This window comes from Populus trichocarpa, chromosome 1 (genome assembly GCF_000002775.5).
Source record: "Populus trichocarpa isolate Nisqually-1 chromosome 1, P.trichocarpa_v4.1, whole genome shotgun sequence".
NCBI classification, from domain to species: domain Eukaryota; kingdom Viridiplantae; phylum Streptophyta; class Magnoliopsida; order Malpighiales; family Salicaceae; genus Populus; species Populus trichocarpa.
Genome location: NC_037285.2, coordinates 44,422,302 through 44,483,940, shown reverse-complemented (window position 1 = coordinate 44,483,940; position 61,639 = coordinate 44,422,302). Strand labels below are relative to the sequence as shown.

General features: G+C 33.3%; 8 protein-coding genes and 1 non-coding gene across 9 annotated transcripts in view; 4 read left to right on the top strand and 5 right to left on the bottom strand.

The window, feature by feature from the left end:
• Positions 1-1,222: 1,222 nt before the first annotated feature.
• LOC18095889 (thioredoxin-like protein CXXS1) lies at positions 1,223-3,013 on the bottom strand. Its single transcript, XM_024584007.2, has 3 exons — positions 2,766-3,013; positions 2,462-2,584; positions 1,223-1,573 (listed from the first exon to the last, which is right to left on the bottom strand). The coding sequence occupies exons 1-3, from the start codon at positions 2,865-2,867 to the stop codon at positions 1,418-1,420; spliced, it is 381 nt and encodes a 126-aa protein (XP_024439775.1). The 5' UTR covers positions 2,868-3,013; the 3' UTR covers positions 1,223-1,417.
• Positions 3,014-4,496: 1,483 nt separating this feature from the next.
• LOC18095888 (photosynthetic NDH subunit of lumenal location 3, chloroplastic) lies at positions 4,497-5,729 on the top strand. The gene is made up of 3 exons (XM_006370547.3): positions 4,497-4,859; positions 4,993-5,279; positions 5,406-5,729. The coding sequence occupies exons 1-3, from the start codon at positions 4,583-4,585 to the stop codon at positions 5,550-5,552; spliced, it is 711 nt and encodes a 236-aa protein (XP_006370609.1). The 5' UTR covers positions 4,497-4,582; the 3' UTR covers positions 5,553-5,729.
• A 57-nt stretch (positions 5,730-5,786) lies between these two features.
• On the bottom strand, positions 5,787-12,539 carry LOC18095887 (kinesin-like protein KIN-14N). Its single transcript, XM_006370546.3, has 17 exons — positions 12,375-12,539; positions 11,893-12,145; positions 11,658-11,802; positions 11,474-11,583; positions 11,256-11,375; positions 10,963-11,166; positions 9,293-9,469; positions 9,137-9,211; positions 8,882-9,028; positions 8,667-8,805; positions 8,439-8,548; positions 8,001-8,162; positions 7,712-7,917; positions 7,038-7,119; positions 6,844-6,948; positions 6,647-6,751; positions 5,787-6,121 (listed from the first exon to the last, which is right to left on the bottom strand). Exons 2-17 carry the CDS (start codon positions 12,082-12,084, stop codon positions 5,942-5,944), a joined length of 2,259 nt encoding a protein of 752 aa, XP_006370608.1. The 5' UTR covers positions 12,085-12,145; positions 12,375-12,539; the 3' UTR covers positions 5,787-5,941.
• A 9,060-nt stretch (positions 12,540-21,599) lies between these two features.
• On the bottom strand, positions 21,600-21,672 carry TRNAA-AGC (transfer RNA alanine (anticodon AGC)). The gene has a single exon. It is a non-coding gene; the product is annotated as a tRNA-Ala (tRNA).
• A 1,068-nt stretch (positions 21,673-22,740) lies between these two features.
• Positions 22,741-24,155, bottom strand: LOC18095886 (21.7 kDa class VI heat shock protein). The gene is made up of 2 exons (XM_006370545.3): positions 23,439-24,155; positions 22,741-23,112 (listed from the first exon to the last, which is right to left on the bottom strand). Exons 1-2 carry the CDS (start codon positions 23,743-23,745, stop codon positions 22,829-22,831), a joined length of 591 nt encoding a protein of 196 aa, XP_006370607.1. The 5' UTR covers positions 23,746-24,155; the 3' UTR covers positions 22,741-22,828.
• Positions 24,156-29,295: 5,140 nt separating this feature from the next.
• On the top strand, positions 29,296-36,045 carry LOC18095885 (formin-like protein 5). Its single transcript, XM_052450971.1, has 7 exons — positions 29,296-30,125; positions 31,541-32,225; positions 32,312-33,023; positions 33,116-33,315; positions 33,632-33,867; positions 34,528-35,404; positions 35,564-36,045. The coding sequence occupies exons 1-6, from the start codon at positions 29,949-29,951 to the stop codon at positions 35,392-35,394; spliced, it is 2,877 nt and encodes a 958-aa protein (XP_052306931.1). The 5' UTR covers positions 29,296-29,948; the 3' UTR covers positions 35,395-35,404; positions 35,564-36,045.
• Positions 36,046-36,520: 475 nt separating this feature from the next.
• Positions 36,521-42,756, top strand: LOC18095883 (uncharacterized). The gene is made up of 11 exons (XM_006370542.3): positions 36,521-36,707; positions 36,941-37,025; positions 37,138-37,525; positions 37,612-37,760; positions 38,476-38,679; positions 38,768-38,935; positions 39,074-39,475; positions 40,139-40,218; positions 40,506-40,866; positions 41,245-41,457; positions 41,993-42,756. The coding sequence occupies exons 2-11, from the start codon at positions 36,981-36,983 to the stop codon at positions 42,317-42,319; spliced, it is 2,337 nt and encodes a 778-aa protein (XP_006370604.2). The 5' UTR covers positions 36,521-36,707; positions 36,941-36,980; the 3' UTR covers positions 42,320-42,756.
• Positions 42,757-46,926: 4,170 nt separating this feature from the next.
• Positions 46,927-51,809, top strand: LOC18095882 (uncharacterized protein At4g38062). Its single transcript, XM_024606957.2, has 2 exons — positions 46,927-47,094; positions 48,015-51,809. The coding sequence occupies exon 2, from the start codon at positions 48,047-48,049 to the stop codon at positions 51,614-51,616; it is 3,570 nt and encodes a 1,189-aa protein (XP_024462725.2). The 5' UTR covers positions 46,927-47,094; positions 48,015-48,046; the 3' UTR covers positions 51,617-51,809.
• A 9,775-nt stretch (positions 51,810-61,584) lies between these two features.
• The window catches only part of LOC18095880 (histone H2A.6), a 1,238-nt gene continuing 1,183 nt past the window's right edge, over positions 61,585-61,639 (bottom strand). Inside the window, exon 2 of the mRNA XM_006370540.3 lies at positions 61,585-61,639. This exon is cut by the window's right edge and continues 394 nt beyond it. The gene's annotated coding sequence lies outside the window, so the exon portion shown is untranslated.

The window sequence follows — 61,639 nt, the reverse complement described above, 5'->3', positions numbered from 1 at the left end:
AAAATTCCAAGTCCGACTCTTCGTTTAATATTTAGTCTATTTGACAAACTCATGACTGAATTATAGACTCTATTGGGTCAATTTAATTTTTTATTTTATGATAAAAATATTTAAATTAATTTATTATTAATTCAATATCAAAGGATAAAATTTAATAAAAACTTCATATTAAATGATGAAATTCAAAGGAAAAGGAAAAGATATTTTTTATAAAAAAAAAGTTTAAAAATTCCAACCCGACTCTTTAATTAATATTTAGTCAACGCATCAAACCTGCTACCTGATTTATGAACTCTTAATTTTCATCTTTTAATATATGATAAAAATACTAAAAATAATTTATCAAAAACTCAATACAAAATAATGAAATTAGATAAAAATCACATGCTAAACAATTGAATTACAAAGAAAGTTGAGTTGGGCTAGGCTTGTCCCAAAAAGCTAGGTGTGTGGGGCTGATGAAGGCCTACGCGCCTGACCCATATTGTTTTTAATAAAATGTGAATAACCTATCATCTATTATTTAAAAAAAAAACAAAAGAAAATAACATGTCCTAATTGAATCAAACCTGCAACTTTTATCATACCTGCACGCGTTAACCAACTAAGCCATCAAACAAAGTTGATGACAAATTATTCAAATAACTTATTAAATTGGTTTATTGTTCATATGAACAGTTAAATCAACTTTTAATTTTTTTTTGTTGTTAGTATAATTCATTATAAAATAAACTTGAAAATAATACAAAGACAAATTAACTTAATATGTCCTGATAAAAAAAGCGAGTTGATTCATGACCTGGTTAAAAGGTCGGTTAGAATCTGAAAAAAAATTTCTAATTTTTCTTATAATAACAACATTTTAACTTTTTTTTTTTTTGTTAACTCACCCAAGCCGTAATAAAAAACCTTGCTCTAAGTAAACTTAATAATTAACTACTGAGTTACCTTGGAAAGGATCTTAATTCCATCTTTAAATGGAGAAGAAATCACCTTTTTTTTTTTTTTATGCCTCCCTAAGAAGGTCACGAGCTGGACAGGCATATAAATGTGGTCTTGTTGGTGGGAATATACTTCTCATTTTATATTATTTGTTTACTATATGTTTGATGCGTTAATGCAATGTGTTCTAGCAAGTGTCTTCATTATCACGCTCAACAATGCTAGCGATTGATAGGAGAATGCACGCATCCTCTAGCTTTTTCCCAAAAGGAGAAATGAGTGGTGAGAAAAGAACTGGTAATTTTTTAAACCATTGAAAAGGGTTTCCAAGCCCTGGAAACCACAATCAAATTACAAGCAAGTCAAGCCCACAGATCACAGAGGAAATCTTCAAGAAAAACACTGCAAAACCCTTCATTTACAGCAAGTTCTTGTACAATCTTGAGGATGCCATGTTTGGCACGTTGTCCACTTCCTAGATTGCTTTGTATCCATGAATAGTGTGAACAAAACCACCAATCCTTCTCCTTATCTCTTCTGGATTTGCACCCACCAGCTTATCGACTCTAGCCCCTCCCATCATCAATAAAAATGTTGGCATGGCCTTTACCTCCATCCTCGTAGCTATCTCCTGGTTATTTTATACGGGCACAACACCATTATATATCAGAAAGCACATGACATGCATTGATATTGAACATGTTTAGCCTGAATTGACATAGATCCCAATCATTTTGAGCTGGATTTCAAGAAGATTAGGTGAAAACTGACCGGAAAATCCACTCAAAACAGAGTTTGATTTTAATATTATTTTAAATAACATTGTTTTGAATTTAACTCAGATGAATCTAGGTTGAATCATGAGCCGTGATATTGACCAAATCAAGGGCAACCATGATTAAGCAATGATTAGATTATTGATGCAATAAAGAAGTAGGTTATTGCTTCTTTGGATGCTCTGGGTAGAGTTTTATATAATTTCATTTTATATTTGTCCTTTTTATATTGGGTTCATAGATAAGGTCTTGTGAGCTTTGTGATTGGTGGGGTGCCAAAATAAGAAAAAAAAATACAAGTCATGTGACGTTAGATCAGATTTTTGACTTATTTCATTTAAAAATTTAGGGTTTTTTTTTTATTAACCGTCATATGGATTTGATTTGTCTTCACTCAGTACAGAGCAATTATTTGATTTAATAAATTCCAAGTTTTAATACCAAAAAAATATTCCATATTTTGACCAAAACTCTAGCAGGTCAAAATCCCTGTTGCAGGCTTGCACATGTTTTGCTTTCCAATAACTTGCAACTGGGCAAAAAGTTCATCAGCTTTAAGAATCAATTACCAGAGTTTCGAAGATAAAACGAGTCCATACACTTTTGTGAAACAGAGGAAGGAAGCCCTAGTAACTGTGGCATGTCAGCATCAATTTCTACATGGTTGATGAGATTAATATGTGTGTGTGTGTGTGTGTGTTAGTTTAGGATTTTAAATGGTTATGTTGAACAAATTAATTTACCTTAACTTCATCAACATCCACTGAGAGAAACAGAATATGTTTATAGTTCGAGGCTACTTCCTCAAAGAAAGGATTCATGGCTACTGAGGGCATGCACCAACAAGCTGTAAAGTGCACCACCACCTGCAGGGAGCCAAAAGGAAAGACTAATTCTTTTTAATTTTTATAAAATTCTAGCCTCTAAAATGATAACTTCTCTGTATAAAAGCTGGCGGAATTGAGTAGAATTTCTTGAAACGTAAATTCTAAGTAGCTGGATCATCAATACAGCGGCACGCATGAAAAAAGAGAGAGAATTACTTACAGGACATTCTTTATTGGTAGCTTGATTGATGAAGAAATCCCATGATTTCTCTGAGTCTATCCTGACAACTCTAGTCTTAATGACCTGTGAATGTCCAGCCATCTTTTCTTCCCTTTCTGCTCTGTTGCTCTTATGGTCTACTTTATAGAGGCTTGGATTAGCTATTGAGTTCGGCAAATTTAACTCGGGATGCTGCTTGTTTTTTTCTATTTGGTTTAGAATCAATGCAATCTCCCTTTGAATAAGATGTGGCTGAATCGATAATATCGGACCCACTTTAGATTTTAGTTATTCTAACATATGTGGAAAGTAGTTCTGCTTTATCCAGTTAATCATGCATCTTTGAAATTTGTCTAATGATATTCTTAATGTCTAAATCTCCATCCTGTAATTATTTGTCTCTCTTGAAGTGTGAACCTTGATGAATCATGAACAATCTCTTACCGAAGTAAAAGAAATTCAGTGTCATCAAAATTAAGATGGCCTTACCTGGCTTACAATACGTTGATTGCTGCAATGGTGAACTCTGTGTTGACTTTAAGGATTGCAGGACATAGGAACTCAAAGTTTAAGTATTTTACTTTTGTTTTCTCATTTCTTGTTGAGTTTGTGGGATCCAGATCCTCCCTTAATTAGTCATCTTGATTGATCATAGCATTTGTTGACTCAAGCTCAAATTCCTAATCTTTCTCGATCCATTGCACGATCTTCCTCGTTTTAAGGGAGATAATTAACGTTGTAAAATGAACTAGTTAGCTTTATTCAATTCTTGATGATGGAAAGATGAGACTTAACTACATTCAATCAAGAAATTATGGATGTATTCAAACAAGCTCTATAGTAAGCTAACAAAGGTTGTTGGTTCTATCAATATTCCTGGCATTTTGTGTCGATCTAGTAAGTTGATATAGAAATTCCGTCTTCCTCCCACTTCCATTAGCTTTTCTATTTTGATGGGGAACGTCTAGAGTTTAGCTTTGCTTTAGCACAAATGTCAATGAATACTGCTTCTATAGCCCACCCATGTTTTTCCCTCGATTTCTATATCCAAAAAGGGGCTTGGGATTATCCTTATCATCATCCTGATACTGAACTGACAGAACTTAGACAATATCTGCTGTCCTGTCCCTCCTACGTAGGGCTTGTTTTTATATCAATATATGCTTGCTTCTGTCTGCCACATGAGATTGTTGGAAATAGGTTTTATATGTCTACTTGACCTCTTGCTGCTAAAATATACAATGAACATTGCGAGGATAACTCTAGCATTTAGTTGATATCATACCTCTGCATAGAGCATGCTAGATTACTAGGCTTCCTCTTGACCTTGGACTTGAAGACTGAAGAGGCCATTCTAATTGGGGTGGATTCTCCTGGCTCAAATCATGGTTTATGATTCTTGCAACTCAGAAATGAAAGTTTTTATGCTCCTCAGGATGAGTAACACACAGATTACCACTAAGCATCTGATAAAAGGGTGGATAGGAGTTGGGAGGTCTAATATGATCTATTTTAACAATTCAAGGTCTGAAATCTGCTACACTTTTAGAATATAGACTGTTGAGATGGTTGTGTCCAAAACACAAGGGCATAATTGAAAAGGCTATTACTAGTTTACCACATAGTGAACAATGTGCTGAAGATATAGTCTAAAATTTAAATCCCAGACTTATTGGGGGGAAATGACCAAACTGTCCTCTGTGAGGATATACTTCTGGTGGTCACGAGTAACCAATACTTCCTGGAATGGATAGAACACAAAACCTAACAAAGAACTCATTACAGTTGCTCAGAGCTGCCACTCTTCACACTTCAGAATGGCTCATTTAACAAACTTAAATGGAGTCACTGAGACCCTGCCAGCCATACCAAAACTTATCAACGTGCAGAAACCTCAAAGAAGGATGAAAATAACTGGATTGCTAGGCAAGAAGCCGGTTAATCTTCAAGGGAATTCATTTCAAACTACAAGAAGACTAGCTTTAGGCCTTGCTTCAATAGCTCTCATTGGAAATCCCAGTACCGGTGTCTCTCTCGCGGAGGATAATTGGTGGGCTCGTGATATCCCCTTGCCCGTGCCTTCTGCAGAGAACAGTAAGCTTTCTTATAAGCATCACATCAGAATGCTAAGTTTCTCATTCTCTCGTATCAAAAATGTTGTCCGAGTGTAGAATTCCGATATGTTCCCTTGATATTGCAACCATTCATCATTGTTTATGTAGTGCAGAACTTGCAAATGAGGAGACAGGCACACGTTCTTTTCTGAAGAAGGGAATTTATATGGCAAATGTTGGATTACAAGGTAGCGCACGTAGGGTAAAGAGATATGCCTTTGATCTCTTAGCTCTGGAGGATTTGATAGGACCAGACACCCTGAATTATGTCAGGAAGTACTTGAGAATCAAGTCCACTTTCATGTACTATGATTTGGACAGGATTATCTCTGCAGTTCCTGTAGATGACAAGCAACCTCTTACTGATCTGGCTAACAGATTGTTTGACAACTTTGAAAAGGTGAATCAATGGTTACAAGCAGAGATTTTTCTCTAATTTTAATTGCTGAAAGTTCCTCTTATACGAGGTTGAAGTACTTCACAAGCTTTCTTTGAACTAATTGTTCAGTTTCTGATTCATTGACAGCTTGAAGATGCATCGAGGAGGAAAAACCTGTCTGATACAAAATCAAGTTATCGAGACACAAAAGCACTTTTGCAAGAGGTCATGCAACAGAATCCAGTTGATCTGAAGAGTAAATTTACCTATTACCCGGATGGACTTCAAAGCTAGTTGAGCCTTACGGGTGATGAAGAAAATATATTCACATTACAGTGTACTTTCTATTTATTCTTAATTTGCAATTTAGCCTTCCCACTTACATTTCAAAATTCCTCGTGTATTTTTAGGCAAATGGCAAAACTATCAAGTTATTATGTAAGAAAATGAAAGAAACTAGGAATTAAGCAAGTACATCAGTGTGAACAGGTAATTACAACAGAATTTCATAGGGAACTCATTCTCGAGTAAACAAAATAATAATTGGGCAAAGCCTTTTAATAACAACAATGTAATGCACTATACAGGTTACTAACTATCAGTTCGTGTTAGGATCACTCTCACTTTCTCAATTTACCAATACTCGTGACAGAGATACATAATACTATCATCTTGTGTTAGAATCAGCCCAAACTCAAGCGAGAATCAAACGACCGCATGTTGGCTTGACGTCGAGGAATACCTATCTCACAAGCATTAACCCTGGATGCAAATCGGAGTGAACAAAGTGACTCACCCAGTGAAGAGTGATCAGGAGAAATGTTTACGAACATCAGTGTCTTCGAGTCTCCACCCAAACATGGCTGAAAGAACATGGGATTAAAAGAAAAATATATCTTAGATCACCAAGATAAACAAAAACACTGGGAAAGAATGATGTGGAGTGTTCATGTTAGCCAGGATTTAATTTGATAAGACACAAAACTAGGTTTTACTTCCAAGATAACCATTCAGGTAGTTTTCTTGGGATGTGTTTTCACCTACTATAGGTAGGCCAAACAAAAAAAAAATTGAACGTAAGCTCCAAGAAGAGCTATTAATTTATCTATAAAAACCTTTTTTTGCTCCAATGATGGCATAGGAGATCTCAATAACATATATGCAAAAGACTTTATACAGAGTGGAGAAGAGATGAACCTTATATAATAGTGTAGTGTGAAGATCTTAAAAGAAGAATCATCCTCACAACAAGGAAGTCTCTTTAATAGTTGTGTATGAGATTTTGCTACTATAATCATATAAAGATGAAAGACTTGATTTATCAAAGATAATTCCATACAAGTAGCACATAAAGCTTAAAATTCTTCGAAGTCTTTTAAATTATTTACCTGCAATAGATAAGTAAGCTTTGAGTTTCTAAATGGTACATGATCCTCCTTCTTTGCCAAGGAAAATATAACATCACTTAAAGATGACAAGCTTTTATTGATAGCCTGATAAAGATTGCACAGAGAAATTAATTTGATTACTAATAGTGAATTAATTAAAAAAAATACTATCAGGTCACAATAGTCAAGTCACATACTTGGGTTTCTCTCAATCTATCTCCAGTCGAGCCACTCTTGGATAGACGTTCACTCCCAGCAAGATCAATAAGATTCAAAACACCTTGTACTTGTTGTTCTGTGTTCTAATGGATGCAAACAGACATTCAATTTAAAGGGGATAAAAGAAAAGGAACAACAGAAAAGAACTTATGGAAAACAAAGGTATTGTTACCTCATTAACACCAGATATTCGCAATGTGAAAACAAAGTGACTTCTAGATGATTGCTCATTCATTTGGGTCTTGCCAACAGACCTACAAGAAGCAAAAATTTCAAGTTTTTATCATATAGCACTGTAATTGAGGGTAACAAGTTGAAGGGTCTGTTTAAGAGTGGTATAGGTTGCTTTCCAAAGTGTTTTTTGCTTGGAAATGCATCAAAATATTTTTTTTATTTTAAAAATTAATTTTTGATATCAGCACATCAAAACAAACGATGTAAAAACACTAAAAAAATATTAATTTGAAGCTAAAAAAAATTCAAAATTTTCAAAAGTACGGTTGAACCGCAATGGCAAATAGGAACGAAGACATACACCACATTTGTTTGTGTGCATGTCAAGCAATTTTCCTTTTTTGATTACAATCAAATTAGATTTTTTTTTATTGCGAATTTTTATCTATAGTAGCAAGTATCAACAATAAGAAGAGTTGGAAATACAAAAAGAAAATATGGAGATTCACAAACAATGCACAATACAGTATTGCATAAACATATTAGATGGTTAAACAGCACCAAAAAAAGTATTAAATGATTAAAATGTCTATTTTGGACAGCCATATTTTAAGAATAGAGAAATGACTAGAAAGAGCTTGAGAAAATATTCATATTCTAAACATTACTAACCTACTATGAGATGCCTGATCCAAGAGAAAAGAGACCTCTCTAGAACTGCAAACATCCACAACAGTGAGATCGGAAACATGTGTGTTCCCGTTGGCATCGTGCTTAATTGTGTATTGCTTTCCATTACTACCATACTCTGTTCTTGATGAATCTTTAGTTGACAATAAATCTCGGATTGTTTCATTGTATATTTCCAACATTGACACCTGTTATTGTTGTAAAAAAATGCTTAATTATGATACACAAAATTATGTCATGGATTCTAACAACAAATGAGATTACTTTTCACCTGCATTTCATATTTCCAGCCTTGGGATTGAAGAGATTGCCTAGTTTGGAATATTTGTTCTAATGACCTGGGTATCAACCCCTTCTGCTCCAGGTTTCCTGGTTTGCCCATCATGGTATAGGTTTTACCAGAACCAGTTTGGCCGTAGGCAAAGATGCAAACCTAGAAAAACAAAGCTAATCATCTCTTACCGCAAGAGAAAAAAAAAAGATTCAAGATTTCTCTTTTTAATCATTGACTAGATGAACTAGTTAAGATAAATTTAGTGACTGTAAAAAATTAAGATACAATGAGTTGAAACAATTAACTTAAAGTTTCTCAAAGGGCTCGAAAAAAAAAACAATCAAATAAGCACATAAGTGCACTCATGCAGTTGCCATTTGCCACATATATGTTCGTGAAAATGCAATAAAAAAGACTCAGTGCTGGATAAATCACCTTATAACCATCAAGAGCACTTTGAACAAGCTGAGAAATTTCTACAAAAACATCCTCTTGTGTTGAATCAGGCATAAAAACTTTATCAAAAGTGAAAGAATATTTTTGCCCTGGTGAGAAAGTAAGCATGACATTAGTTTGAAAGGTTCAAGATATGATTTGAACAAGAGAAATAGTATTCTAGCAGTAAAACAAATTCAATCAAATATTAAGCTATTTCAAGAATACCATTTTGTGTCAGATCAATGCCTCGCCCGAGAGCTTCTGTTGTGGTGGGATAAGATACATCTTTTCCATCAGCACCAGGACTATCCTCTGGCAACAAAGGCCGTACACGACAAAACACACGAATATTTCCCTTTAGTTCCTGCAGCATAACAGAGCTTCATAAGATAAATGTATGTTGTACTCAAATAGAAAATAGTAGGAGACTTTATGATTACCAATATTGTATTGTGTAGCTTTTTCCTTAACGTCTCTCCTTCAACAATTTTAAGTTCTGCATCTTCTAAGCGGTTTTGTAACTCACATATAAGTTTCTTTTGTTCTTCAAATTCAGTTTTTGCCTCAAATGCAGATAAATCAGATACCTAAAAAGAGAATAACCTTAACCATTATAATAAATTCAAATAAAACTATAAAATAGCAGCAACTAATCAAGCACATGGAAAAATCTCTTGCAAGCTCGATAGTAATACCCTTAATTTATTTTGGGCGGCATCTAGCTGATCCTGCAATGTCTTCAACTGGTTGCTTTGGGATACACATCTTTCCTGCATATAACATTTAAGAAAATATAATTGTAAATGCACTAGACTAGTGAGGGAATGAAAATTTAAATTTTAAAAACAAACCTTTAATTCATTTGATTTTATAACGAGCTCTTCACAATTAACTACTTCAGCTGTTAAAGTTTGCACTTGCAATTGCAGTTGATCACGATCCTCTCTCACCTGTTGCAACTCTGCCCTTACAGATGCAACTTCTTTCACCAGCGCATCCTTTTGCTTTGCAGCATCATTCACGGATGCCTGATAGTTTTATCCATCAATGATAGATTAGGAATGCTAAAAGAAAAGCGGGAAAAAAAGGGAAAAAAAAAAATTTATCCTATGCTTCAACTGGATAAAGTGTAGCATAAAAACAATATACATCCAGAAAACCATACAACACTGCCGTTATTAACACGCCCCACTAAGATCTCATGACATGATTTGACAACTTTTAACAAGGCTGTGCAAGAAAATTAGTTAGTACTCCTATAACTGAACATTTGTAGACTAGACAAAAATCTTATCCAAATGATTGCATGATCAGGGCAAGCAACCTAATTTAAAACCCTTCACTATCTTTGGAGAGGCCCATTTAAACTGTTTACCCATCTTAAAACCCTTGGCAAAGGGATGCCGATTGCGGAACTTTCCCATCTAATATTAACAACATTTTCCTAAAGCAAGGATGCTAAGTTAGATCACTGAAAATTGACAAGCTCACCTGATAAGCAACGGCACATCAACTCATTTAGTGACATTGTTTGCTTCTCTACACAGATGGTAATTCCTATAATGCTAGGGTATAAGGCTAATAATTACATATAAATGGACCAGGCTTCCAGAACCGCAATCTTTGTACTTCCTTGTTGATTGTTATATTTTCAAGACTATGCACATTGGCATGGAAAATCATAACTAATGTTGAATGACAAGTGGTTGGATGAAAAGTGCTTTTCAACTTTCCTTGCGTTCCAAATTTGAGATCTATCAGTGAAGATATCCCTAACAGCTTAGAATCTTAGGTTGGATGTTTCTTCAATGTTACTTCTTAACAATATTTGAGATGAAATTAAACCATTTTAGCAACTTCAGATCATAATTTAGACTGCTTACATAAAGAAGCTTTCAGAAAGGAATTTATTTCCTCTTGTATTTGGGTTACATTTTTTAGTAATGTGTATTCAAGTTTGACTTTGGACTTCGCACTAGTTTCCCACCTAACCAGTTATATTCACCACATTCCTCATTTTGGGGAGTCATACATTGTAAACAGATATGTTTCAGAAAACGGGCCCGTTCAAAATTTCCAAGCATTAGTAAACACTAGATCTATGAGAAAAAAACAAGTATTGGCGGCCTGCTTTTTCAAAGCAATAGCTCCAATAGTGCCTGCAGCCTAAGTGCACTAAAAATCAATTCCGATCCTGATAAAGAGAGTTCAAACAAAAAACCTGTAGGTATTTTTCTCATGGGTGCAATAATGATGCCAATTAGGAGTATTTTTATTTCTGTACTTCAAGCCAGAAAAAATGGTTTCTAAATACCTCAAAGGTAATACCTAGTAATAACATTTTTTTTCTCCTGAAGACTGAAAGCATTCTTTTTCAAAAGTGTCTGCTCTTGCAAGAACATTGAAGTCATCTTCCTCACTATTCATTAAGAATAATATTGTACCATGCGCTTAACTAGTAAATGTCACGAGAAATGATTCAACACTTCAACCAAGAAGAAAAGGAACGAGACCAGCTTACTTTGCACGAATTAAATTGATCTTGCAATGACATGTATTGACCCCCCAAGGTGCTTAGGTTCTCTACTATAGCAGCTTTCTCTTTTTCTCCACGCTTTACATTTTCATGAGCTGTGTCAAGATCTGTCTGAAGCTTGCTATTGTACAGTTGTAAGCTTGAATTGTACTCCTGTAGCAACTTGTACATATCACTTACTGATGTTATCTGCAGAATTCAACAAAGCATATAAGCGCACAGGAAAGGTCACTTCATAAAATCATCAGGACTATTTCAAATTACATTTCTTATATTACCCTTTGATTCGCATTTTGAAGCTCTCCTTGAATCTTTCCGAGCTCTTCAGAGAGGGAAGCTTGTGACTTTTCAACGGTAAGTCTAGCCTCTTTCTCTCTTGCAAGAGAATCCATTGCAGCCTGGAGAATCCAGAAAAGAAGAAGAATCATGAAAGATAATTAACAGATCAGTATCGTATCGGTGAAGGATACCAAAGTTTTCATCTACTCTTTCTTACCAACTTCTCAGATTCCTCTTTGGAAAGTTTCTCTTGTAGAGAAGCAAGGCTCTTTCTCAACTCAACGATAATCAAATTTAATTCTTCTTCCTTGTTTTTCACTATCAAATCTAAAATGAAAAAAAAATCCATCAGCAACCAATAAACAAAAAGAAAAGAAAGGGAAACAAAAAAGCAAACATACCCATTTCAGCACATCTACTCTCAGCAAAATCCAAAGCATTTTGTAACTTTTCTTGCTCAAAGAGGTAACTTCCTTCTAGCTCTTGAAACCATTTGATACATAGCCTTAACCTCTTTATATAATCCATCATGTTTTCACATCTCTCCTACAGAACCCCAAAAAACAGTCAATCTTTAAACAAAAATTGCTAACTAAATCACTTGTAACATTAAAAACCAGAAAAACTGGCACTGACCTTGTAATTGAACTTGTTTTTGTATTTCATTCTCTCACACAATAAAGCATAAACATCTTCTCTTGTGAACTCAAAGCCACCATACTCTGATCCAGCATTACTAGGTGGTGCACTATTTAAACCACCTTCTTGCTCACCATTTACAACTGAAAATGCATGCCTCATTCTGCCATTATTTGCCGTCCCAACCATTTTTTTCTTCAAATCCAAGTTCTTGCCACTAATCTACACGCAACTCATCACCGATATACTTCTGAAAATCCAGCAAAGAAAAGAAAAGAAAAGGCCTTTAGCCCAAAATACGAAACACAAAAAATAATTGCTCACATGGAGATGAAAGCCCGAGTTTTAAAAATGTAAACTATAAGCTAAACATGTGAAGATCACAAATAAACTTCTCTCAAAAAACAACAAAAAAAACTCATCATCAACAAAAAAAGACCAGACCCATTACTAAGAAGAGCCTGAAGAAGAAAACCCACATTTTAGAAATTTAAAAGGCGCTCACTCGTGCAGGAGGATTAGAAGCAGTAGAAAAGAAATGGCTATTGTAGAGGTGTTAAGACATAAGTGGAGGTTTGTGTTCTGCTCCTTGCAGGCCATTTTGAAGCAACAAGAGAGAGAAAGACTGTGTTTGTTTTTTTCTATTTTTTTATTTATTAAATAAAGTTATTTAGAAGAAATATTTTATATTTTATATTTATATTTATATTTAGATAGAGAGATAGATAGGTAAGTTTGGTCTAGAGTTTGGTGGGGGCCATTGATTGTATTCAAAGCTATCAAGTGTAATCACAACCATTGCTTTTAAGAGCAGGAAGGAAAGATTCATATATTTGCAGAGCAGAGAGTGCTGAGCTCAGGTTAGAAATTAGAAATGGAGCACTGTGAGATTTATATACCTTTATGTGGTCCTCATAGTTTCTATTTTTTGTCATTTTAATCCCTTCACTGAAATTTTAGGCACCCAAAGTCTTGTGTAAGTTGTGTTTCATCAAATGGAAGTGCTCAAATAAGAAAACATTACCTGGGTGTTTGTTTGATGGAAAGTGGTTTTCTGAAATCACTTTCCAAATTTTCTTATGTTTGTTTGTCATTAAAAAAGTTGATCAAAGGAAAAATTTAGAAATGTTATATTATTTGTTGATTATATCAAATTTGATCCTCAAACTTTTGGTTGCTATATATTTTTTTTTTGAATATTTTTTTTTCAATTTCACCCCTAAGAAATTTAATTTTTATATTAACTTTGGTCCTCATTTTTATAATTGTTATTTGATTTTCCCTTATCATTTTTTTATTGAAATTTTTTATCTATCAAATTTGGTCCTCATTCTTTTAATTTTTACTTATTTTATTTGAAATAATTTATGAAATTGTAATTATTATTATTTTAATTTCTTCATCTTTCAATTTTTTTATTTGTTAGATTTTATCTCTATTATTTTGATTATTATTTATTTTATTTGAGATAATTTATGAAATTATATTTTTTTCAATTTCATTCTCATTCAACTTTTTAATTTGTAATATTTTTTTCTCATTATTTTAACAAACTTGAAAAAAAATAAAACATTAATAAGTTATTTTCCATGATATAACCAAATACTGGAAACTGTTTTTTCAACTTATTTTCCATTACATGACCAAACAAGCGAGGCATAGTTTCCATTTAACATAGATGTGGTTGTTGATGCTATTATAGTTGTAAGAAAATATTTAGAAATATTTTATGTTATTTCTCTCGTAATATTAATTGGTTTTTTACGTGGATTAAAAAATAATTAAATAGTATGTTAACTTATCAATTTTTTATTGATTTTATTGCTTTGTCTTTCAAATTAAATGTGGCTGAATTGCAAAATCATGTCAATTTAATTTTAATCAATGATGAAACAATAAAGTAAGATAATTAATTTTTGGTGTTTTTTTAATAAGAGAAATGCATTCTAGGATGACTAAATAATAAAAGAAAAATTCTTTTATGGGATAAAAAGAATATCGTGTAATAAAAAAGCCTAAAATCTTATTTTGTAAATTCTGATTTTAGCTTTTAAATAACTTTGAAAATAGCTTTTGAGATTATTTCCAAATTCGTTATTGGCTTTTGGTGAAAAAAACTATATATATATAAAAAAACACCATTTAGTAAAACAGGCTCTAAGAAGTGCAGGGATTGTAACGGTCAAAGTTTTAGGCGAGGGGTTAAAATAACTAAATTCAGAAATATGAAGGACCAGATAAGTTAATTTATCCATATATAGTTAGGTTGTTCCTGTCGTATATAGTTAACCGTTGGAAATGGGACTAGAGCTTTTAAAATGAGGGATAGTTAGATGGATGCTATCATTGTTAAGAAAGGGATAAGACCCAAATACCCTTGACTTTTATTACCACTACATTTTTGGCACGCACTCTTACCGCAGGTTAAATAAATTTTTTCTGAACTTAAAAAAAACTTTGATGTATCCTAAATAAAATGTTTTTAAATATTAAAATAGTGATATAGTAAACATCATATTATTAAAAAATATTGAGATATATGGACCGGTCTAGATTAGTCATGATTAACATGTAAAATCTGCAATCTGCAATTCAAAACATAAAATCATAATAATCTAATAAAATCTGAATTAAAATAAAATAAAGAGTCAAATTATAGTAAATAAAATATCATGAAATGAATATATGATGTCTATATTTAAGCAATCAGTTTAATTCAATAAAAAAATAGTTTTTTTAAAAAAAACTAAATCTAAAAAATAAGCAAGAAAAAAATATATGTTAACCCCTGTTAACTTTTTAAACATGTAATTTATGTTATTAGATCGAAGCACCACAAATAAAAAAAATTATAGAGCTCAGTCCCCAAAAAAATCAAAGGTTAAAAGATAAAAATAAAATTAAAATTAATTACATGAAAAAATAGCAATTAAAAAATAGAGATAAAAATTAAAATAAAAAATAAATTAAATGGCAATTATAATTTTTTATTGAAAGGTGAAATTAAAAAGAAAAATAACTCTAATAAAAAACATGAAAAATTAAAAGAATGAGCAAAAAATTGAAAAAATTAATATACCATAAATTTATATTGAATGATGAAATTCAAAACTATTAAAATTTTTATAAAAGGATCTAGATGAGACTAGGTTTGTTGTTCATGCTTCACCATGGACCTAATAAATTTTTTTAATGTAAAAAAATATTATGATAAAAAAATTGAAGACTCAAATCATTGATTTAATTGATAATTTAAATAATATAAAAAAATACAAGAATAATAAATAAACTAACAACCAGAAAAAACTTATAGACCAGAAAAAAAGAGTTAACTCTCTCTATTTTTTTTTATAAAACCTGAAATTCAAATAACCAGGTGTTGAATTCACCAGGTTTAATAACTCATTTACCATGTGATCTGTAAATATTACAGATACTATACTTTAAAGAACTTGAGTGGTTTTTTTTTTCCTCAAGGCCTCCAAGACATGATGAATTAAAAAAAAAAAAAGCTGCCACCTTTTACATCACAACACTTTTCCTAGAAGCAATCTCAAATAACTAAAAACAATGTGTGCCTGCCATTTTCCAACAAAAAAAAATATTTGCACAAAAGCAAAATACGTGGCATAAATACGACCAGTCCAAATAATAATAATAATAATATAAACCATCTAGATGGTAATCCAGTGGTAAGAACTTGAGATCAAGAGATTTGCTCTCTCTATGGTCTCAGGTTCGAGCCATATGGTTGCTTATATGATGACCACTAGAGGCTTACATGGTCGTTAATTTCAGGGCTCGTGGGATTAGTCGAGGTGCGCGCAAGCTGGTCCGGAACACTCACGTTAAACTAAAATAATAATAATAATAATAATAATATATTTATGTAGATTGAAAAAAAGAAGAAGAAAAAAGATGGATGGCACGAATATATACGGGCAACCAAATATTAATTTGGTGACAAAATGGGAAAGGTCCATGCTAACAATCAAGCACCAAATTTTAACAAACAAACACTCTAGAGTCATCTGAATACTCTTTGTCTTTCAAGTTCGGTTAGCCAATGATTACGTAATAAATACATGGAGAAATACTACAAAATTAAAGAAAATAATTGTTTTATATCATCGAAGCTACGTACAAACATATATATAAACACAATGACACATTACCTTGAATATTTTTCTTGAGTTTGCATGGATAAATATTCATGGATCAGTAATGATGATAATAAATATAGAGTACTAATTCTTGAGTTTGCATGGGAAAAAAAAAACTTTGAACAGTACCTTTTTTCTTTTCCATGAGAAAAATAAATAGCAGAAATAGGTTTAACAATTGGATTTATATATATTTTTTTTTGGAGTAAATTGGATTTTCAATTATTAAGATAGTGTTTGATATTGATGTAGCGTTGTTTATTAAAGTTTGTTTTTGTTTGAAAATGAATTAAAATAATATTTTTTATATATTTTTAAATTTATTTTTAAGATGAATATATTAAAACAATTTAAAACCATCGAATTTAAGAAGATGGCAACGAAAAACATGGGTTAAAACCAAATTCCGGCAAAGTTGTCAATTGGGAAACCAGAAAGGTGGCAAATAATCAGGTTAAACGTCGTGGAAGGAGCATAGAGTCCCTTTCCCATACCTAATAATTAAACAAGGACATAACTTACAGAAAAAAACATAAATAGTCTCTCTTTTACCAGCCCAGAGAGACTGTCTGACCTGTGGTGTATGGTATATACCATAAGATTGGACAAATAATTTCCCCTTTGCGTCAAATGGGTGTCAAGAATTTTCACTTTCACTTTAATAAAAAAAACCCTCTCATCACTCTCTCCTAGATTTGGTGACAAATATTATACAAAGAGCAGAAGTCCCCATCTCACATGGTGCGAGTAGTTGTTATATCTATTTGCCCTTGGTGCTCAGTTCCATTCATGTGATACTTTTCATATAATAATAATAATAATAATAATAATAATCTCTTCTTGGATGCTTCTTCTTCAGCCATTCCCGTCACTTTGTGTCCTTCCAAAAGAGTTTATAAAACTTTATCCTATGCGTGTTGCCCTAGCCAACTCTTGAAAAGAGTGTTCCATGGCGATATATATGCTACATTGTTTTTCCAACTTGAAAGATCAGCCGAATCTCTCCTCTCTATACCTGATGGAGCCATTAACGTCCAGGCATCTTTCTCCTAGAGCTGTTTCTTGATGTTCATGGCTCAACTATATATTATTCTGGGTCCAAGTTACTCACAGTCGATATAAATTAATCAAACATCTTAATTTGCCTTGAAAAAATGTTACGGGTTTTCATGGAGTTAATTTGGATTTAATGCTGACACGCTCGCTAGTGCATGTGCATGTTGTCTTGTTGCTAGCTAGGGCACGTAAGTGGATGATTTCATGTGGAGAATAATTTGCTGCCTGGTAATATATAGCAGTGTTAAGAATTTGGTGGCATTTTGTCTTGATGGTGATATATATTTGCCTCTTTATGAAGCAAAATGAGATGAGATCTACACTTAGATTCAGCGTAAAGATGATGAACATTTCATCTTGAAGATAACCCATTTTATTTGGTGCTGTGATCTTTAGTTAGATCGATGCGTAGTGAAGCATTAATAAAGAATGCTAATTAGTGCATATTGAAATTTCTGTTGGAAACAAAAATGGATCTAGCTAGATAGGACTAGGAGGAGTCAACGAGCTAGCTAGTGGTGTTTTTAGCAATGAAAAATATATGTGTAGTTTATGTTTGGTACAAGTTTTAATTAAAATTAAAGTTGGTTTTTATAAATTAAATTGAGTAAAAAATTTAATTTAATTAAAAGTTACCATTTTTATCTTTTAACTTCTTGAATTTAACTTGTACTACGGTATTCATTATTCAAAAATAATTATTTTCAATCTTTTTATTAAATATGCTTATATTAATTGTAAGTTATTTATAAAAAAAATAATTTTTAAATTATGGCTCAAAATAAAAAATTATAATTCAAAAATCATATAAAAAAAACTAATACAAATGCTATGAAAATTTTATGGTGCTTAAGGAATAATGAGTGGCATCATAATAGTTACTCCGTTGGCCTATTTTTTTTTAATTAAAAAAATAGACACATTAAAGAGACAGAAAAAAAATCAAATTCATGACTCCTCAAATATAATAAAAATATCTCTACATAGGCATTCTCTCGCATTCTTATATCTGTCTCTTTTAGTTATTCAGTAAGAGCATCTCCAACGCAGCAGCTAAAAGATAGGCAAAATGAAAACACTGTACTTTTACCTTTTATTTTTGCTTTTAACCATTTCAACCGGTCAGCCATATGAATAGCAAAAATAACAATTCTTATTTTGAAGTGTCATTTCTACATTTCTCTGTAGAAAAGGCAAAAGTAAATGAAAGTATGCTTTCTCTATTGACCAACTTTTTTTTATTTTTTTTATATCCGTTGGCCAACGTCTTATTTTGTTTTCGTTGACTAACGTCTATTTTTCTCTTTAAAAGCAGAACAGAAGAAAGAAAACTTACCTGTAAATTTCAAAACCTTGCATTGTGTCTCACCCTTCTCTCTAATTTAGAAAAACAAGAATCAACTGTCCTTCGGTTAATTAATAACATTGGTTGTGTTAATTAGCTGAAATTAAAAGGTATACTTGCTTAAAGACTTTTTCTATTTTTTTTTTCGTATCTCTTGATTCTTGAGACCTTTTGTTGTTAATTTGCTATTTGTGATGATTTTTATTTCTTTGTTATTTTATGTTTTTGATATGGGTTAAGGAAGATAATTTTATTTATGTTGTTATCTTTAACAAAATTGAGAGGAAGTAATGATGGTAGCTGATATTGATAAAAACATGGAGTGACATATCTTAAATTTATTTTTGATTGTCTGTTTTAATTTAAGGTCGATTATATTTTGTCTTGTTGAAAATGCAATTAAACCAGTATATCAATCCTTTTTTAGTTCCCAAAAATGATCAAATTGTAATGGTTGTATGATTAAATTAATGTTAGAACAAGTAAAAGGCAATTCTTATTATTGATTCACATGTATGAAAACTATAAAATTGCTAGACATTAATGATGCTCGGCAAATATATGTTTCTTGCGTTGGCAAACGATTTCAACTAGAACATTGTTGGGTTATCTTAAGAAAAGAACCCAAATGGCAATTTGAGCGTGCAAGTCAACATCAAAGGTCAAACAAGAAACAAAAAAGTCATGTCAATGCAAGTCCGGCTTCATCAGCTCCATCTACCTCTGATTCTATTAGTTTAGGAGAAGATAGTGAACCGTTGGTTTATCAAGATAGACCAATTGGTTAGAAGGCTGCAAAGGAACGACTTAAACGTAGACAAGAAAAAGATAAAGTTGGGGAGGTAACTGTAACAAATCTCTAACACTTAAAAACAATAAGTAGGATTAATTAACTTAAAAGATAACAACCATAATGAAAAAAAAAACATAAAAAAACTTGAAAATTATGATAACATAAGAAGTTCAAATATAATGATTCACTCGTTGCCATATTGTCCCCACAAATGTTCAATCAAATCTTCTTGTAGTTGAGAGCTAGTTGCTCTATCCTTGATTCGATTATGAGTTTGAAGAAAATCATGTAGTTATGGTATTTCATCATATGACACTAATATAAAGGAATCGATTTCATGTTCATGGTCAAATCCAAGGTTCATTGCTCCTTCATCCTCAATAATCATATTATGCATTATTATGCAAGCTTTCATAATATTTGCAAGCATTTCTTCATCCCAGCATCGAACATGTCCATATACAATTGCAAAACGAGATTGGAGCACCCCAAATGCCTGCTCCGCATCCTTTCTTGCAGACTCTTGCTTACTTGCAAAATATTTTCTCTTTCCTCCTAATGTTCTTGGGATTGTCTTAACAAAGATTGACCAATTATGATAAATCTCATCTGCTAAATAGTATCCCATTGTATATTCATGCCCATTAATTGTATATTTGACAGTAACAGTACGACTTTCAGCAAGTGTAGCGAAGATAGGTGACCGATCAGGAACATTAATATCATTTAGTGATCCAGGGCATTCCAAAAAAGGCATGTCATATCCAAAGATCTTGTGAAGCCACCGCCTCTAGAATTATAGTTAGTTCACGACAATGACTAATATTCATCTCATGCCATGCAATTGGGCATTTCTTCCATTTCCAATGCATACAGTCAATGCTCCCTAACATCCCTGGAAATCCACGCTGCTCTCCAATTGATAATAATCGACAAATATCCCTATGTATTTAATAATAATTGACGATTTCATCGGAGAATCCATCGGTGATACACGATCAATTGCTAAAGGTTAGTCCATCGTTGAGCTGTAAGTAAAATTTGCTGATGTATTTTCCAATATAAATAATGGTCAACAAATATTTTTTTTTTGTGAGTATTTTGTCAGTAAGTTTTTTTATCAATTGAATTACTAATGGACCTGAAATCTTTAATTATGCTGACATGTCTGCCGGTAATTTATATGTTGATGGAAATATAACTTAAACATTGACGGAATATTCCACCCGTGATAATAAAAAAGCAACATGTCCTTTTTTATTATTCTTTTGATGATTTACATATCCAAAAAAAAAAAAAAAAAAAGAGATTTACATCCACTTATGCTTCTAATAATTGAGGAGAAAAAAGTTAATACTTTTGTGATAGTAAAAAAGCAAGACCATTTTCAATAAAAAAAATAACAAGTCCATTTATGATGAAAATGTGTACTTTTTAGTCAATTTGCGCTCCCTCGGATTAGATTAAATAAAACTTGGCACTCTAATTATGCTGTCTGATGTTTGAGTCAACACAAACCTTGAGAACCAAACATTTGGCTGATTTGCTGCAACTTTAAGGCCGGAGGGGGAGGGCACTACCATAGTTGAAAAATGCTTGCCAGTTTGCTCCTCCTTTTCTCTTAAGAAGTTGTGCTACACACCATCGTCATTGGAGCAACAAGATGAGGATGGCCTGCAAGGAAAAATAATAATAATAATAATAATAATAATATTTGTGAGGTTTAGTGCTGTGCTTGCTATTGATCTTGTGTTTGACTAATTTCATTGACTTTATGTTGATAAAATCATGATGCTCTGCACTGCACCATTTCCTTGACTTTTGGCACTGTTGACTGTTTGCCTTGTTGCCTTTTTCTTTTCCAAGGGAGGTTCTTTTTCGAACATGATACCAAGTTCTTTTCCTTTTCTTTTTCTCTTTTTAAAAAAGCAAGAAACCGCGTCTATCCATTTAGTTAATTAATTAATTAATGTAGAGAAAGATTTCTTAATTGTTAGTTAATTAATGACAAGCCAGTTTTATGCATTATAAAGGGTCAAATTAATAGTCTTAAACATTGCTAGGAATAGAAAAAAAAAACACAATATTTTGAACATTATTCAGGATAATTGTAGTGCAAAGTGAAAAAATCATCAAGAGATTTACATATAAGACTTCATGGGCCTTCTCATTCCCTTATTATGGACCAAGATGTGTTGTTAATGGGCCTAAAGAAAAAACATTTGCAAATTGCTTTGACTGAATATCCACAGTCATATTAAGAGCCCAATCAGGATCCATTAATTCATGGATTAGATTAGAAATAGTTATGAAGAAATCAAATAAAAACAGGAAAAATAAAACAAAATGGAGATGCAGGGTATCGATCCCCGTACCTCTCGCATGCTAAGCGAGCGCTCTACCATCTGAGCTACATCCCCTTCTTACTCGTCTATCATTTTACTACTATATAACAGTAAGCATGAAAAAATGCTGCAGTTTTTAACCCTTTTCCTTTCCTTTGGTGAGATGCGACTTGCATGCCAAATGCTGAGAACGGGATATGGTTTTATACTTCTTGTAGTGAATATTGTAGTAAATCACATGATTATGACATGTTGAAAGACTAATCATTGGATATGGTTTTCCCTCTGCATATGTTTGGTTGCTTTATACTTGTGGCAATTATCAGTTTGCGTGAGATGAAGCTTTGTAAAGTCCAGCTTTGAGTCTGTGCTTTCTTTGTCTATGATGTTAATTAGAAACAGTAATTGCATCATGTAAGAAGTATCTCCTCCTTCATCAGCATTCTTGATGACAATATTCCCTTTCAAGAATTACTCAAACCAATGGTGTTTGGTGGAGCAAAGTACTTTTTCTTTGCCTGATTGACCATTTTCTGCTTACACACCATGCTATTTGCTGTTAAGAAGACTTACTTTTGAATTTCCAGTTTAGAGATCGACTAGGTGTGGTAACCTTAGTCTTGTCACTTTCAGGTGAACAGTTCGTAAGGTTCTAGGCTAAGATCCTTCAATCAACCTCTCCCTCTCTCTTGATATTAAGCCCTTTCATCTTCTCTTTGTATGTTACTGAACCTGTCTTGAAATAAGGCGAAGTCTTGTTCGAATTACCTACTTCAAGTCACTATGAATGGGCATGGGAATTATAGCTATAGCCGATTTATCATCCATCTGAGTTTTAATAGGAAATGTTTCGCCTTCTTCTCGTTGTGATTTTTTAGTTGATCTCATGCCTGGAATTAGTCTTGGTTTTCATCAGAAAAGAGTGGTCTCTTAATCCATTGCTTGTTAGAAAACATGTTTGTTCCAGTGAAAGTTCTCCGAATTCGCCATCTGCAAAGCATCCTTGCTGTGTTAGCAAGGATTGCTTGATAGCGATTGTCTCGTGCTTCAGGAATGATCATTTCTTGGACCTGTCTCTTCTCTCTTACAGCAAAAGATTTGACATAAACTATATTCTAAAGGGGTATGTCATGCACACAAAACGATGCAAGAGAACTCATTATATTTGTTAGGAATTAGGAGAAACATGTCCTCGAGAGCAGTTTAATTTTTACACATCAAAAACTAACAGTTAATCAGAATTTTTGGTCATGGTGCCATTTCCTGGAGTACCAGAATCCGAAGTGCTCTTGGGAATTCTTACTTCCAGAAACATGTCATTGCTCACATATGCCTCAGTTTCCCTCCAATCGACATCTTCTGGTAGCTCAAGCCTTCTAACAAAACCAGGTTCCCACCAGTGGCCACTTCTCCAGTCTTTTGCTTTCGACTGATCTCTTTGCGGCTTCCATTGCCCACTAATTTCCATAATCTTCCCATTTTCGACATAAACTTGTACGGTATTATTCCCAACTCCTGATTTAACAAATCATAAGTTGAGAAAATTCAAAAACATTCCATAAAGGGAAAATTTGCTTCAGTTTAACCAATGGAGTATCGCCCTTATCTTTCGAGTCTTCCGATTTTTCCATTTCTAAGAGTTTATTGTTTTGAATACATCATTAGTAAATCATTTTCTACTTCGTTTCGAACATGGCAATGACAATTATATGACAGGTTTTCTTGTTCAGAAAGATAAGCCTGTGACTCCTGAGGTTTTATAGTTTCCTTGGTTCATGATCATCATCTCAAGCAAGGTTCTGGAATTTTAAAGATGTTTGAGAATTGCTAAGAACACTTACCTGGTAAATCTGCTTTTAGTACATAAGCATCATCTGTCTGGAACCAATCAATACTAGTCTTGCCAGAGCTCCGAAGATTAGATAACAAGACATCTGATTCAAAATCCCAGAGTGGAAATGCATCCGAAGGATCGAAAAATTTCCCAAACAACAATGGACTGAAAAGTGATCCATCACCAAATATCTTATGCACTGTGGGACTTCCATGGGCAAAAAATCTTTTGAACGCTTCTTCACTTAATGAAACACTCCATTTGTGTGGAGTTTGATCTTCTGTATGAACTTCAAGCTGTTTCCAACTTGCCATTACCAACTAGAGCTGAAAATCTTCAGAATCCTTTTTTTTTCTTTTCCTGGAGACAGTTTTTAGGCTTTGGACTTCTTATAGTGAGAGAGGAGCCTTTTGATAAAGCAGAGAACAAATTCCTTGAGAATATTTGAATGGCTGTAAAGCAAGTAGGAATATTTTCCTTCTAGGCCTTGTTCAACAGTAACTACTAACAAGGAATGGAAGAGCCATGCTTTGATGCCATGTGGCTACCTACTGAAATTAGTCTACCTACAGATGACTTTTGCAGGAATGGAAGAGCTCCCTTAGCCTTTAGGAGAGAATCTTCAATAGTTTTCCAGGAACACCATATGCCTTACTGTCCACACAACTTACACGGCAGGACACTTCATCAGATTTTTGTCTCTAACTTGTCATAATCCTGATGTGTTTAAGCGAATGAAAACACCTGGATGAAAAACTATATATATATATAGCAATTAATTATACCAATTATTTAAGCTTGATAATGTTAATTACCACATGATTTATATGCAAAATACTGCTTTAGTAACTTAAACATAGAATCTATATGGAAATCCTGCGATGATCATATGCAAAGATTGCATGACCCACCAACTTAAAGCTTGCTTTTTGATGTAATTGCTAACCTATGAATAGAAAATGCTGAGGACACTTCATATCTAAAGTTGTGTGAAAGGAATAATTTATATGTAATGTCATGCTGCACATTCTTCCTCTTTATACATATACTTATCATATCTTTAATCTCTCCTTTTTTTAGAGCCAATAATTTTATTGACTACTGGTTTTGAGGCTTTATGCATTACAATGCATCTGCAATAGCATCTATGGAGCTTACTTTTCCAAAAAGCAGCATTAGTATCTGCCTGATGGATGCTTGAATTTCTACTCACGGCAAACGCAGAGCCACTTGAAATAATGGGGCACAGACAAGAAAGTCTTGACACAAAATACAAATGAAGTTTTCTCAAAAGGCAAGGGCTAATCCTGTATCGCCATTCTTAGACAAACCGAGATGACAGGCTTGGAGGCATCTGCTGATGGATAGGATAAGATGATAATACCATGATCAGTCGATCACCCATAGGAGAAATTGCAGCTATTTCACACATTCATTAATCCGGAATCAAGTTACTGTCACTGAAGTTGAAGACCGATGAAGGAAAAGATCATGTTCACTGTCAGGGGAGGGTGTATCATCCTTGGCCTCATGGTGTTTTTTTTTCCTGCAAATTTCTTACAAAACTGACAGGAAAGTCATCAAAGTATAGCTCAAATCACATAAATGGTTACCCCCAAAGTTCAATTACTTTATCTCATTTTAGTTCATCACAGTCCAAGGCTCTCCTAATTTTACCAAATCCTAATAGCACACACTACTAAACACAATTACGAAGATCATTTACACACACACAAAAAAAAAAAGCAGCAGACTGCACAAAAAAAAAGATTTAAAAAAATCATGCCAAAAAAGTTTAAATTTCAATTTTTATATCCATTGAAACATCCTTTTGGTCTCTATTAAACCTTTGAAAAACTCTAAAAATTCATAAAAATTGTAAACCCTGGAATCTAAAAAAAGGCTCTCAATGAAATTTATCTTAAGCTAAATTGATTAATGAAACTCCTCTTTCGTACTATAATTTGTCAGCATGTCTCCGTTTTTTACAATGCACTAATCTGCAGCCCAAGACAGACCATGGCTGAACTTAGAAGCCCATTGGGCTGGTTGTCATGGGTAAGGAGATAAGTTATTGGGCCCTAGGGCCCGATTATGCAAGCTAACAAGGCCTATCCTGCAAAATCAAAACATGAAGTACTTCCCTGCAATTACTTCAATAATTTCTATAAGATATATCTATTGGAGGCTTAAATTGACAAGTGAATTGTTCCTGTTATCATTCAGAATTGAAAGTTAGTGGGAATTGCAATAAAATATTTTTTTTATAAATACATTATTTCATGTGTGGACATTTAGCTTAAAACTAGATTGGTGAATTATTTTGCGGGGTTGACCAAATTTTTTCTATACAAAAAAATATATTCAAATGTTAGAAACGTGTTTTAAAAAGAAATTCATGACTAGGATTATAAACCAAACCAATCAATAAATTAGTTTCATTTAATCGTATGATAAAAAAATGATGGTAAATTAATCAAATTAAAAGAAATGATCACGATGACTTGCTAAAAGAAAAGCTTGGAAAAAAAAAATTATGAAGCTCAATTATTACCTAAGCCAATAATAAAAAATGAAACTAAAAAATAAATGGAAAAAAAAAAGATTGAAAAAAATTACTTGAGTCAACTTGAGTTAATATGTTGAACTCGCATATTGGGTTAGAAGGCCAGGGTAACCCTATAGAAATCAGATTAATAAAAAAAAATTATAATGTTCAATTTCCAACAAACCTGATGTGGAATGATGAAATTAAGAAAAAAAAATTTAAAACAATGACATATAAAAACACCAGCAAAGTTGGGTAAGTCCACCGAAACCCATGACCTCGAATTATGCAAACAAGGCAATCTAATAGAAGGAAAAACAGGAAAAATCATGAAACTTGATTCATGAATCAACCTAATATTAAATGACAAAACAAAAAAAATATTAATTTTTTAAAAATAACTTTAAACAAACTTTAGTTAACCCAAGCTAACTTACCGAGCTCGCTAGCTAAGTCATAAGACTAGAGTAACCTCATAGAAAGATGAGATTGAAAAAGGAAATTAGTGTAAAAAAAGGACCTTAAAAAAACTAATGTCAACCCTAGTTAACCTTTTAAACTCGTGACTCAGGTCATGAGAAAATGATCACCCAACTAAAAAAAATAAACGAAGACCAATTCCTAACAAGTTCAATATTAAAGGATGAAATTGAAAAAAAAATTATCAAAGAATGATCTAAAATAAAAAATAACAATCAAGAGAAATGGGGATCAAAATTGACACAAAACAAAATAATATGATACCTTTCAATTTTGATAGACTACACGAATCTTAAGGAGATAAGAAAAAAAGATGGAGAAGAATAAAAAAATCATCGAAGACTCACCATCGACTCAAGCCGCACCATAAACAAGAGCACCTTATCACTTCCAACTCAACTGTGGACAACGGTGTTACACCATCAGATGAAGCCGCATATGCTGCTAGGTTGCAACGGCTTCACCATACACTCTGGCATGTGTGTTGTATGCGCTAACAAAGTTGACATGTTTGTCCTTTTCAGTTTGAATTGGTATCAAATTGGATCTCTTAGGCTTTAATTATTTTAAATCAATAAAATAAAATTTTATTTTGCAAAACCAAGCATCAAATACGTGTTGGAATTTCTCTTTCACCTCATGGGACCCATATATAAGCAACAAAAAAAAAAATACTATCAAGTCTATTAAAAAAAACAAGAAATCAAGGGACCAAGAAAAAAGGGTTGAATCTCTCTCTTGGTCCTGTAATTCAGTCACTAATGTTTGCAAGAAAAAATGGTTCAATACTTGTCTAGTGTTCAAATTCAATTCTCATTGCTTTAATTTTATTTAATTTTTTCAAATTAAGCATCAACGGAGAGTAAGTTTTGTTTCTTAACACCATGAGTAGCCAATACCAAGCCAAACAAAATAAATAGTCAAGCTTAATCCTAAATTAATCTAATGTAAAAAAATTAAACCAGAAAACAGAAAGCTGGTACAATAAAATTTGTCATGATTAAATAAAATAGTTATAAGATAAATAAAAAAAGAGTTTTTTTCTTTTAAATTTTGAGAATATTTGAAAGTGTGATAGTGATTATTATTAAAATATGTTTTGCTCGAAAATATATTAAAATAATATATTTTTTATTTTTAAAAAAATATTTTTGATATTAACATATTAAAACAATAAAAAAAGCATTCAACAAAAAATAAATAAATTTTAATTTTTTTACAAAATATTTTTAAAATGCAAAAAAAAATAAAAATAGTCATGATTTCTTTGTCGCTAAGAAAAGGAAAGAACAAAAAAACAATTGCTTGATTTGACTAGAGAGGAGAGCCCTTTTGTAAATGGCCCTTCAATAGAGACTTGGAAAGGGGTAGATAGCGAGGTGTTGAGTAAAGATGAAAAAGGGGCCCAAAATGAAGCTACCTCCCAAGTCAACGTTCATATGGAGTCTAAGAATAGTCAACATTTTGCAGTACATTCTCCAATTCACAGTCCTATTCTCCCATGAAAATATAGACCCATCCTTTAACTATTTTTTTATATTATCATCTTAAGATAAAATTAAACAATAATTTACAAAATAATTTCTCGTAAACCTTTTAATTTGAATATAAATAATATCTCACCTAAAATTAGAATGGAGGGAATATCCTAACTACTGAAGAAAAAAAAAAAATCTTAAAAAACCTTTTCATGAACAATAAAGAAAAAAACATCAGCTTCACCATGCATCAATATCGCGTAAGATTTGTTCTTAAATTGTGATTTATGAATGTAATCACTTTTGAAAATGTATACGTATGTAAACCTAATTTTAAACTTTATTTTTTCTTTCAAAGGTTATTAAAAATATATTTGGGAATATGATAGAAATTATTTTTAGTTTGAAAGTATATTAAAATAATATATTTTTTATTTTTTTAAAATTAACACATTAAAATGATCTAGAAATACTAAAAAATTAATTTAAAACTAAAAGTAATTAATTTTTTTTAAAAATACGGTCGAACAAACATGATCTAAATTCAATTTAATTTGATAAGTTAACTTAAAAAACCCATGATTCAGAAACTAACCCTAGACGAGTTTCAAGTTAAACGGGAAAAGAATATACATGGTGAATTTTTGTTGACTCGATTGAGTTTTTAATAATTTAATTAACTTAATTAAAGTCAGCTCAAACTCATTCCGGTTAGCTCTAATTATTATTATTTAAATAAAATAATACTATTTTAATAAAAATTATTAACTAATAATTTACAAGCTAAATTTGTTTTAGTCACTATCTAGTTCTTATCTTGAATATAAATAATTTTTAAAATTAGTGTTTGTTTGAAAGTGTGGTTGTGGTTACTTTTCAAAGTGCTTTTCGTGCCGAAATGCATCAAAATAATATTTTTTTATTTTTTTTAAAATTATTTTTAAGATCAGCACAACGTATCAAAACAATTCAAAACATAAAAAGTATTAATTTTTAATAAAAAATTAAATTTTTAATAAAAAAATTAAATTTTTATATAACGCAGTTTACACCATCTTTTCAAACGGTGCAAACCTTCACCTAAATCTTAATGGGGGAGAAGGTGTGACCACACTAAATTGCTAAATGCTCATTTGTATCTATCTTCACTTAAAACCAATAGTTGTATTTAATACATAAAGATAATTTTTCTTACAACTAAATTAATTAAGACTGTTTGTTGTGAATTAATGAATCACCACTTGTCAATATTTAATAGGTCAATAAAAAAACCACAATTTCTTTTTCTAAAAAATAAAAAACAAAATTTATAAAAAGAAAAAAGAAAAAATAATAGTATTTGGGTTTTCCTTGTCGATTTCTCTCTTTCTATCTCAAGAAGTCTAACAATATCAACAAGTTTTAAAAAAAATAAGGTTTTCATTGGTAATAATCATAAAAACCTTGAGAAGTTACTATTTTTCTCAAATTCTTTGTCAGCTCTAACTTTTCAATGAAAACTTGTTGAAGAAATTGAAAAAGAAAAATCCACCGTTTTCCAGGCCAACAGCATTGTCACAGCCAACGTCCTTTTTGAGCTTCTTTTGATTGGATCATGTCATTGATTTAACACCCTTTTGTTTTTCACACAGAATTTCCTGTTCTCATTTTGGATTTTCCAGGTCTATTACAGGTCCTAAATAAGCCTCATTTGTGCAAAACTTTGGATATTTATGTTATTTGATTCTATATTTTGGGCTGTTTAAGGAAGATAAATTCTGGGTTTTGTTTGGTGAATTGAGTTTTGATTCCAAGTTTGAATTTTTAGGCAAAAATTCTATCTGGGATTTTGAGAATTTGTATCTAGATTTTGGTGATCGGGTTGTTTTAGAGGCATAAAATCTGAATTGGGAATGAGTCCAATGGTAAAAGCTGGAAGCTTTTTGGGTTGGTTTTGTACTATGAGGGTACTATAAGGGTTTTGATTCTTCTACAGGGGGTTTAGCTATTGATGAAATGAGAAGGATAGTTTATGCTTATAAGGATGAATCATCAACCAATGGTTCATATGAAGTCAAACTGTTCCAGTTTTTTGGTGATTCTGCTATGTGCATCTGTGGTGGTGAGCTTGGAATACAGGGGAAGGACAGAGGAAGTGTTTCTGAGGCAATTAGATGACCCAGCAACTGGCTATGTTGATAAGGACGCGGTAGGACTTTGTACCACATTCTTCTATAATTCCATTGCTTGCAGTTTAATAAATTTGTGATCACAATTGAGGTTATTTGATTTCCAGTGCTTGAAATGCCCTTTTTCATGATGATAGATTGTGAGTTGGGAAACGGATATTAACCTGCTGTTTATGTTTCTTAACTTCTAGAAATGAGAGATATGGCTTGTATGGGTCCAGATTCATCAAAACGTATGCAAATTGGTGCTAATTTGTTTCAATAATATTGACTATTGGCTGATAAAATTATTTGGCTCTGAGTTACGCTTAGTAATTTATGATTTAACCTTGTCGCGCCACCCAGGAATCACTACTGCAATACTATTTACTCTCAGTTCTGGATTAATTCTACTGTCTCACCCCCATGAGTTATGACAACAATATTATTTGCTCTCTCAGTTCTTGATCATTGATAAGGATCAGAATACCACAATAGAACTTGATAATTTTTATAATATACACTCCTAGGTCTGCTAAAATGTGACACGCATCACTGCCTGGATTAAATTTTAGTAGGATATTTCTAAGAAGTATCAACACTACACTTTTCTTGAGAGAGTTGATTTGATGGTTAAGAGAGTGTACACTGTAATTAGCCACAAATTTTATATCAGGATGTGAGAAGTAAAATTCTCATAAACTTCATAGTTTTGTTATAAATAATCTGCTCTTAATGAGATTAAAGAGATGAATTAGTCTCCAAGTGTGAAAACTTACTCAAGAATATCCTTGGCCTTAAATCCAAAAAGGGAAAATTATAGCTATCTCTTTCATGATATTAACTTCTTATTTTATAGGTCTAAACTTAAATTACTAAAATTAGGGATCTGATAGTACTTACCACACGTGTATGACAATTTTGTGTTCCCTAACACTTGAGATGACACACATTTATCATAATTTCTTCTTCTCGTCTCTGTTTAGGGTCTTGGATTTTTCTTTCCTTTTTTTTGGTTTCTGGGGGGCAGATTCAGAGTGGAAGAGTTGTAATTATGGAATTCTTTAATCATAATTTCTTTTTTATCCGAAAACTAGTCATTGCTGAAGATGAGCAATGATCATCGATGAGGATTATAATACCACAATAGCCTCTGACCTGAAGTGTTTTGTGCACTATTGCATCCATGATCATATCCATGTTGCATATGCTGATGTGTATGTTTAAGTAGGGATATTCGCTTCCAAGCTCTTCCTTTTTACTGATTATTTTATCTTCTCTCTTCCCCCCTGCAAATGTGGCATTGCCTTAATGTGTTTGTGCTTTTTTTGCCTACTTAAACTTCCTTGTTCTTCATGTGTGTGTATGTGTCTACTGCTTGTTCTTAGTTCATATTTATAGATGTCTGCTTATTCCCAGCTGGACAAAAATTTACTGAAATTGTTTTGGATTGCAGGCAGAGCTACTTTGCATCATTTGCAAGGTAGATTTGATTCAACTGAAGGAAGCTGATGAAAATCTTAACTTCTGTTTCCCTGAGGAAACATTTAATGGGGCCAGTGAACTAAGGTCTAAGGGTTGGTCAGTGTCAAAAGAAAACATTCAGAAATTGATTAAAGTCCCACAGCCCCAGTTAAAGGAAACTCTTTTAGATTGTATAAGAAAGGACAATCATCTGTTCCATGTTTCTGGAGATGAAGGTGGTGCAGATAATTATCACACAAGGCGTGCTGTTGCAAGAAGGAATTTGCTTCAGATCATCTCAGAGCCCCCAGCCCCAGTGCCTGTCGTTGGATCACCATTTCCTAGTCCCTCACCATCCCCAGATCTGGCACCTTCTCCAGCTTCCACTCCAAACTCTATCCCTTCACCACAAGAACCATTTTTTCCTCACCTAACGCCACCTCCTCCCAGTCCCAGTGAAAACTCTTCTTCTAGTCAAACCTCTGGTCCTATTGAGCCAGATAATGGAAATAACCATAAAACAGTTGTTATTGCAGTAGTTGTGACTGCTGGAGTGACATTTGTTGTTGCGGCATTGTTCTTCTTGCTCTGTACTAAGGTTTGTTGGAGAGGACCTGGAGCTAGACGAAATGATGAAAGGCCCCTTCTTAGCCTAAGCTTAAGTGACTATTCTGTTGGTCAGTAAATAGTCTGTCGGATGTTTTCTTTTAACGTACAATTCTTTTATACAGTTCTGATATTTCTTCAAAATCTGATCTTCCAGGTTCTACACATAAAACTTTTGGCTTAGGAAATTCTATCGAACAAGAGAAGCTTGGTCATCATTCTTTTGGTAATATATCAAGCCATGAGAAAATGGGATCATCTTTGGAGAGCCTTTTTAATAAGTCTGATGCTCTTAATGTATCGCTAGATGAAAGTATGTCATTAGGAGCTGTTAGTGCTGCCGCCAAATCCTCTGGTGACAGCAAGATGAACACACCTGTACCACATCCTCCAGGAGGGACAGGCAGCAACCCTTTTTTGAAGCCTCCTCCTGGAAGAGCAGAACCACTTCCTCCTGAACCGCCTGCTAGTCTCAGGCCTCCTCCCAGTAAGGCTGGTCCTACTCCTCCACCTCCCCCTCCTGCACCACCTGCGCCTGCAAAATCATCCAGTAGTACGGGCCCTCGCCCCCCTGGTCCACCTCCTCCACCACCTATTGCTCCTAGAGTGAAACCTGGTCCACGCACTCTACCACCTCCAATTGGAGGTTCTGCTCCTCGACCACCTCCACCAATGCCCTCAGGTCCAAAAGTTCCTCGACCACCTCTTGGATCAAAGCATCCTTCCAATACTGCATCCAGTGAAGGAGCTGGTATGGAGGATGATGCTGATGCTCCTAAAGCCAAGTTAAAGCCATTTTTCTGGGACAAAGTTCTAGCCAACCCTGATCATTCCATGGTTTGGCATCAGATTAAATCGGGATCATTCCAGTAAGTTACACTTTTGAATTTTATTGTTATTTTTCTATTTTTTCATTCATGAATCCCTAATAACCTTTGCTGCTGAATATGCTATTTTACAGGTTCAATGAGGAGATGATAGAAACCCTGTTTGGATATGCACCTGATAAAAACAAAAATGAACGCAAGAAAGAGTCTTCTTCCCAAGATCCAACACCCCATTTTATTCAAATACTTGATCCCAAAAAGGCACAAAATTTATCAATTCTTTTGCGGGCACTGAATGTGACGATAGAAGAAGTCTGTGATGCACTTCGTGAAGGTGATCAACTCTCTTAATTTCTTTCAGTAGAGATACATGCATGGATAGGTTAAACTGCACCAATTCCAAGAAATTCAATTTTTTTGGTTGAGGGGGGTGGGGATGGATGTTTCATTGTATTTTCTTTATCCCGTTCCTAGTCTAGGAAAATCCTTTCACACACCTTATTTGTCTAGTATGGCTGATTTTCATGATGGTGTGGCTGTGTGGATGGTTGCAATTACCTCATCTCATTGGTTGTGGAACTTGAGTAGCGATAGTGTCTTTCGGTTTTAATGCATCAGCATATTCTAACCTCTGTTAATTAAAAAACCAGGAAATGAGCTTCCTGTAGAGCTCGTTCAAAATTTGTTGAGGATGGCACCCACAGCAGATGAAGAACTGAAGCTTAGGCTCTACAGTGGTGAACTTTCTCAACTTGGGCCTGCTGAGAGGTTCCTAAAAGCATTGGTTGACATCCCATTTGCTTTTAAACGACTGGAAGCACTTCTTTTCATGTGCACTCTACAGGAAGAGATCACCTCCAGTAAAGAGTCTTTTGAAACCTTAGAGGTAGGCAACTGGATATAGTATTTCTTCAACACTTGGTTTAATTCTTGCTTTTAGGAGCTGGTTGTCTTGAACAATATGTTGGAAGTATCCATGCTCATAGTCTAATTATAAACTTGGTAGTTGCACTTTTTCAACATATGGGGAAGAAGACCCTTGCAATGCTTCTTGATTTTGGGAAGGCATACCATATCATGGAGACATATTTTAAAAAATCATTAAAAATATTATTGAAAGAAAAATAAATTTTTGTGAAGAACCACAACACAACATTATTTGCAAAAAAATTACATACTGATTTCAGTTCAGTGCCTCCTATCATTCTCCTTCCTATGTGTCTTGGAAAGTGCATGCATCCCATCTAGTTTATAGAATGAAAGAGACTAGCCACCTATCATACAAAAGAGGATGGGCAGGATATGGTAGAAAAGGTAGAACTGGTAGAATCCTGTGACTTGATGAATTTCACATTTAGAATGTATAAATGTTTTTGCATATAAGACACATGTTTGCATATAAATATTCTCACATTTATAAAATTTGAATATATTACTGTGCAAAGTGGTCAGTTTCTCACCGATCTGTCTCTGATTTCTGGCAATTTCTTGAATTTCTGCACTTGCTAACATCTAATGCAAATGCTATCTCCATCTAACATGGCAGGTTGCTTGCAAGGAGCTCAGAAACAGTCGATTGTTCCTCAAGCTTCTAGAAGCTGTTCTCAAAACAGGCAACCGAATGAATGATGGAACATTCCGTGGTGGTGCACAAGCATTCAAGCTTGACACACTTTTGAAATTATCTGATGTAAAAGGAGTAGATGGGAAGACTACTCTCTTGCACTTTGTTGTTCAGGAGATAGTTCGCTCTGAAGGTGTGAGAGCTGCTCGTGCAGGACGAGAGAGCCGGAGCCTTTCCAGTGTCAGTATAAAAACAGATGATCTCCTTGAGGAAATTTCCACCGATACAGAAGAGCACTATTGCAACCTTGGTCTTCAGGTTGTTTCTCATTTGAGCAGTGAACTAGAAAATGTCAAAAGAGCAGCGGTCGTGGATACTGACAACTTAACAAGATCTGCTGCTAAACTTGGGCAGTCATTGTTAGTAACCCAAAATTTCCTGAATAAAGACATGAAGAATTTAGAGGAAGATAGTGGATTCCATCAAACATTGAAAGGTTTTGTGCAGAATGCTGAGGTTGATGTCATGTCACTTCTGGAAGAAGAAAAGAGAATTATGGCTCTGGTGAAGAGCACTGGTGATTATTTCCATGGGAATGCAGGGAAGGATGAGGGCTTACGATTATTTGTCATTGTACGAGACTTTTTAATAATATTAGATAAGGTATGCAAAGAGGTGAGAGAGGCACAAAAGAGGTTAGCAAAAACACAGAAAAAAGAGGCATCTACTGTATCATCTCCCTCTAATCAGCGCCAGCAACTGTTGGCTGATCTTCGCCAGCGGCTATTTCCAGCAATTGCAGAGCGACGTACAGAAGATTCCAGTTCCAGCTCGGATGACGATGGTTAATCTGAAAGAGGTAAGCTATGACCCTATCAACGATTAATTTGTGGTTTCTTTCCATTTAGAATTCATACAATCGAACTTGTATATATTTAAATATGGTCGAAGAGAATGTGATTCTGTGAACTTGGGATTGATATTGAAATTAAGAAAGTCCTTCACTTGTGTTATCCAGGTTGCTGCTATTATGGAAGATTTCGGATCTTCGCCAGTGGCTATCATTACCCATTGAGTCTTTCACCGGTGTTATCCATATATTTCGAGGGAATGGTGGGAAAGTGCTCCAAAACCAAATAGCACTCCCACTTCTCTTCGACGCCAAATTGCACTGAAGCAGATGGATTAATGGAGCTGAAAACAGATTAACCCTCGTCAATACACCCATTGGTATTTAGGTGTATCTGTTCAAGTAAGATTGATTCTTTTGTATAACTTGGGATCTGAATTCAATAGTGGAGCAATTAGAGAAACAGTTTCGAAAATACAATACGGTTGCGAGGGCAATCACTCCCGAATGGCTAGCTAAGGAAGGCTCCTCTCGTCTCTCTCGACAGTAGCCGACTAGTCCGATATGTGGAAGATTTCTGTGCCTGTAACATAACATAACATAATTTATATTAAATCTCAATTCAAGAAAAACAAAACCTTGGTGTTTTAGTTGATTTTCTTGTAATTTTCTAAAATCCCAAGATTTATTAACCATAGAATCTTTTTATATTACCTTGAATAACCATAGAACCCTACCAATCAACCATAGTGTTACTCACTTCCTATCTTTTTCAGGAAATAATTAATTCATCCTTCACAATTTTAAATCTTTAAGACAATAATGAGTCCTTCTATTTTTTCACCTGTTTACAATCAGGTCCTTTCATTAATTATTTTTTTTTTATTATGAGAATCTATTGTTTCTCTTCTAAAATAATCCTTCATTTCTAAGTCAAAACTACAAATAAGACCAAAAGTGCATTAAATTTATAAAAGATGTTCTGGAATTTGGAAAAACAAATAAAAATCAACAGTCAATCTGGTCAAAGGACCGACTTAAGATTCCTCAAGACTAGAGGGACTAATTTATAACTCTATAGAAATCACATTCGGACCGTAACATAAGCTACTCATTTCTAAACTTAAAATTCCGAAAAAATAAAAATTAAAAAAAATAAAAATCCGTCCGATTTCGATATTCAACAGAAGTGCTAAACCCTCACCTCTTTCTATACTTTCCCCGTCCCGTTACCATCTCCAAACTTCGTCCTAGACGAAAATTCTTAAAAGATAAAGAAATTGTTAGAGCAGCCTTTATACTCAATCTACTGGTACGTATTCCAATCTTTTTTTTTTGCTTCTTTCTTTAAATGGTTTCGATTTGTTAGTTTTAATCATAAAATTGGTGACAGAGAGAAAAAAATTGTGTGAGGTTATGAATTAAGTTCTAATCATATGTTAAGTTCAATTTTATGATGTGTGGGCTGTGTTAGTTTAACTTTGGTAGTGGGTTTGGTTTTGTTCCTTACATATTTCTGTCTTTTTTTTATTGTTGTCTCTGCAGGGATTTTTATTGTATTCAATTAAGTAAAGTTTAATCGATAATGCTTTCTGGGGTGAAGTTTATTCCCCGAGATGAAGTTGATAAGGTAAGGTTCCCCCCCCCCCCCCCCTGAAACATGGTTTAATTTTCGTGTTTAAAGTAGTTTTTTTAAAAAAATTACCTTTCATTTTTCTAACTATTTGAATAATGGGTTTTAGGGGAAAGGTGAAAATAGGGATGATTTTGTAGAGAAGAGGAAGGAATCTGGTAGTAGAAGGGAAAAGAATAGGAGGAAGAAGAAGAAGATTTCGCGTCATGATAGCAATTCTGATGATGATCTTGAGAGAATTAAGAAACGGTCTAAGAAGAGTAAGAAGTGGTACTCGTCGGATGAGCATTCGTCAGAAGAATCAAGTGATAGTGAGAGTGGTTCAGATGGAAAGAGTAATAGTAAGAGAAGAAAGAAAAAGAGAAAGAGTAGGAAACGTTTTTCATCTGATGAATATTCATCGTCTTCTTCAGAAGGTGAGGCTCAAAGAGGAAGTGCGAAAGGTGGTAGGAAGAAAAGCAAGGAAAAACAGGGTGAAATTGGTGATGACTTTAGTGGTATGTTCTCTAAGTAATTTTATGTTAGAATGTTTGATAATTTGATGATGTTAAGATTCGATAATTTATTGAATATTTGTTTGTAGATGATGGCAGAGAATCCCATTCTATAAATAAAATAGACATTGCCAGGAAAGAAATGGGCTTGGATTGGATGCTTAGGCCTGCAAAAGATGTTGAGAGAGGGCCAACAGTTAGTGTTGATCATGACCTAGAGGAACCCCCTGCTGAAGAGGTAATGCTGTTTTTTTTCTTCTTTTCTGTCACTCTATGATCAACTTATCAATTGCCTAGCTTTCTTTTGGTTGGTGGTCCTAGCTGTCTTCTTTGTGGCACTTTTTTCTGAAGTTGTAGGGGTGCCAATTCTGTGCAATGATGGGAGTTCGTATTGCAAAATTCTAACATCCTTAACTAAGTATCTTGCTTGTATTGGAGAAAATATAGTAATTAATTGTCATTTTCTCCTTGAATCTTGGTCCATTTCTTTGATTATATGGAATTGTTAGGATGATACTTGTTATATGAGTATAATTCAGCTAGCACAACTAGTTGGTGTATTAAGATATATTGCTAACATGTACACTCTGGGCATTTGTTTGTCAACCTTGTTTTACTTTTATGAATTAAAACTAGTTTTCCTCTATCTGCTTTCACTGATCAGTTCTTGTATCATTTGAATCATTTCACTGCTCAAAATTGTTATGCTTACATGATCTTTGCATATTCAGTGTGATATTTGTCACATCTATTCTTTCTAAATGGTGTTGAGCGCATGTATGTCCTGTTCAAAATTATTGCTTACATGAGCTTTGAATATTCAGGGTACCACATGTCACATTTATCTGTTCATGTTCTAAGTTGCTGGGTAAATAGATGTCTTTTTCTGCGAAGCAGTTGTGCTATGCTTTTTTTCTGTTGATGAAGTACTCATTTTTTAATTTGTTCATTAGATAATGAGAGTGAACCCTCGGGAGTTGAATCCATATTTCAAGGATAATGGAAGTGGTTATCCGGATGATGGAGTTGAGAAAAAAGTTGGTGTAGATCAACTTCCTTCGTCTTCACTTATTGGGGATGGAGGTGCAAGCTGGAGGTTAAAAGCCTTAAAGCGTGCACAAGAGCAAGCAGCTCGGGAAGGAAGAAAGCTTGAAGAGGTTTGTTTCCTTAACTTCCAGAATGCATCTATTATGACTGAAGCCTCCATTATTTGCATTTGATAGTTGATACAATTTTATTTTGCAGATTGTGGAAGAAAGATGGGATTCCCTTGGTCAATTGGCTGTCTCTGCAGCATCTCGAATGGCTGCCCCATCTCGTGCTCATCTGCATGCAATAAAAAATAGAAAGAAAGGATTAACCGAGAAACAAGATGCTATGACAGATGGTCAAAGTGGGAGAGATATTGGAAAGGTACTCGGCAACTCACTGAAACCACTGTTAATTTTTTTTATGAAGCAGTTGTAGGGTGTGAGTCAAAAATTGCTTTAATGTTACTTGAATAAAAAGTACTTTTCACTTGCATGTAATTAATATGATTGTTATTATCAGAGTGCTGATCGAGGCTACTTGAAGGATGTATCTGTCCGCCATCCTGAAATGAGAGCTCCAAAAGTCCATAACACTTTGTCATGGGGAAAACGAAAAAGTCAAAATATGTCTACTAAGGATGCAGCCCTTGTTTCCGCTGCAGCATCTAGCATGAATAAGTTTTCTGATGATGGAAGTTTTATGAGCAAAATTCTTGGTAAGCAGAATAAGGATGCTGGAAGTTCTGTTGGTTCCTATTCAAACCAAGAGGAGAATTTGGAGTCAAAAGTGGCTTCACCTGAAATGAACAAACCCAGTGAAGGCAGTCTGTTGGTTAAGGAAGCACTAAGTGCAAACCAATTGGCAGCCAAGGCTTTGCAGCTTCGCATGAAAGGAAAGCATGAAGAAGCGGAGAAACTCATGGTGAGACAATGTTTCCACTTTTACATACTTCTGTTTTACCCTTGGTTCTAATAAAGACTTGAGCTTCCCAAAGGAATGAGATTTCTCTAGTCCTTCTTGGGAGAAATTTTAGTTAATTTTATCTATTTCCTCGTATTATGAAAAACAATGCAAGGCAAAAGCTTTCAGTAAGTTGCCTTGAAAACATTGGAATACATGGATGGATGGATGGATTATTATACAATGTTTTAGGATGGAAATTAAGAGCATTGCAATGACATTGTTATTTCTTAGTCCTAAGCTGAGTCCTAACTTTTGGTCATTTTCTTAGAAATGGGATAAGAATTCAGGGTAAGATCAAGATCAGTGCAGGAGTGAAAGCATCACTTTACCATCAACAGGACTTGGGTCAATCAAAAGCTTTTAAGAGTGTGAAGATATTTTTTATAAAAACCTGCACTTTTGTAAGCTTAGCATAATATGAAAGGTGTTGGTGACAACAGTCTCTAAAGTTCATCGTGACTTTCCAGATATGTTCTTAGAAGTTTTCTATGAGTGACTTTCTGGGTCTTGAATGAAAAGGCAATCATATTTTTATGATTCTTTGTATTTGCTAAGTCAAATTGTAAGTGCACGGCCTTTTTTATTGGTGATTAAGTGTTTTCTTTTCCTTTGTTTTATCAGCAAGAAGCTGAGAGCATCAAAGTGAAGCAGGGTGTTGGAGAGAATTCAAACAGACCTCAGATAGTCAGTAGCACAAACAGGTAATTTTGCATGTTGTGATTTTTTCTTTTAAATATGTACACATTTTTTTTTTAGTTTCTGTTGATATACAGTATGCTTATAGTTTTGGATAGGGTAGTGTTCTAAACATGATATTAGAGCATCAAAGGCATGGTGATTCCTCCTTTTCTTTTCTTTGTGGAACATATTTGTTTGCTCAACCTGATTCAGTTACTCCATGTGCCATTACATTGTTTTCTCATTCTTGAAACTTTGCAATTTATGGTAATTGCTTTTATAATAGTATTTCCTTTTTTGTTCTTTTTAGATCTGCTATTCAAGGTGTTTCTGCTAGGAGAAAGGAAGATGAAGATGCTGATAGGCATCTTGCCCAAACAATAATGCAGAATAAACAGTACAGTTTATCTGGCCGGGCTGACGATGAATATGATTTTGATGACGGCCCAAGGAGGAAGTCTGGTAGGAAGGGTAGAGACAATGATCACAAGGTCTCTAGCAAGAATGATCTTGGAAAGCGTATCTTGACTCAGCAAGAACGCTGCAATTTTTGCTTTGAGAATCCAAACCGGCCAAAACATCTTGTTGTGTCGATAGCAAACTTCACATATTTGATGTTGCCACAGTGGCAGCCCATTGTGCCAGGCCATTGCTGCATCTTGCCAATGCAGGTAAGCTTAGTCTAGTTGCTTAGAGTAGAGTAGGCTTGGTTACCAGTTATATGATTTGTATTTCTTACAGTTGAATCGCAACTTGTCATTTGTGTTGGATTTGTTCTAAAAGACTGTATTTGGGAGAATTGATCTGTCTCATAATTATAGTAAGCAATTTGAAAATATGTTAGTGTTTGAATCATCACTTTCTGAAAGATTCTACCAGAGCAGGAAATAAGAGTTGTTTTGATGATTTAGGAAGCAAAATAAAGTCATTCGCAACATAATGTAGATGATACTGGATTTTATCTAGGAACAGACATAGGTTAACTTTCTGTTATTTTTATTCTTCACTTGAAGATTTATTCTTATGGAGGCTGGGTTTTTTCTTTGTAGCATGACTCAGCCACAAGGAATGTTGACAATAACGTGTGGGAAGAAATTCGCAATTTCAAGAAATGCCTTATAATGATGTTCTCCAAGCAAGAGAAGGATTTAGTGTTTCTTGAAACAGTGATCAACTTGTCACAACAAAGGCGCCATTGTTTGATCGAGTGCATTCCTTTGCCTCGAGAAATTGCTAAACAAGCCCCTCTATATTTTAAGAAGGTTAGCTTTCTTTTATTAATTTTCTGTTTTGGTGAAATAATTGTTGCTTCCTTTTTTAGTGTTCACTTAGTCTTCTAGATTTTGCTAGACTATCTTTTTGGGGAGAAGAGCTGGTCTGTTAGTAACTGTTGATTGTGTGCACTTCGAAAAATATCTTCATTTTTTCCCTGACCTTTGTTTAAACTACGAGATGTCATCAAGCACAGAGAGGAACGGAACATAAAGTTAACATGAAAGGGTTGCCAGTGTACCGCAACAATTTTGTTCTTTAATATTTATCCAATTGTTTAATGTAAATTGAGTCAAAATGTCGACTTTGTAACAGCAAAGAGAAACCATAGTGAAGATCAATTTATATCCATGAAAGATTTTGTGTATGCTTCTAATAATTAACCTAGTAGCGTTCTTTTTGGGCACAATGTCAACACCAGCCATTCACATATGTAGATTTTGCTTATATATATGGACAAATTTATGACTTGCACACACATTTACATGTTCATCCATCCTTTGGTAATAAATACTTCCATTCCAGGCAATTGATGAAGCTGAAGATGAGTGGAGTCAACACAATGCAAAGAAGCTCATTGATACAAGTGAGAAAGGACTTCGTGGTTCAATCCCCAAGGACTTTCCTTATTTCCATGTTGAGTTTGGTCTAAGTAAGGGGTTCGTCCATGTTATTGATGACGAGAAAAACTTTAAAAGCAGCCTTGGCTTGAATGTTTTAAGGGGAATGTTGCGTTTACCTGAGGAGGACATGTACCGGCGCCGGAGGCATGAATCAGTGGAGGCGCAAAAACTGGCTGTTGCAAAATTTGCTCAAGATTGGGAACCGCTTGACTGGACGAAACAACTCTGAATAATTTTCTGTCCAACAGCTTTTTGTTGGCCTCACTCTTTTGAACTTCAATATTCAATAGCTGGGAGCTCTGCATGTTTGCAAAGACTGCTCAGTAGAAACAATCATTTGGATATAGTCCATCAGATTTGACAGCCAATCCTTGAAGCTAAAATTCAGGACAAGACGAGCGCCCGCCCTGCCAGCAGCTGATGACAACACTAGTGCTAATTTTCAGAACTTCTGGCTGGATTTAAAAATGCCTTGACAAGGTTCTAGTCGAAGTTAATTTTCTGGCAAACAGCTTTTTATTGGTTTGGCAGTGGATGGTTTTAGTGGAGATAGCTTCAAGTCATAGTGCAATACTTCAAGTTTTATTTTTTCATGTAAATCTGGAAGCTTTTGTAGCTGCAAATCAACTTCGACGAGCTGCAAATCAATTGAATCCGTTCTAATTATATTCTTTTGTATTTTCAATTCAAGAAAACTACGTTATTTTTTCATGTTGAGCAATTCGAGCATTTTTTTATAATAATTAAAAAAAAATCAAGATCTTTAGATTTGATTCAAGGGAGGAGGAGAATAGAGTTGCTTAATTTGGTGATTATGTCAAATCCAATTAAATTCACTTTATCATGGCTAAAGTACCAATTTATTATTAAATATATGGGAGATTCACTTTATAATCACTATAGCTCCTTTACTATAATTACCGTGAACTGTTCAGTTTACAGTTTCTTTTTTCCCTTTCCATTTTGAGTTTTTTTTAATTGCAATTATTTCAAGTTATATTATTATAATTTTATTTGTTGATTTTTTTTATGTGCAAAAAAAATTTACGACGTATGTTGTATGTTAAAATCTTAAGTTATAATTAAAATTAAAAGAAATAAGGATAGAAAAATAAATATAAATAAAGTTGACTATTCAAAAGGCAAGGAAAAATTCAGGTTTGGTTTATGAAGTTCAAATTATGAGCTATTTTTTGCTTGTGTCTTAAAATTCATTTTTTACACTTTAATACTTAAATGTTGAGAGAAGAGATAAAGTATTTCTAAAATCTTGTAAAAAAAAATAGATTAGAGCACTGGCAATTTCTTTTTTAAGTTTAATTTTGAGTTTTTAAATCAATTAGAAGGTATTTAATGTTGAAAATGAATTTATAAAATTCGTATGATGCTTTTTAGGTGCTTAGAAGTAAAACAAGAATTAAAATGGGTTTGTAGATCCAAAACCTTAATTTCTAGCCATCAAATATGGTCAAAATGGGTTTTTAGATCCAAAACCACAATATTTTTTATTTTTAGTTTAACGTGGGTGTCCGGGCCAGCTTGTGCACACCTCGACTAATCCCACGGGCCCTGAAGTTAACGACCATGTAAGCCTCCAGTGGCCATCATATGAGCAACCACATGGCTCGAACCTGAGACCACAGAGGGAGCAAACCTCTTGGTCCCAAACTCTTACCACTAGGCCACCAAATCACAATATTAAAATGGCTACTCGTTGTTTTTTCTATAAAAAAAAATAATTAAATGAACGATGTGTGTATGTTAATTTTTTTTTAATAAAAGTCAGAAGCATGGCCCATCCTTAATGGTCGAGGCACGTTTTGTTATACTGTCATAAGCTTTTTTTAATTTAGAATAAAATTATTTTTTAATAAATTTATTAAAATAATATTTAAATAATTATCCAATTATGACATATATATATATATATATATATATATATATATATATATATATATATATATATATATTTTATGTAGGATGATTTTTATGGAAAATTATTTGTTCCCTTAGTTATTTATTTTCCTATTTAGCTTAGGAAATCAAATATTATCCTTAATAATCTTATTTTTCCTATTTAGTTTAGAAATCTTTATGTTAACTATATAATTACTTATTTAGATTTTTTTCACTTTAAGGCAGACCTATAACTAGTATAAATAAGGTTTATTTAGCTTGTATTTGACCAAACATTGATATTTTAATAAATTAATAAAGATTATTATTTTCTCTGTTCTGAGACATATCTACAATTTCTAGGTTTTTTTCCCTCAAGTCGTTTAATCCAAATTATATCTTTTTTGTCTTTGCTTTATTCTTATCATGTTAGGCATTTGTTGATGCTAAACTAAGTAAGGGTAAATATTTATTATTTTTATCCCAGTTTTAAGGTGAAGAAAAAAAGAAGAGGAGAGTTTGGAGAATGAAAATATAATGAGAAAAAAAGATTAATGTGGAACAAGCCATTTGACACCTAATAATGGTCTATGAAGATTGAGAGTGTTATGAGAATTGATTCTTGGTCTTTTTTATATGGGTAGGCTAACACAACTTTTAATGGTGGTATTTTCCATTTGCTAGGATCACAAACACGACTAAAAAAAAATATAGATAGAAGAATTTTCGATCTTATAACTCTAATGATCATTAAGATAACATCGAAAATCATTCAAGAACCATGATTTGAATTGAAGACTTCTAATATTTTTTATGTTTAACATTTATTTCATTGTGTGGTAGATGATCAGAACTCGAGAACGAGTTCTTTCCAATACAGGAAATTGATGCAGAAGGATAATTTAAGGGAATTTTTTTTTCTTAGTTATTTTGTTTCTTCCTTTTTAGATTAGCAAATCAAATATTACACTTAATAATTTTATTTTTCCATTTAGTTTAGAAATCCCTACTAACTTCATAACTACTTACTGGGATTTGTTTTTAAGTATGGCTTTTGCCTTTGGCTATTTTCATACAAGTATGTTGAAGAATATTAGAGCTTTCTTGTTATCAGGTCAAGCTTCGTTAATTTTCAAGAATATTAGAGTTTTTCATGATGATATTATTTTTAAATTTGTTCATACAATAATGTTAAAATCATCAATTCATGATTTTTTTATTTTTTTATTTAAACTTGCTTTCATGATCATAGTAGGTTTTTATTTTAAAAGAATAGTTCTTCTAAAAAAACATATTTTTGACCGAACAAAAAGAGTAATACATTAATAAAATAAAATAAAAGGAGTCTTCAAATTAAAAAAAGATACGTTTTTTCTCCTTAATTCAAGTCATTATAATTTTTATGAATATTTTTTAATTGCCATTAGTTTTTTTTTAATAAACCATATTGCTAATAAAAAATACAAGTCATTGTGAAAAAAAAAAAAACATGAATGAGATAAGATAGTTTTGATTAAAAAAATATATTTTTCTCTAAAATTTAAATCATTTCATTTCTTAATATTATGAATTTTATTTTTTTATATAGTTAAATAAAATAAAACATGCACGATGCTAGTGAAAAAAACTAAAATTGATCATGAGTTTATTATTTCTTGAACTATGGATGCAATCTCATTCATTTGCACCGTCGATTGCTATAGTATAATTTCTAATGATTATTTTTTGTTTTTTTTCTTCTCATTTTTGTTCTTGAAGAAATTATACAATGTATGATCATTAAACTTTATTTTGTTTTCAATTTCTTCATCTATAATATGCTGAGTTTCATGTTTTAGAATTTTTAGGTATCAAGATTTTCTGACATGAAATTAAAGATCGATATTGTAAATTAAACTGAGTTTATAGTTATAGTTAAAAAAATAAAAACAAAGAAGACCAAAATGATGTAGATGGTTATGATAAGCTAATTGTGCATCCGCCATTGTTGGGAGCGAGATGCTTGATCCTCACTGCAACTTAATTTTGATTTAAAATATGGGTATTTTGGGAGTCATATGATGTACAAGAAGAAACCAGAAACAAAATTATGGAATGGCGAGAATTAATAATATATTTGACTTGAATTTAGTTTTGAATAAAATCATTCCTAGGGGATGGGTTAGAGTGCATCTAGTATATCCCCAGACGCATACCTCAGCGCAAGAAGCCATGGTTTCCACAGTTCTGAATGCAAAAGCTTCAATACTCATGGCTTCGGATCTGATCAGAACTTCTCCCACCCCCAATCAACCTCCTCAAGTATATCCCCAGACGCATACCTCAGCGCAAGAAGCCATGGTTTCCACAGTTCTGAATGCAAAAGCTTCAATACTCATGGCTTCGGATCTGACCAGAACTTCTCCCACCCCCAATCAACCTCCTCAAGCCACCGCTGCAGGAAGAAGACTCGCTGCCAAGTGTGTACTTTCTGGTAAATGGCAGAGTGGCAGTTTGGGAGATCCTGCATGCCAGGAGAAATGCCCATTCTCAGCTGAGGAGTGATGCCTGTGGGGCCGTGGGCAATTTTAATCTGCTGATATATATATATATATATATATATATATATATATTAATTTAAAATATTTTTCAATCAAAAAAATAGTTTTCATACAATTTTTTTTTGTTTTTACAGTTTAATCTAGATTTCAAAGTGTTTTTTAAATTATTTTTTATTTAAAAATATCAAATTAATATTTTTAAGTATTTTTTTATAATTTGAATATATTAATATAAAAAAAATATCAATTTAAAATATATTTTAATTAAAAAATATTATTACAGAAGCATTGCCATATTATCTATCTCACACATAAAACAAATGAAAAGCCCAGTCCAACCTCAGCCCAATTTTCAAAGAAACTCGTCACGCCGTTAAATAGAAAACCTTGACGCCGTTTTATTCCATTTCAAACAGAATCCCCTCTCTTCCCTCTCAACGGCTATTTCTTGCACTTTCTCTAGTTGTTTTCATTTTATCTGATCTCTCTCTTCACAAACCAAGAAAATCACAAGAAACTCTTTTCATGGACAAATCTATGGGAAGAAACCCATAATAATAACAACCAGGTATGTTTTTCTTCTTTCTTTTCTGGCTTTCTCTTATTTTTTCTATTTCCGGTGTTAAAAGAATCATTAAGTAGTGAAGTTTCTTGATATGTGAAATCTTTGGTTTGCACATGTTTTCATGGTTTTTTGGTTGTTACAACGCATTTTAAGTTATCCCTTTGTTTCTTTCTTTCTGGGTCTCTCTTAATTTTGTCGGGGACTTTACTTTTATTGTTTTTATGCTGGGTTCTTACGAGACTAGAAATTTAAGAAAGCCATTGTGTAATCTTGAGAGAAATTCGTTGAAAATTCGATCTAAAGGTTTTTTTTTTCCGGGTTTTCCATGATTTTGACAATAAGATACAATTTTTGGTCGATTATTGAATACCAAAGTGAAAAGAAATGGGGTCTGTGATTTTTTATATTTAAATAATAATCTTTAGTCTTTGTTTTATCTTGGGAGAAACAACCGTGGAAAATTTATGAAAAATGGTATCTATATCTTTGATTATTTTGGGTTTTGTTTGATTTCTTATAATCAAGAAACAAAAGATTGGCATTGCTCGTTGGCAATTAAGTTCTTTATAAACAATGAAATTACAAATTTTGGGTCATTGCATACAAAAGGGGGAAGAAATAGGGTTCGTGGTCTTTATGATTTTAATAACTTGTTAATAGTGGGTTTTTACTGTTCACATGTTCTTAATTAGACCTGGAAGATGAGATGCAATACCCTCTTGGAAAAACAATAGCATCATAGGAGTTATTATCCTGTCAAAAAGTAATTAATTTAATTTTGTTTGTTGGATTTGAACCTCTAGATATATCAGCAATGTGATCTTCACTATATATTTATCTGTGGTACTCTGTTCTCTATTGGCATAATTGCGCTTAAATCAACTTCAATTTGTTATCTGAAGAAGGTTTTTGCTTGTGAACAGGTGTGTCTTGTTTCTTTTAAATTTGCGAAGAAATGGACAGGATCTGTGAAGAGTTAGATGAAGCAAAAGCTGAGATTGAGAAGCTCAAAGCAGATTTGAGATGCAAAGCAGAATTTTCTGACAACTTGAAGAAAGCTCATGGTGAACAGCTTATCCGAACCCAAGAAGCATGTTCGAAAGTTGAGAGACAGGCCCAAGAATTAAATGCTAAGGAAGAGGAAATCTCCACTGTGAAGCGAATGTGTGAAGATTTGCAATGCAGTTTGAATGAAAAAGAATCCATCATCAGACGTTTAAGCACTGCAAATGATAAGCTTAAAGTTGATTGCGGTGAGAAGTATAAAAAATGGGAGGAGGAGAAAAGGGGGTTAGTGTTGGCACTAGATGAGTCAAATGAGAAGAACATAGATCAAGAACAAAAGATTCATGTGTTTATGGCAGAGATTGAACGTTATAAGGGGCTTCTATCTGCTTCGCAGAAGAAATGCTTGGCAGCAGAGAAAAATGCCAAAGCATCCATAGAGATGAGGGAAAGGGATTCTATGCTACTCAAGTTGGAGGAGGAGAGCAGGAAGGTTGAAAATCAGCTAAAATGGAAGAAAGAGCAGTTCAACCATCTAGAAGAAGCACATGAAAAGCTCCGATATCAGTTCAGGGAAAGCAAGAAAGAGTGGGAGATGGAGAGGTCCACATTGATTGATGAAATTTGCTCACTACAGACACGCTTAGATTCTCAGACTAGAATGTCAGAAGATCTTGAAAAACAGTTCAGGATGTGCAATGAAGCTTTAGCTCATGAAGAAAGCAGGAGAAAGTATCTTGAAGTTGAGGTTTCTGAATTTAAAGCGCGCTTTGAGAATGTTTTCACCGAGTGTCAGGATGCAAGGTCACAACTAGAATGCTTGGCCACTCAAAGGGACATGGAAATTGCAGCTCTGAGACATTCTTTGGTTACCAAGGAGACATTTTACAAAGAAATTGAGTACAAAGCAGGAAAACTAGAGCAAGACAACCAGGAGTTGCTGGTGTCACTCAAAGAGCTTCAGGAGGCTGGGATTCGGGAAGTGGGAAATTCTTCTTTGGCAAAAATGCAAAACAAGCTCAAGAGTTTGGAGCAGATGCACAGAAATTGCTCTGCAAATCTTAAAGCTAAAGAAGCTGAATGGAGCTCTCAACTGGAGAAATTGACTGGAGAGCTGGATAATCACAGGTCTGCACTACAGAGCAAAGAAACAGTAGTAAAAGAGCTTGATATGGAATTGGAAAATTGCCACTCTGTGATAATGCAGTTGGAGTTGCAGAATGAGGAGGCTTCGACAATGCTATTGGTATTGAAATCAGGCATAACTGAGGCTCAACTGAACATTGGGAATGATGAGACTGAGGTGAGGCTTCATGACAAAGAAAGAGGCGAAGATGTCTCTCTCTTGATGAGGCAGCTGGAGACAAAGAACACTGCTCTGGCTAAAGCAATGACAGATTGTGAGGAGGAACGTCAAAAGGTTGCATCTTTATTGAAGAGAGTTGAGTACCTGGATCTTGTTGAAGAGCAGCGATTATTGATGCAGAAAGAGCTTGAGACATACAAAGAATTGCTTGAGGAATCATCAAGGTGTCAACTTTGCTTCAAGAAGCAAGCTTTGCAGACAGAAAGTGACTTGAAAGATAAACTTAAGGCAGTTTGTGATGCCTTGGATGTGGCCAACTCAGAATTAGCCAAAGAACATCAGAAGGTAGTATCTTTGTCAAGGAGAGCCAAGTCCTTGGATTTTATAGAAGAGAAGTGGCTCTTGATGCAGAAAGAGTTGGAGAAGTGCAAGGAAGTGCTTGAGGAGTCATCTAGGCGTCAAAGTTGCCTAGAAGAGCAAGCTTCCCAGATTGAAAACGAGTTGAAAAATAAATTTAGAGAAGTTTGCGACAAATTCGACATGGCCAGTTCAGAATTGGTGGAACATCGTGAGAAGGTGGAATGTTTATCTAGGAGGGCTGAGCACTTCGATCTTGTTGAAGAGCAACAACTCCTGATGCAGAAAGAGCTTGAGAGGTATAAGGAAATGGTCGAAGAATCATCTAGGAAGCAGCTTCTCATAGAAATGAAAGCTTTGGATGTGGAAACTGACTTAAAGGAGAAACTAAGAGAAGTTTGTGATGAATTAGAGACTGCAAAGGCTGAATTAGCTAAAGAAAACAAGAACGCGGCATCTTTGGCGAGAAGAGTTCAGTCTCTAGATCTTATTGAAGAGCAACATCTCCTGATGCAAAAAGAACTCAAGAAATACAAGGAAATGCTTGAGAAGGCATCCAGGTGCCAACATAGCTTGGAAAAGCAAGCTTTCCAGAAGGAAAACGACTTGAAAGAGAAACTTCGAGAAGTAAGTGATGAGTTACACAGATTGAAATCTGATTTTGCAGCTAAAATTTGTGAAGGACATGCTGTGGAATTTGAATTGTGGATATGGAAATCGATTGCTCATCGATTAAAAGATGATCTTGAAGAAAGCCAGTTGTTGCGCAAAGACATAGAAGCTTCTCTTCTTTCACAAGCAGAAGTCGAGCATACTATCAAGCAGGAGAAAGATGGTCTCGCCCAAATGTTACAAGTAAGGGACGGTAAAATAGATAACCTGCAGCAGCAGATTGAATTCTTTGGGAAAGAACTTAAAACAAGAGAGTCAGCTGCCACTTCTGCAATGGAGACAGTAATGTCCTTTGAGTCAGAGAGAGAAGGTTTTCTACAAACCATGAAAGAGAAGGACAAATTGATTGATGATCTGCAGAAAGAGGTTGGGTGGCTGGAGCAAGAATCATTGAGAAGAGAACTTGAAGGTGCAATGTTGACACAAATAGAGGCAGAAAGAAAATTTGACCACGAAAAAGAACAAATTATCCAGCTTGTGGAGGAGAAAGATCAAAGAATAGATGACCTCTTGCAGCTTGTGAAGTCGATGGAACAAAAATTTAATGGCTCGCTGACCTCTTTCTCTCTGGAGCTTGCTGAGAAGCAGGCTGAGATTCATTTGCTCCACGAGGCTTGGGAAAAGATTGCTTCAGCTGAGATTCTGGCCCAACTGGAAATTGAAGAGAAGAAGATGATGATAATAGAGCTGGAGGATGACATCTTTTCTATACGAAAGGAACTGGAATTACAGCAAAAATCACTCTCGGGTTCGAAAAAGAAGGCACTGGAAATTGAAGCTGAACTAGAAGCAAATCAGTTGGAAATGAAGAAATTGAAGAGTCTAATGGAGACACAGCTGAGAACATCAGAAGCCTCAGTTGATGACCTCAAAAATGGGAACAGAAGTTTAGCTGGAAATGTCATGAAGTTGTCATCAGAAAGGGACAATTTGTTTGGCTTGCTCACGGAACTTGTTGAGAGAATTAACCAGTTCTCCGATGAAGACATGCAATTGATGGGAACCTTGGGAACCTTGGAAAGCATGATGCAGTCATTTGACAATAGTGGATCCGGTCCCATCTTGAAGTGTGATAGTGAGCTTTTCAAGTCTGTAAAAGAGAATGTCAATACGTGTCCTTCACCTACAACAAAGAGATTTCAGTCTGTTATTGAGGATAGATCACCATTTAGAGAGCTCAACTAGCTAACTGGGAAAGCAGCTGTTACTATTTATAGCCTGCTATATGTTAGGGTGATTCTTCCTTTGACATGTCTTGCTAATTGTTAGTTTCCATGCAAATCTTAAGAGTGGATTGTTATGTATATGATGCACGTTTAAGCAATTTGTTGTGCTAAGAGAATTTGCCACAAATTCAGATTGATTTAACATTTTTCTACGCAACCTGTGTCTTCTCATTTTTACTTTATGTGTGTTATACAAAAGAAATGCTTTATAGATGCAGTTCTTTTCCGGCACCACGCCAATCCTTTGAACTTTCTGCTGTGAAAGCTGCTGCTTCCGTCATACATTCACATGGTACTACATTTGTGTGAGCACTTGCATGAAGGTCTCCCCATTTTAACATCTCTCTAATGTTAATGGCTTTTGTGCGCTTGTTCTTTGAATGCCTGATACAAGGCATAGTTAAGAGATTTGGGTCAATCAGCAAGTTAGCGAGTTACTCGAGTCTATTGTTTTATATATATATATATATATATATATATATATATATATATATATATATATATATATATATATATATATTTTGTCTAAAATAGCAATGTTTTAAATGAAAAATACCTAAAACAGTGTTATTTAAAAAAAAATTTAATAGGATCTCACCAAAGTTTTGAGAAATCATTCATGCCACGAGTTGACCAACAAGGTCATCTAGGTTTGATCAGGTTAACTACATAAACGATTCAAAAAAACACGGTCTAGTCCAGGGTCCAAGTTAATGGATCATTGAGTCTATCTACCTAGTCGAGTTGGGTTTTATAACACTATCTAGAGAATTAAATCCAACTATGTTTTTCTTATAGTCATCTTGTTAGTAATTTTTTGGTGCTTGTAATTTTAAATGTGTTTTTTAATTTTTTAAAATTAACATTAACAAATAAACTAAAACATAATAGACATTCTTGATATTACGATGGTATTGTAGTAGTTGTTTCAACATAGTATTTTGTTTTTTATACATGTTGCATAGTAGTTGTGTTGTTTTTTTTATACTTATTTTTCTTTCACTTGAGCTTTTCTTTGTGTTAGATAAGAGAATTCTTGATGTTACGATATGTTTTTTCTCCTTTACTATTCTTTCTCTTCTTCGTATCGCCACCAAACCGATATTTTCATTTCCTTTTTTTTATCTACACTCCTCCCTCGTCATTTTCTTCTTTTTCTATTTTTCTCATTTTCCCTCTCTCCTCTTCATTTCCCTTGTTTTTTTCTTCTACACTCCTCCCTCGTCATTTTCCCTCCCTCCTTTCTTATTTGTTCATGATGTTTTTTTTCCTTGGATTGTGAAAAAACTTGCTTAGAATTTTTCCATTTCTTGCATGTTCTGAGCATTTTGTGATATCTATTTGTAGGGTTTAATGTGGATTATTATGATGGTTTAAGCTTTTGATAAGTTTCCAATGTTTTGTTCCCTTTCTTGCACTTTAAATGTTTGTTTAAAGGCCTCGAAAGGGATTCTTTCTCTTTCTTTATCTTTTTGCTGCACTTTTTTTCTTTGTTTCCAATAGGTTTTTTTGAATAAGTTGATTGATGGATATGTGATTTATATAAATATATTTTTTAAAGCACAAGAACAAGATGACTTTGCAACTATAGGTAGAGTTATGTGATTCTTAAGCATATTCATGTATATCTTGTAAATTTTGAAATAAATCTTTATTATGCTTGCACTAAAAAAAATTAAAAAATACTTATAAAATATTCTATTGATGTGTAAACTCTATTCTATCAGTAATTTACATCATCGAAAGATTTACCGATTAAAATATAAATATTCTAAATAACATGAAAATTTAAATTTTCTAACTCAACAGATAGAGTAAGTCGATATGAATAAACTAGCACGTCCATTTGAAATACATCATCTCCCTCATTTACTTCATCATTATCATATTCAATAACTACAACTTGGACACAATTTAGGTTTAGTTTTCACAACAGATAATCAATCAACTCTATTATGATCCTTTTTAAAAAGGAGTGTATTTATAAAACACTTGTTGGCAGTGTTTGGAAAAAACAAAAATATTATTGATGTTACGAAATCTATCTCTTTTATGTATTTCGACCATACCATGGTATGGATTTACTCTAATTCCTTTATCAGTATCATATCAATAATATTTGAATAAAACCAATGTATCTTGCAAACTATTATATCACAATCTAATAACCTCTTATAACTTTTTATAATAATCAACTTTAAACTCGTTGAAAATTGAACCATTTACACAAACTCCACTATTATATGTCTTTCTACCCTCATCATACTCTTCAATATGAAAGACATGTTCATGGATGAAATACTCATTAAAACAATGGACCTTTTTTTTAGGACCTGATGATTGAAATTTCAATCTACTAGCATTGTCTCCTATGTTGAAAGCTTAGTTAATGTTAACAATCATTAACAGTCAAAGAAAAAACATAAGTAAATCTATTCTTAGGAGTTATGAATTATTAAATACTTATATATGTTTTAAACCATATGGCAAATTTTTCATCTTATAATTGGAAAATTTGAGATTTGGTAGCATTTGGATTTTGGAATAACAATAATTGATGGTGTTTCCTAAACAAATTATTGAATTGAGTCTATATAAAAATATAAGAGAAAATGGTTGAGTATGCGAATTGCTCAAACAAATATCTCTAAAAAACTAACTAATCTATGTCAGTGCATGCATCTCATATTTGTTATAGAAATAAATCCCTATAAGCAATTTGAATGAATGTTTGTATAAATATATGATAGTCATGACTCTTTATTTCATACAATTTGTATTCTTCTAAATTCATCAATCTATATAATTCCTAAAGCATATTCATCAGCAAATCTTAGACTCTTCAATCATTTGTAAAGAAGAAACTATGTATTTTTTATCTGATGTGAATATGGCTTTTCGCTTTGTGACACATAATCCATCATTAAAAAATTCATTACTCTTTATTTCATACAATTTGTATTTTTCTAAATTCATCAATCTAGATAATTCCTGAAGCATATTCATCAGCAGTCGCAGACTCTTCAGTCATTTGTAAAGAAAAAACTATGTATTTTTATCTAAGGTGAATATGGCTTTTGGCTTTGTGACACATAATCCATTATCAAGAAATTCCATATTCCAAAGCTAGATATATAATAGCATTCATATTTTTATTTGTTTTTCCTTTTCACATTCATGATTGTGTTAAAAATATTGTCAAATATATTCTTCTCAATATACATGACATCCAAACTATATAAATAACATTAGTCTTCCAATAAGAAGATCCCAGAATATACTCTGCTTTACCCGATAGGTCACATAAAAAACATGAAACTTCTTCTTACCAAAATAAAAACCAAATATAATGCTTTTATATTGTAAAACTACATCATACAATTCTTCACCCGACAATATCAACTATTCAACATCCTTTTCAGCTATACATTTCAAGAAGTCTTTTATATTGTTTATGTATCGATGATGACTTGGAAAGAACCTCCAGTGATAATAGAAAAAACTTTACCACCATTTATTAAGGTAAAGGCCTTATTATTTTTTATACAGTGTGGACAAACTAATTTTCCATGTGAGCTCCAATGTGAAATCATCTCATACATAGAAAAATCATATATAATTCATATCAATATTGTCTTCATCTAAAAATTTTATTCTTCTTGAGACATCATATGCCAAATCCTTGATTGACCATAACTTATTCAACTCATTAATCAACGGTTAAAAACAAACACATATATTCCTACATAGATTGTAAGGACCAGGTATGACCATATACAAGAACATGTTTCGACTTCATACACGTCATTGGAGGCAAGTTGTAAACTGTTATTATGACCGGTCAACAAAAATAGGGTGCAACAAAAGATCCAAATGGATTAAATTCATATGTACATAAGTCAAAATGTACGTTTTGTGGTTCCATTGAAAACTAAGGATGCACCCTATTAAACTGTTTCCAAACTTCACCATTAGAAAGGTGAATCATGATTCTAAGTTTCATCATTGAAATGGTGCATCATGACTCCATTCATCATATCATGTCATGTGCTCAACAATATTTAGAGATATAGATAACTTTTACATCATAGAAATGATTGGAAAGTATCTTAGTTTTTTATATGAAACAAGTTTTTTTCTTCTACAACTATTAGGTTTATACGGAGTATGCTAACAAGTTTTGCACTATGTAAAATCTGTATATTCATCGTAATACAACATGTAAAAATTTAAACACATATTAATTTTTTGGTATCCTAGTTCAAAAGGTTTGATCATGGATTTTACAATATAAAAGTTATATTTCAGCCTATTGTCTTTAAGTAACATGCTTTTAACTCATTCAATAGTGATATCATAATCAACCTCTCTCAATTCATAACCTGACTTGATGGTAAATACTCGTGCAATGACCAATAATTTGTTATGAGTTATGCACTCATCCTATAATGGTTCATCAAAATCTTTTAAAAGTTTGAAAAATCTAGTTGCATTTATATTTGGTTCTTCATTTAAAGGGATGTTACATAAGACTTCACTTGAATAATCATGATTCATTCTCATTGCATTCATCATCATACTCCTATAAGAATTACTATCATTTGCAAACCCATGTATTTCTCCATGTGCAACCCAATATAAGTATTTCTCAACAAACCTTTTTTTTTTAATTAGATATATCATTGCAACATCTTCATGGAGGAACTTAACAATAAAATTGATAAAATATTATTGGTACCCATTAAAATAACTCATCATTTCTTCAATTATAACACACATAAGTTACAAAATCAAACTCAATTTCATCAAATGAAAAAAAAAACATTTAATTTCCCCTAAATCTCCAAACAAACCTTAATATACAAATCATACATTAATACAATAAATTTCTTTATGAAAAAGTTGAAAAACACTTGAATATACAAGCAAACTACAAATACTATAAAACAATTCAATAAATTGACCTCAAACATAAGTGGGATATAAAAAGAGGTGAGTTTATTTATTTTGTGTATTGAGACTTCATAAAAACATCCAACAATGAATATACACATTACTGATAGATTTATATTGTCGTTGATGGGTTAGGGTGGCTGGATTTATAAGAAAATAAAAGGCTACTGGTATTTTTATTTTATTTTTTTTTGCAAGAGGAAGAAGAAAAGGAATGGGAAGGCTATTAGTTATAACTTATTTACATTTTTCAATGAAATAATTCCATCCACAATTACATTGATAAATAATGACATGTCAGCTTTCTAACAGATTGTCGATGACATTTTTAATGATTTTTTTTTATACTCCATCAATAATTCATAGAAAAATATCCATGAAACATACTTTGTTGTTATTTTCATTGGAAATTAGCAATGGAATATTATCCATTGGCCTTTTCATTACTATTTGTTAATTTTTTTATAGTATTACGAATCACTAAAAACCCTATATGGTTATTCTCCAAAGTAGAAGTCATTTTTCCACCTTCTAATAAACATTATTTCTCTCTCTATACATTAATAAAAGAAAAAAAAATTATTCCTAGCATCTTATAGCTTAGTCCATTTTACACTTGCCTGCTTTGTTTGGAAATTTACAGTTTTGGATTTTGGAAGTGAATGATGCTTTTGATGTGAGATAAAAGACGAATAAAACAAGGTAGAGTCAAGTATTATTACTTTTAACTCGTTGCTTAATTGCCTAGGTAAAGCACGATGAATGGACATGGTGAGAAGGATGTTGAAAGAGATGGAAGTTAATGGTTTTATGCCTAATGGGTTTAATTACAGCATATTTTTTATGGTTTACTGAAGTTTAATGATGGGGCATGTACTGTTATGGAATTTTATCGGGAGGCTATTGGGAAAGGAGTCAAGATTAATAACCACACAGCTAGTTTTGTTGAATGGAATATATAAAGAAAGAAAGTTAAAAAGGTAAAGGAGGTTATGGTGTCCCTCGTGGAACAGGGATTTATTCCAAATATGGTGATATATAATACTTTTGTGAATGGTTATTGTCAAATAGGTGATATATAATACTCTTGTGAATAGTTTTGGTGGTTCTTTAGTTATAAGGACAAACAAGTCACCATCTTGAGTGGTTTTGATCATATATGTTTCTGTCATGCTAATATGAATATGAGGCCTGAGGGAATTTTATATTATAAAATGCAATTCTCACCTAAACTTTGTACACGATTGATGTATGGACAAAAAAAGTTACCATCTTACTCATTTTTTTGCATAATGAATGTGTAGCAATGATGGATTATATTATTGTGTCTATGAAAAGTTTAAGATCTAGTTTCTTCTTGATAGTCAATCTTTGTTAGAAATCAATTTCTTGGGAAACTTTGATTCTTGAAGAAAATTTAAGATTTCAAATTGAAATCGAAACTTAACACTAAAATATATTCCTAGAAAGATTCAAAGCAATACAAGAGAAAAGAAGGAGAAAAGGTTATGGGTGATGGCTAGAGCTTTTTTTAATTTAAAGGAAAAGTTATAATATTTAATATAAAAGTACTTTAGTTTTTAAATAGAAATTAATGATAATATTTTAAATAATCAGATATATTTTGTTGATTTTTTTAGGATGTAAAATGTTTGCATGTTACAAAGTTCAAGTTGTAGCATAGTTATCAAACCCGGTTCGGAGGTTAACCCGGTCAAGGAGCCGGGTCCCGGGTTTTATGGGTCAACCCGGATCAACCGGAAAATTAAAAAAATTATTTAAAGTTAATGCGTCAAGATTACACCTGCCAAAGCTAAGCACATCAAGCAATACAAGTGTCCAAGTTATAGTGGCAAGAGAGCTGGGGTTTAAAGTTAGATGCTGGAAGTCAAAGATGAACATCATTTAGACTGTTTTTTCTACAGTCTCCTCTCAAATAACTCCCTTCACTGTATAGAAAGATTACAATCAGAACACCACACCACAAACCAAAAACAAACCACAGAAACAACAGCTCACACCTACCTGCAACAGCTTGCATGCCCTCTGCCATCATTGATAGCAACATCACCATTTTGAGAGCCAACCTTTTTGTTCCCACCGACTATCAGATGACAATTCCTTGAATAATCAATAAGTCCCTTCCTTTTTCTGTCTACGAGAACTATTAGATGCTAATACCACCGACTATCAGATGCTAATACCACCGACTATCAGATGCTAATACCAGATGCTAATAATCAATAATTCCACCGACTATCAGATGCTAATACCAGAACCATTGCAATACATCATCCATGTTCACAGGAAAAAAAAAATGGCCTCCGGCTCCTACAACAACCCGCCTCCACATAGCCTGCACAACCAGAGCTTCCTTCTATGGTTCTTGATTCCCAACAAGAGGGGATTTGATTTGAGGAAAACCCTAGAGTGTGGGAACATAGTGTAGCTCAACCAGTGTTTCATGGATTTTCTCTCCCAGAACCAGCCAAAGTAGCTGCCACAGAGGCCTGGCCACAACTTCCTTCATCCTTCTCTCAGTCATCCCCTTGGCCTTTTGGCCAAAACTAGAAAGCCCCTCCTTTTTCTTCACCAGCCGCCTCCATCTCTTGGCCAAACCAGAGCCGCCGCCCACTGACATAAGAGACCAGCCCCACAGACGTTGTCCCCAGCTTCCCCCATCTCTGCTAAACCGAGACTCGGCTCTCTCCCCTTCGACCAGCCTCCAGCTGCCCTCTCCCTTCTTCCTCTTCGCTGCTAACAGCAGCTCATTGTCGAGAAGATGAAGAAATAGGAAGGGAGTCCGAAGGACAGAAACCATATTTGAAAAGAAAAAACAAAGGTACCGGGTCTCGTCCGGGTTCGCCGGGGTCGTCCAGGTCATGGGTCGACTGGGTTTTGTAGGGCTGTTGCACTGACCGGTCTTTTAACAAACCCGAACCGGTCCAACCATCAGGTCGACCGGGTCCCGGGTCGACCCGTCGAGCCGGTCCGGGTTTAATAACTATGGGTTGTAGACTGTAAATTTCTAAAACATGACAGATAAGTGTACAAGTTAACCAAATTACACAATATTAAGGGTAGTTTTTTCTAAAAAAATCAGATTAACTTTTGTTTCCACTCACTTTGTTGTATTAGAAGAGAAAAGGAGTTTGTCATTTATAAAACCTAATTTTGTCAATTATTCATGCTAAGGACTTGTTTTGTTTTTTTTAAAATGATTTAGCAATTTAGCTTATTTTATTTCAATTTGAGTGTCATTAGTTCTTTCTATTCTATTAATTTGGAATGAGGGGAAATTACCTTTAACATCGTAACATCAAGTGGTTTGATCTTTTTTTAACTTATTATAGTTTGAAAATTACAGATGACATCTTAGGTCAATATAAATTTTTAAATTGGACAAAATGACTAAGCTAAATTTTTAAATTGAACAAAAAAACTAAATCATCCTCATATATAATATATTAGAAACTCAAATAAAAGACCAATTGAAAATTCTCTCTTCAAGTCATAATCTCTCTCTTATGATGACGATATAAACCTAAACCTAAATCAAAATCTAGTGTTTTTAATTGATTTCTCTCTTCTCATGCTATTGAAATCCCTTTTTTTTTCTTGAATTAGTTATGATTTTTTCAAAAAACCCCTTTAAAAAATAAGCAAAATTGAAGTTTAAGAAACCCTAATTTTTTAATCTTTGTCAATTTTGATGAAGATTACGAAAAATTAGGTTTTGCGAGAACAAGAAAATTGGTTACTGTAAAAGTTAGTAGTTTGAAACAAAAAAGTTGTGAATTTATTGATGAGGAGAGCCTACAATTTATCAAGAAAAGCATTAAAAGAAGAAATGAAAATGAATCAAAGCAATGGATACAAAATTGAAGAATATAAGGGATATGAATGTTCTATTCAATTGTTTTGTGGTTTTTATGAAGTTTTTAAAATGTTTTTAAGTAAAAATGACTTAAAATTTAGGTTTATAATGTCCAAAAACTTGGTTGCATGGTATTTTAAAAAGATTAATTTGATTTATCTTGAGTTTTTTTCATCTTGCATTTTATTCAGTATTCAAAAAATGCAACCTAGACAACAAAAACAATACCCTTTAACTAGAAGATCAACCTATCAAATTAGGTCACCTTGAAAGAATTCATGCATGGCCATTGACTTTGCCAAGTTGTATTTGTATAAAAATTTTATAAAAACAAAAATTATTAGCCACCACTAAAATAAAATGAATGAAAACATATAAAATATGATATATATATATATATAAAACTTTTATAAAAATAGAAATTATTATCAACCACTAAAATAAAATGAATAAAAACATATAAAATATAATACTTAATATAAAACAGTTACATGTGCATTGATATTTTATTTTTATTACGAATATTAATTTCATGCTTTTATATCTAGTGTTAACAACTCTTTGATTAACAATCCAACATAAATATAATCAGTTTGAATTAAATGACCAAGCTTGCTCAGCTTCTAATCTAGTCTAAAAAGGAAAAAATTCTAGCAAAAATGCCATCACTATTAGCTCATCGCCATTGATACAGAAATATATCAGATTAAAACAAGCAAGGAATAATTATGGCAGATAAAGCAATTCAACAAGTGAACAAGCTTACAACTGCTGACCTTAAATAATTCTAATCATGGCAGATCTATTTCCAGAAACAGAAACGCAGTCCATTCCTAATATCCAAATCACCCCTCTGCCCATCCAGTCCTCCACATTCTGCTCAAAATCATCAGGTACAAGTTGTACAAGTTTAAAAGATGTTAAAATAGAAGAAAATGATATGAATCTAAACAATTAGAGTCTTCTTCTATTTCTGCCTCCCAAGTATCAATCAAAACACCATTGCCCACTTCCACACATCTCATTCAACTACTGTCAAAACAATAAGCTACGAAGAAGCAATCAATAATAGCCAAGCAGGGAAGAAGGCACCTGGATGAAATTCAAATCGTGCAATAATTATCATTACGGGAAAGAAAAAAAAATTCAACG

Coding starts and splice junctions, on each gene's coding strand:
- LOC18095889 (XM_024584007.2), bottom strand. CDS start 2,867: ATGGCTGGACATTCACAGGTCATTAAGACTAGAGTTGTCAGGATAGAC. Junction 2,585..2,765: donor CTACCAATAAAGAATGTCCT/GTAAGTAATTCT, acceptor GGCTCCCTGCAG/GTGGTGGTGCACTTTACAGC. Junction 1,574..2,461: donor TGGATGTTGATGAAGTTAAG/GTAAATTAATTT, acceptor TAAAATAACCAG/GAGATAGCTACGAGGATGGA.
- LOC18095888 (XM_006370547.3), top strand. CDS start 4,583: ATGGCTCATTTAACAAACTTAAATGGAGTCACTGAGACCCTGCCAGCC. Junction 4,860..4,992: donor CGTGCCTTCTGCAGAGAACA/GTAAGCTTTCTT, acceptor TATGTAGTGCAG/AACTTGCAAATGAGGAGACA. Junction 5,280..5,405: donor TGTTTGACAACTTTGAAAAG/GTGAATCAATGG, acceptor ATTCATTGACAG/CTTGAAGATGCATCGAGGAG.
- LOC18095887 (XM_006370546.3), bottom strand. CDS start 12,084: ATGGTTGGGACGGCAAATAATGGCAGAATGAGGCATGCATTTTCAGTT. Junction 8,549..8,666: donor CATTGATCTGACACAAAATG/GTATTCTTGAAA, acceptor CTTTCTCACCAG/GGCAAAAATATTCTTTCACT. Junction 7,120..7,711: donor GATCAGGCATCTCATAGTAG/GTTAGTAATGTT, acceptor TGCTTCTTGTAG/GTCTGTTGGCAAGACCCAAA.
- LOC18095886 (XM_006370545.3), bottom strand. CDS start 23,745: ATGGCAAGTTGGAAACAGCTTGAAGTTCATACAGAAGATCAAACTCCA. Junction 23,113..23,438: donor ACTAAAAGCAGATTTACCAG/GTAAGTGTTCTT, acceptor TTGTTAAATCAG/GAGTTGGGAATAATACCGTA.
- LOC18095885 (XM_052450971.1), top strand. CDS start 29,949: ATGCTTATAAGGATGAATCATCAACCAATGGTTCATATGAAGTCAAAC. Junction 32,226..32,311: donor CTTAAGTGACTATTCTGTTG/GTCAGTAAATAG, acceptor CTGATCTTCCAG/GTTCTACACATAAAACTTTT. Junction 33,316..33,631: donor CTGTGATGCACTTCGTGAAG/GTGATCAACTCT, acceptor TTAAAAAACCAG/GAAATGAGCTTCCTGTAGAG.
- LOC18095883 (XM_006370542.3), top strand. CDS start 36,981: ATGCTTTCTGGGGTGAAGTTTATTCCCCGAGATGAAGTTGATAAG. Junction 37,761..38,475: donor AGGAACCCCCTGCTGAAGAG/GTAATGCTGTTT, acceptor TTTGTTCATTAG/ATAATGAGAGTGAACCCTCG. Junction 38,936..39,073: donor GTGGGAGAGATATTGGAAAG/GTACTCGGCAAC, acceptor TGTTATTATCAG/AGTGCTGATCGAGGCTACTT.
- LOC18095882 (XM_024606957.2), top strand. CDS start 48,047: ATGGACAGGATCTGTGAAGAGTTAGATGAAGCAAAAGCTGAGATTGAG.